Source organism: Dunckerocampus dactyliophorus, chromosome 21 (genome assembly GCF_027744805.1).
Source record: "Dunckerocampus dactyliophorus isolate RoL2022-P2 chromosome 21, RoL_Ddac_1.1, whole genome shotgun sequence".
Lineage (NCBI taxonomy): Eukaryota > Metazoa > Chordata > Actinopteri > Syngnathiformes > Syngnathidae > Dunckerocampus > Dunckerocampus dactyliophorus.
This window is the reverse complement of record NC_072839.1, coordinates 17,448,652-17,520,740: the sequence shown is the minus strand read 5'-3', so window position 1 is coordinate 17,520,740 and position 72,089 is coordinate 17,448,652. Positions and strand designations below refer to the sequence as shown.

Sequence of the window (72,089 nt, the reverse complement as noted above, 5' to 3'; positions counted from 1 at the left end):
AAGGTGTTCCGATGGAGGGCATCTTTTCTTGGACGAGCCAACCAGCAAAGCAGCAGCACGCTGACAGTCACGTCCTTTCTTCAAATGTAAGAAAGGTCATTCCTATTAAAAGCTGACAGCTACACTCTAATTAGTCAATGATCAAAATCATGGCCACAGAAAAAGGCAGTCAGGAGAGAAAATGTCAGTGGGAGGATGTTTGAAAGCTACACACAATCTTTCTTTCGGTCTTATTATACGCAAAAGAATAGAACATCATATTGGTATTATATGTACCTAGGTAGGCGTTATATCATATAGGTAGTATCATATCATACAGGCAGTATATGTACCTATAGGTTGCTATTATATCATATACAGTAGGTAGTATCATACCATATAGGTAGTATATGTACCGAGGGTGTCCTCCAGTTCAGGAGGCTTTGACCACAATCAGCTCACACTCCAGCCCTTAGCTTCACATAGACAAACCTGCTCTCTGCTGCCTGTATTTTACACACACGCGCGCGCACACACACACACGTTGTAGATAGTGTTTGTAAAAGAAGACAGTAAGGAGTAGTAAGAGCATGGAGTAAGTGACACACCAGAAGAAATGCTCCTCAAGCCAAGCTGGTAAACAGGTGCATGAAGTACTTAACCTTCTCTAACCCCAGCACAGGGGACAGCGTGCTGGCTTTTGTGTTGCTATGGTAACCGCTACACCATGCTTGTATCAATACGCACATGCTGTACATCCACATATTTCTCTCTCTTACCTTTGTAAGTAAAGGAAATGCAACTCAACCGGAGTCTTTATTGTGAATCTGTCAACTGCTCTCATCTTACTTATGTGTGTGCGTGTGCATGCGTGTGCGTTTGTGTGTACAGCAATTCCAAAAATCTTATTTCCTAAAATGAGCCTTTCCAAGGTCAGGAACATTGTTGATTTGAGTTTTGCCTTTTTGGAAGGCAACTATCTTGCAGCGTTAGAATATTTGTGTTCCCTTGTGCGGCGTGGGTGTTGCTTTTCAGCGTCTTCAGTTGGGGTTCGCTTGTCTTTGTGAAGCTTTGACAGCGTTGGTATTTGCAACCCCGCCTGGCAGTACCGACCCCACTGTGCCGGCCGACCCATCTGCCCGCTGAAATGAAATTAGAGGGGACTTGATGGCACGGCCCACCCAGGAGCTGATTGTATTACCCAAGCAGAAACTCAATTTGCTCCATTTGTGAGGCCATCAGGAAGGAATTGATTAGGATTTCACCTAACAGGCCCGGTGGCATCCCTTCAGCATTGGTGGCACTGCCAGTTAGAACAGCAGGATGCATTGCTACGTTAACACATCAAACCATAGCATCCGGGAGGTGAATTGAGGGGAGTGGGGGGTGAAGTGGAGTTTTGCTTGGTGGGAGGGTGTGGGCCTGCATGGCGAGCTTTGTGTGGCGCCGTGTTTCTTATTCTTTGTTTTCCTGTGTGGCGCAGCTTTGTTTTGTTTTTCATATTCCGTAGTAAACATCAAGACTGAATGGAATATTCAATTGAAAAAACGGAATCATTCTATGTATTGTGTTATAATACATTTGTTTTTTTTAATCATTTGATTTTCAAAAAAGATTCAGGGCTGAACAGCAAGGTGAAAAAACTCACTAACATTCCATGCAGGCAATATTCCTCCATGAACAGAATACCACAAATCAAGATGATTGGGTGGATTGGGAACCCTGCATGTCGAAAACAAGGTGAAATCATTATCAATGAGGAATGAATGGAACCCAGCAAGACTGTATTCAATAGTGTTTCACACCTTCTGCATCACCTTGTTGCCACTGGCAGCTTTCCTTGGCCCCATGGTGGGTTTTTTACCACTCAGTAAACAATGCACCCATGGTGAGTTGGCAACACGTGGGCTGCTTTGTCTGGCCACTCCATTTTGAGGAAAAATACACTACAGGGCAAATCAACACGTTTCTTACAGGGAATATTCTACCAAAACCAAGGCAACATTTTAGCCAAAACTAAAAAGTGAGGTTTTAATCATAATTCTTTAGATAACCCTAATTCCATGTGTTATGTTTGTAACTGCTATGGAATTAGGATTATAAATTCATTTCATGTGTTATCCTGCCAGAGGAAATGAGTGAATCCATTTTAGGCAGAGGTGAGGAGGCGGTACTGGACTGACATGTCACTCATAGCTCTGCTTCCACGTGCGTTTTTTTTTTTTAATGCAACTGGTACATACAGTAGTATTAGTATAATAGATAAATTGTATTAGTATAATAGATAAGGATGAAATTCCCTCCAATGCTTTGTGGTGCATGTGCAGGAAGAACACATTCCATTTTGGTGAGGATCTGGACTTCTCTAGCTTTGACTTTCTATTGACCTTGGTGCAATAATTTAGTGCCAATTCATCATGACTGAAGAGGAGTAGAAAGAAGCAACGCTTATTTAATCTCCCCCATGTCTCAGCGTGTTTTATATTGTGTAAGTTTGATCACCTGTGTTTAAATGCTAATAGTAGGAGAGAAAAACAAGCCACCCAGAATTCCACAAGATTGCGTTAGTACCGATTCACACAAATTCAACCAATCCCTGCGAGTGATGCACCACCTCACAGCCTTGTCACATCACCAAAAACTTGCCACCATATTTTGTCTGACAATCATGCTTTCCTAAGCAGCACTCAAACGTGGACGTCAACCCACCAATCAAGTGCAGCACGTCATCACTTGCAAAATATCTGGCATGGAAAAGGGAAGATGATTGGATGAGATCAGTAATAGAAACATGAATAAGATCTTTAAAAAAACACACAGAACAAACAAAATGCAGTGAAAGTGTTCATTCCTCATCCAGGCTGTTGGGACGGCAGGCCAGCAGATGTAGCAGATGATTCATGGGAGCTCCTGTGCAACAAAATAAATGTGGCCTGTCTTCTATCACAGCCCTGACCGTGAGCAAGACAGGCCTGCGTGCCTTTTATCAGCCAGGTCATTGTTCATGTTGACACACATTGTCTTACCAGCATGGGATGGGAACACGCTACCCACCGTATTAATGCTTTCTAATAAAGACAAGCATCCGTCAGCCTTTATATGCTCCTGTCAGGGCTCTCGCTCTCTCACACACACACACACACACACACACGTGCGTGCGCAGAGCCCTATGATATCCCTATGAATCCAAACAAAATGAAAGAAAACAGAAATGTACTGCTCAACGGGGAATCTTGCATAAATTGACAATGTAAATGAAATGCTGTCATCGTGAGGAGATGGAATGTTTGTGTTGGGAAATATTTCCCCATCTGACCACTCATCTCCTCACAAAAAACTAACCCGCCCCTTCCTGAACTAAACGCGTTGAAACGGCCACCTGAAACACTGACAGAGTTTACTGCGTGTTAATAAAGTGATTTGCATCGCATCAATGTCTTCCTTCATCACAAGCACAGCCGTTTCACTTTGTGAGCATTTTGTAGCACAGGCACATCCCCTTACAAAAGTTAGCAGATCAAACTGACCTTTCTGAAATACTGGACAAAATGTACCAATGATGTGTTGCATCTATAAATGGAAGGATTTTCGCATTCAGTTAACTGACATTTTATTAAGGTAAAAAAAAATGGAATTGTAAAAAATGAAAATCTAATGGATTTTCACACACACACACACACACACACACACAAGTCTAATCAAAATCTTAAGACCAGTTGAAAAATTGCTAGAATTTGCATTTTGCACATTTGGATCTTAAGGTTTCAAGTAGAGCTGCAAAATGCAAAAACAAGAAGGGGGGGTGAGACAAAAAGCATTTTGAAAAAGTAATTTATTGAAAACAATTAAAACTGAAATAGCCTGTTTATCAGCTGATCAAAAGTTTAAGACCATCGCTCAAAAAAATAACAAAAAACTCTCCAAAGCAGAACAACAAATGTTGTCAGTAGGACTCAGTAATGAGGAGCTCCACCGTTCTTGTTCATCACTTCCAAAATGGCTTTGGGCATGCTTGATGCGAGTGTTTCCAGGAGGCTAGTGGGAACATTGCTCCAAGTGGTGAAGATGGCTTCACCAAGGGCATCAACTGTCTGGAACTGATGGCCATTTTTATAAACTTCCCTTGCCATCCATCCCCAAATGTTCTCTACGGGATTTAAATGAGGGGAACATGCAGGATGGTCCAAAAGAGTGATGTTATTCTCCCTGAAGAAGTCCTTGGTCAAGCCAGCATTGTGACCTGCAGTGTTGTCCTGTTGAAAAACCCAGCTGTTACCATACACACGAGGGCCCTCGGTCATGAGGGATGCCCTCCGCAACATCTGCATCCTTTTGACGACCCCGCCCCACCTGAAGCTCCGGTGTTCCACTGAATGAAGAAGCACCCTAGATCATGGTTGACCCCACTCCACGGGTAGAAAACATCTCAGGTGGGATCTCCCTGTCATGCCAGTAACGTTGGAAGCCATCTGGACCTTCAAGGTTACATTTTTTCTCATCAGAGAATACAACTTTTTTCCACTTTTCAATGTCCCATGTTTGATGCTCCCTGGCAAAGTCGAAACGGGCACTTTTGTGGCGTTGAAGGAGACGAGGTCTTTGAATTCCTTTTTTGTTTTTTAAAGCCTTTTCCCGCAGATGCTGTCTAATAGTTATTGCGCTGCAGTCTGCACCAGTAAGGGCCTTAATGTGGGTGGAAGACCGCCCTCCAGCTCCGCGCAGGTGTGATTTTTTGGGTCTAGCGCTTGACTTTTTTGTTCCATAATGCTCAGGATCTTTCAAAAAATGTAGAACGACTGATTTACTGCACCCAACCTCAGCAGCAATGGCACGCTGCGAGAGGCCTTGCTTATGCAGCTCCACAATCCCAACATGTTCAAAAAGAGAAAGCTTCTTAGCTTTACCATCAGGAGGACATGACAGAAAATGAACATTTTGAGCATATTTTGGCTTTTATAGACTGTGGTCCTAAACTTTTGATCAGGTGATAAACAACCTATTTCAGTTGAATTGTTTTCAATAAATGACTTTTTCAAAATGCTTTTTGTGTCACCCCCCCTTCTTGTTTTTTCATATTGTAGCTCTATTAAAAACCTCTAAGATCCAAATGTGCAAAATGCTAATTCTAGCAATTTTTCAACTGGTCTTAAGATTTTGATCAGGAGTATGTGTGTGTGTGTGTGTGTGTGTGTGTGTGTGTGTACGTAGACACAGTGTACGTACGCTGGGGTGGTGGGGGGAGCTTTGTTATTTGCCTTCCAGCTCAACTGTCTCTTCCCCACAACGGCCGATCCACCTGTCCTGTCGAATGTTTCCTATTGGCCTGTTGAAGTCCAGCACAGAGCTGTATAGAACACTTTTAAAGTTGTAATGCATGTTTTAAGGTGTAGAAAAGCACCTGACATGTCTTGCATGTATTGTCCAGGCAGGTGTGAATGTCAACGTGTGCGTGTGTATCGGTGGCCAGCGAGAGGTTGAGTCTATTCCTGGCCAGTGAAGATGTCATGCAGCTTGGATGGCCACTGACAGCTCACCTGTGGACCAAAGGTCACAGGTGGCTCACCTCCCCAGGGGCAGCATGTCTGCTGATGACACAAACGCAGCAGGAACAACTGCTGGACATTCACAGCAGGGTGCCACTAAACCACGTGGGCTCCATCCGGGCTGGAACAGACTGCCTGGATCAGCGAGCTGATATCAGAGGCAGGCCAATATCATTAAATTTTTTTCCGATATTAGGATATCACTGTCGGAACGGGACACCCCAGCATCTTTGTAAGAGGTTTAAATGTACAAATGCAGCAGGGGATCAAATAATTATTTCCCCTGCAGTGGGGAAGGCAGAACAACACTGATATCGATCATGATTAGAACTGAAGCAGATGTGGATCTTTAAGTAAATACAGTCAAACCTGTCTTAGCGGCCACCTTTATAGAACGGCCACCTGCCTATAGCAGCCACTGAAAAATCCCCCGCAGCAAATTTACATGTTATAGACCTTGTGTATAGCAGTCACCTGTCTAACGCAGCCAGCGGCCACCCATTTTGTTTCCTTTGGTCAATATCTGACCGCATATAGCGGCCAAATTACCGACTCAAGTAGAAGCTTCATGCACGAAAAAGTTTTGTTTTCCAATCAATGAAGCAGTCGTGTGTAGACGTTAATTACTGAGTCCTAGCTCAGTCACAATCATTCACAAGATCCACACAAACTGTCAGTTGTTCCACATAAAAAAGCCATCTTCTTTTGAGCTTGCTATTTCCTGGTCAAACATGTAACTTTAAGAGCATTTGCACCAAAACATTACCGCAAATAAGGCTGGGAACAGGACGTGCTCCCAGCGACGCTACAATACAATACAATACTGCCTGCACGCTAAAACCATGCTAGCATATGTTTTTAAAAAGCAGTGGGAGCAAAACTGAGTTCGGTTGTACTTAATTGAAGTATTTTAGAATGTACTCACTTTATTTTTCATCAATCCTCATCCACAAATCCATCAAAGTCCTCATCTTCTGTATTCGACACAAACAAAACCGTCTTTTTTTCCGTTCGCTACTAGTCTGTTAACTTGTCAGTGTTATTCAGCTCCGAAGCAAAGAAGGAAACTTCTCCTGTTGCTTCTGCCAACTTTATTTATTGAACGCGGCCACCAGACAGCAGCTCAGAACACACACACATCTCTCAGCATCGTCTCTCCTTCCTGCTTGCCCACAAGGCAAAGGTTAAACAAGCCCCACTACATAGCTGTCCAGCCAATGCCTGTAAGAAATGACACCGTGTATTTCCTGGTGTGCACTGGTCAATACTGTAATGCCGCTTGTTGTGGGGAAGGAGAGACTCACGTCGCCGATGCACTTTAATGGCTTTATTAACAGCGGAGAACACTGCAGGACTTTACATCCACGCCAACATAAACACACTTCCCAACTCTCTCCAAACTCACAGCTAGCACTGAGCCTAGCTCTCCTGCTCGGGACGCCCACCGTCACTTCCCGTCACTTCCTGATGAACTAAAGCTGTAATGACACTCTGCCGTATAAAAAGTAAAATATTAAAAACAAAGCATAAGACATTAATTTGTTCTGTGGGTCATAGATAATAACAAGCCTACTAGTGCTGTACAACTTTTATCCGCACTCCCACAGTGCCCTCTACTGGTCAACATTATTATTTTTTTCCCTCTTTTTTTCCTCTACTGGTCAACATTCAAACTGGACGCCAACCTGTCTATAGAGGCCACCTGTCTATAGCGGCCACTTTTGAAGTCTCCCTCTAGTGGCCGCTATAGACAATGTTGACTGTAGTTTGCTGGGCCATGACAGCTCTCTTAATGACAACCTCTCACCCTTAATTACGTTCCTCGTTTCCCGTGCACGGGCTCCTCTTTCACTCTCCCTCCTCACGGCTTCACGATGATGGCGCTGTCAGGGTCATACACATTTCAGTGTCGTGTAGGGGGGACGGGGGGGAAGGTAAAAAGAAGACAATGTGCGGGTGGATTAGCATCTCAGCTTTAAGTGAATGAAGAGGCTGAGCCCACCGTGATAAATGGAGTTGTTCATGTTTCATTATGCTGTGACTGAGCCGCTTCACTGGAATAAATCACATGTTTGTTATGCTTCCGTTGCTCTCCTCCCACGTCAGTTGTTGTTTATCCATGAGCTGAATGGAACAGTGCAATGCATACACGCGCAAATAACACTTTACTGCACCTAGGACACCCCCATGGCTGCAGAGCCCAGGAAGTTGGCACCTCGGCCTCATCAAGCCCTTCGTGGGGAAACCTAGGGGCAATAGCAATAGCAGTTTGAGTTGCCCTCCTTCACTTCCCCTAGGCACTTGCCCTCAGGGGAATCCCCGCTGCCATCATAAGTGTTGTTCATTTCTCCCCAAAGCTAAAGTGAACTTGGTGGGATCTACCCTGGGAGGGCTGAGGGAGCGAGTCAACATCCATGGTCACTGCACAGCTGTTTATTACCCCACAATGCATGGCAGTGGTGCAAGAAAAACATCCATAGGGTGGCAGTAAAGATCAAACACTGCTTGTTTGGAAGAGGTATAAAATGAGCAAGGTCGTCATTCTACGGGACTACTTTTGCAGTGGCAGTATGCCAGAGCAAATCATATATTAACAAAAACCCATCATGACCGTCCAGTTCTTCTCAACTTTGTTCATCCCTCGAACTTGACAAAAGGGTCTCAATTGATAAGAAACTGGATCCACTCGATGCTTTGCTTTTTAACGTGGTTCAAGTCATGAGTTTTCATGCACATCAAAGTTTTTTTTCACTGCACAGCACAGCTGAAAACCTTCAAAAAGGACAAACACGTAATATTTTAAAAATCTATGTTATATTGTATTGCAATATATGAACCATCATTTCTATGGCAAGATTTCAATTTTTTTTTTACCACTTTTACTGCTATTTATTAAACTGCTTTTTAATTTTTTAACATTTGTATTGTATCTTAGTCTCTTAGGCTTTACATCATGCTTGTTTTATCAATTGTGTCTATTCTATTAAATTACCATGATTTTAACAAACATTTTGAATTTAAACAAGCATTTTAAATGTGCAAAAGAAATCTGCATAATTTGTGTTTTACGCCCAGTTTGTGCCCAGGCCAAACTCCAATTAAAAATCAAGACCCGATTAATCAATTAACCAAACAAACATGGACCGCCTTGTGCCCATATGTGCCATAAGCGATCGGCGGCATTCTTAATTTCACATCCTCAGCAAACAATTGCAGCAAGCACACGCTTTCAGTTCATTCAGATGCCTAACAATTCACAAACCATGAGGCCGTCTAACCAAAGAAAGGTCAAGCAGGCGCAGTAACAAGCAAGATTTTTTGAAAGAGGATTTCCGCTCCTTACCGGCTGCCTCTTCACACTTGTAGCTCCAGATTGCACAAGGTTTGGTGGTAAAGCTCTGATCACCTTCTGATCACACCAAATCACCGCACCTGTCTGCAGCCTTGCCTGCTCAAAAGGAAGTTGAGTGTCTACTGTCCAACCAGGTGCGCTGGTGACTCACTAACTTCCTGTTCTAATCGGATCTTCTCAAGCACATTTTCAGAACCAACTTAAGAAAAATAGTATTTAATAACTACACGAAAATCTGTTATTTACTTACTTACAGCTATAAATAAATATTTTTTTCCATTACTTGGCTTTTTAAAGTTATTATTCCTTTGATTTTAATCAATTTAAAATAAAATATTTTTCAATCACTGGTTTTGCTTATTACGTGTCTCATGAATTGATTCATTCTTGCTACTACTTTTAACTATAGTTTGACTTGAAAATGACTACAATCAAAATAGTTATTTAGACAATAACACTAAATTGAAACAAATGACCCAACTTTAGAACCTGACTAAAACTAAAGAGAATTTTCTTACAAAAAGGAAAACATAGTAACATACAAGGAAGGCTTATTCAGTTATAATAATAGGCAGGTATGTGTTATTATGGAAGAAGCAGTATAGCACTACAGTACAACTAGTGGTGGGTTGAACAAGGAAGGTGCCTTCCACTTACCCTGGGCTCTGCAAGGGGCCTCCGTGTGACGTTGGCAATGATGCGTACCGAGTCTCTAGGATGTCAACCAGGGCAGCTAAAACTGCAGCCAGGCTTCCCTCAAGATCAGCACGGGAAACGAGGTGCACCTGGACGCAATCAACAATCAGGCCCCCTTTATAAGTCCATGCTAACATCCTAGCATGCTAACATTTGCCTTGTAAGAGTAGGAAAATGTTATATGTTGTTTAAAAACCTGCTGCATTTATCTTTAAGCTGCATTTTCAGTGCCAGAACCCCCATGCTGACTTACCAAAAAAACAATAAAAGACACAACTCACATTGAGTTAAAAGCTAGAAAATAAAGCATTCAACTGTGGGGGCCGGTGTTATTTGAGGGGGGCAGAGTGTTCCACCGCTTGGGGCCAACTACAGAAATGGCAATTATGATGATGATGATGCATTTTCAGGCAAATTGCTTCTCATAGAAGACACACTCACACACACTCACACAGCACAATCGGTTGCACAACACTTACATATAACTCATGGAACAATACAGGGAGAAGAGGAAACACACAACAGATGCATTCTTCTCTGTCTCTCTCTCTCTCTCTCTCTCTCTCTCTCTCTCTCTCTCTCTCTATCTCGCTCTCTCTCTCTCTCATGCACACACACACACACACACACACAAGCAACATTCAAATGTTGGCTCTTAAATGTTAAACCTGATGGATTCCTTTGGCTGCTTGACTCTCACAGCTGATTTGAATTCTCAGATGAAGAACGTCACGCACAAGTGCCTTCATTTTTTTTGTGAAGTTTACAGCTGTGGAGAAAGCCTTAACGAGGAAGAGACAAGACAAGCAAAACAAACATCCATGCTGGTGTGTGCGCTTCATTTGTAATAAGGATGCATGAGCGTGCACGGGCCAATCAAGTGCGTTCTCTTGAGTCAGTCACCCTCAGCTAACGCCTAATTGTCAACACAGTCAGCTGCCATGTTTTTCTTCTACTGTTCATTTAGAAACTGAAGAGCAAGCAGCTCCACATGTTGTACTTTCACTGTCCCCACGACTACTCTGACCACCTTCAGCTTGGTACTTTGGCCCAATTAAGAATGACTACATCATATTAATGAACAAATAAGTACACGTTTCTGCTTGAATTACAGTTTGAATGAAAAAATGGATCAGTCCAAGCTTGCTTTGCATCATTCATTCCTTACCAACAAAAGCAGAACAGTACAAAAAGTGAGACCATTTTTACCAAAGGATTTGGTCATGAAATATGACAAAATACATGTTATAGCGAGTCATTGTAGTTTTGCAATGTGAAATCATTCTAAATGAGGAATGGATGGAAGTTCTACATCCTGATGAGATTGAATTCAGTCGTCAAACTGCTGCCACTGCCAACTTTCTTTGGCCCCATGGCAGCCTATTTAGCAGCCGTATGCAATATATGCAATAAAAAATGCACAGTTAGTGAGTCAGCAGCATGTAGAGTGCTTTTTTTGGCCACTCCATTCTGTGGAACCATACCGTACAGGACAGGTGATATCATTATTGGCAAAAAAATGACTGATGTGATCTGATATCTGATTTTTGTGCCAGTATTGGCCAATAATATTGCAGGAGTTTCCCAGTCCTGTGTAACTACACTTTGATGCTGTGGGAACACGACATGTTGTGAATGACTTTTGTGAATGATTTTACCTCGTGAGTTTAGCGCTGTGTATTTAACTGCTGTTTACATCCCACCACGAGCTAACACTGCTAATGCACTAGGCCTCCTGCATGACATCATCGATAAACACGAGACCAAACACCCAGACGCTGTATTCATTATATCTGGCGATTTCAACCACTGTAACCTCAGGACTGTCCTCCCCAAATATTACCAGTATGTGAGCTTTCCCACAAGGGAAAATAACATCCTGGACCAAGTCTACTGCAACATGAAAGGTGCTTTGAAGGCTGTTCCAAGACCCCACTTTGGAAAGGCTGACCACATCTCTATATTCCTTTATCCAACGTACAGACAACTTCTCAAAAAAGCTCCCCCTGTAAGTACAGCAGTTAAAGTATGGAATGAAGAAACTGATCAAGTACTTCAGGACTGCTTTGGCTGCACAAACTGGGATGTGTTTAAAACTGCAGCGGGGAGGGAAGATTGTACTGTTGATTTGGATGAATATGCTTCTGCTGTTACTGGCTACATTAGCACATGTATAGAGACTGTTACCACCACCAAGTATTACAGAAAATACCCTAACCAAAAACAGTGGATGAACTGTGATGTAAGGGCTAAGCTACGTGCTCGTTCGACTGCATTTGTCATGGGCACCGCTGATGACTACAAAAAGGCCAGATATGACCTGAGGAGGTCCATACGAGAGGCCAAAAGACAGTACAGACAGAAGCTGGAGGGCTACTATTCCACCTCAGACCCTCGGCGCATGTGGGCGGGGCTCCAGCACATCACAGACTATCGACAGCAGAGTAGCGTAGCCACGTCCAGCCAAACCACACTTCCAGATGAGCTGAACGAGTTCTATGCCCGCTTTGACACCCAAACTTCTGATGAGCAGAGAGGGTGGCTGAACCTGGGGAGCACACAGGACGCACCTCTCATGGTGACATCAGCTGATGTGCGCAGGGTTCTAAACAAAACAAACCCACGAAAAGCAGCAGGCCCAGACAACATCTCAGGACGTGCACTTCGGGTTTGCTCATCAGAGCTAGCTGATGTGCTTGCTGACATATTTAACCTGTCGCTTGCACAAGCATCTGTACCGACCTGCTTTAAGTCCACCACCATAGTGCCCGTACCCAAGAAGAGCAACGTGACCTGCTTGAATGACTATCGCCCTATAGCACTCACTCCTATTGTAATGAAGTGCTTTGAAAGAATAGTCATGACCCACATCAAAAAGAGCATCCCGGCGGCAACTGTGGACCCTCTACAGTTTGCATATCGCCAGAACCGGTCCACGGATGATGCAGTCAACACTGCCATCCACACAGCCCTTTCTCACCTACAGGGCCAGGACACATACGTCAGAATGCTATTTATAGACTATAGCTCCGCTTTTAATACAGTCAGCCCCCACAAACTCACAAATAAGCTCCTCACACTTGGCCTGTCTCCCTCCCTCTGTAACTGGGTGTTTAACTTTCTCACAGGCAGGCCCCAGTCAGTCAGAGTCCACAACCGCACATCCAGCTCAAGAATTGTGAGCACTGGGACCCCACAGGGGTGTGTGCTGAGTCCACTCCTCTACACGCTCTTCACCTACGATTGCGTGGCCTCCCAGAACAACACCAGCATCATTAAATTTGCGGATGACACTACAGTCATCGGACTGATCACTGGTGGTGTTGAAACATCATACAGAAGAGAGGTGGCGGACCTCATAGCTTGGTGTCGTGATAACAATCTCCTTCTCAATACAGATAAGACTAAAGAGATGATCATCGACCCAAGAACAAGGGAAAAGGAGCCACATAGACCCCTGTTTATTGGTGAGACTGAGGTGGAGAGGGTGAAAACCTTCAAGTTCCTTGGCACACACATCAGCGAGGACCTCACCTGGTCTCACAACACCCAACAAATTCTGAAGAAGTCCCAAAGGAGACTGTACTTCCTGAGAAGACTGAGGAAATTTGGCATGTCCACCACAATCCTGAGTTGCTTCTACAGATGCACCATCGAAAGTGTCCTTACCGCCTCCATCACTGTTTGGTACGGTAACTGTACAACACGTGATAGGAAGGCACTCCAGCGGGTGATCAAGACCTCACAGAACATTGTTGGGGCAGCCCTCCCCTCACTGCAAGACATTTATACATCTAGAGTCCTACGCAGAACACACAACCTCATCAAGGACAGCACACATCCACAACACTCATTATTCACACTCCTACCATCAGGCAGACGCTACAGGAGTTTGAAGTCCAGGACCACAAGGCTGGCAAACAGCTTTTACCCACAGGCCATCAGGCTTCTCAATGAAGCACTCAGACACGCCACACGCAACACACACTCATAGCACTTTATTTATTTATTTATTTATTTGTATTATTTACTTGCATTAATGTCTCTTCTGTTGTTGCTTAATTTCTTGGTATTTATGTATATGTGTTTATGTTTCTTATGTTCTTATTCTTTCTTGTGTTTTTCTTTCTTTTCCTTGGGAGAATGAACAGAATAAGATTTTCATTGCATGGTATAACTGCTGTTTTACCATGCACATGACAATAAAACTCTCTTGAATCTTGAATCTTGAATCTTGAATGACAGTCAACTAAGAATGGAGAGAATGTAAGGCAGCACGCAATGTGAACAACTGCATTGTTTGACAGCGTGTGACTTCTGTAAGGCCTCCTGTGCATCGCCCACTCACTTTCACACATATCACACCAGCACACTGAAATCACGGCAGGAGGGAAAGGAGACGTTGGCTGAGAAGGACAGGAAGACGAGCATGTCGACCCAAAAGCATTCCAACTGCTTGACAAATGGCTTGAAAACACCAAACTGCTTACGTTGACAATGTTAACCTTTTCAGCGCTGGACTTGAGAGGCTTGCTAGGAAAAGATAGGATCATCCAAAGTCAAATGTACGCATGGTATTGAATATTATTACCAGAGCAACAGTTGGAAGCCCGCTACCTTAAGAACAGGGTCGACTCGACAGGACTGGTGTGTGGTGTGCATCCCACAAAACTCCTCATTTGCTCAGTTCCTGGTTCTGTCTGGCATTTCCTGAATTATTGACATAATTCATAAGCCCTGCGTCCTCACCAGAAAGGTTCCAGATTATTCCTGTCTTTTGGTTTCCTGAGTTTTCTACTTTCCTGGTCCCTTTTTGTCTTGTTACTAGCGCCATGCTAAGTCTGCCTTCTGCTTCTTGTTGCGGGTAAGGTTTGGCTCTGCTTTAGTCTGTCGTGTGTGTGTGTGTGTGTCAGCCATCCAGGTCAAAGGTCAAATGGTGGCAACTGGTCTCTTCTTGTTGGTTGAAGACGTTTCACCTTTCATCCAAAAAGCTTCTTCAGTTTGAAATGTTTCGGTGTGGAGTTTCCCTGTTTATGTCCCTGGTGGGTGTGTCCCCTGGGGGTGGTCCCAGTAGGGCTGTTGTTACCACCGGGTGTTTTGCAGGATGCTTCTTAATGACCATGCTTCCCGTGGAATGAGACGATCTTTGGATTGAGACGGTGGTTAGGAGAATCTCTGTTTAGGGATGACCTTTCTACTTTGACATAGACGGCTTCTTTCACACCTCTTTCAAACCACCGGCCCTCCCTGTCCAGACTTGTGGACATGGACGTCCTGAAAGGAATGTCGCTTCTTTAGATGCAAGTCAACTGCACCCCAAGAAACTGCCCTGCTATGTTGCGCCATGCTTGTCTGCTTATAACAGTGTCCTAACATCTCCCCCCCAAAGATGGTCTCATTCCAAGGAAAGCGTGACCTTTCACTGCAGTATCTGCTGTCTGCCTGGCGGCCATGTTTTCTAAATTGTTTGAAATGAGCATATATTGTCATAGTTCTGGATATCTTCCTCAATAAACTTTTTTGTGCAACAATCAAGGTTTCAGAACCTCGCCGGGCTGCCACCATGTCATCAATAGAGGTGTAGAGAATAGGAGCTTCACAGTCATCAACTCAAATGATGTAACACAAAAATTACTATCATTCAAACAGGTGTGATACTGAGGACACAACATCAAGTTCTCGTGGAGGTAACATTCAACGTGAGCCTGCAGGAACGAAAAACAGGCAACATGGCAGAGATCCAGCATCTAATGGAAAAAGAATCACTTTAAACTTCAGAAGGCTGTAAACCCCCCTGGTGTATTTTAGTTAGAATGAACACTGGCACTGGCATGATCAATTAGTGAGCCAGTGAGCAGATCGGATTAGTGAGCGGATCTTGGCGTCCGTGTTCATTCGGCTGTGGGGAGCGGTCGTCATCAGTGCTGTGGTCTTCCAGTCAGCTGCATTTGAAACAAGTCAGCGTCTAACAAGGCAACTAATAACATGTCTAACGTCTCTGCTTCTTTTCTCCATAAAAGTGTGTGGTACTGAAAACCATTTGCTTCTTTGACATCAGTTTGACATCGGAAGTGTCATCACACATCATCCAACATCATCGGTGCATTTGGTACATACCTGGGCCTTCAGTGGGACCCAATCCACCCTTTAATACCAGCACCGCCACGTCACAAACCATCAAGAATATTCCAAAATAAAATAGAACAATGCATGGCATTACAGGATTGGGGATTTAAAAACAAGAAACTGAGTTTAAGGTGCTTCACCTTCTTGCATCCAAAAGAAACGTTTTTCACCCAAAAGATATAAGAAGGCCACCAGCAGCTAGCCTATGCTAGCAATAGTGCTTTCAGGGAACAGACTGTACCAAAAGAGAGAGTATTCTGTTATGTTCTGTGTTGTCGCTCTGCCGCCTGTCTGCCAAGTCATTTGAGTGCACCATCTCCCTGCAGCAGGCGGAGCTTTCCAGTCACACCTGTGCCTCATTACCATCTCCTCCTTATTAGCACTAGATTGTACCCTCATGCTCCACACGCTCACCGCTCTGCCCGGCCTTGTGTTGTTTGCCACCCTCTCCTCGCTTCCTGGCTTTCAGTTTGGTACTGTTGTCATGAGTACCTGCCTGCCTTATTTCTGCGGTGTTTAGTACTTGCTGCCTACTACTTTAGTAGATATGTTTTGTATTAGTACCCTTTTAGTGGTGCTGCCAGTTTACCAGGTCAACTGAGTGACATTTGTTGATTGGCCCGACAAGGGGAGTGGCATTCACAGCTGTCACTCCCTCAGGTCTGTACACATGCCCGCAGTGCACACGCACATACACATTGTGAATATCTCAGATACTCCAGCCGGGCGGCACGGTGACCGAGTGGTTAGCATGTTGGCCACAAAGTCAGGAGATCTGAAAGAAGAAAGATCTGGGTTGGAATCTGCGTTGGGCATCTCTTCCCGTGCATGTGTGGCTTTTCCTTGTGTTCCTCCCTCATTCCAAAAACATGCATGCTAAGGGAGGAAGCAGCACAATGCGGAAAGAAAACAAACCTAAATGTTCAATTGGTCACTGTCATCTGCACTGTTGTATTTAACCGTCAAGCAGCTCCCAGCTTCTTCTCAGGTGATTAAAAGTTGGTCTGACCACCAGTACTCCATGCCAGCAAACTTGACTTTGCACTAATTGACTTTGTTTAGAAGTGATATGAAGTCAGGGAAGGTGTAGGTGTAAATAACCCTGACAAAGTAGACGTGAGCGAGGGAGGCAGGATAGTGTGAAGCAGCATCACACGGGCAAACGTAGCACTATTTAAGTCCACACCAATAACGCCTACATCCTCTCTGTTTGACAAAGCTCCTTCCCACCTTTAATTAGGAGAGGCGCCTTTCTTTGTTTCTCTAATGTTCTCCTGACAAAGCGTTTATACGTTTATTCTATGTAAATGTGTCATCAAATCATAGGAAGGAAGCTGTAAACACAAGAGAGTAAATATACACTATGTTACTTTCTATGTACTGTATGCACTGTACTGCCTGTACTGTATGCACTGTATGTACTGTGCATCTACCATACCACATGCATTTTTAAAAAATGGCAGTGAGTGTACATACAGTACAGTACATAAAGTACATACAGTACATACATTGCATACAGTACAGTACATACAGTACATACAAGTGTTTGCACTTACAGTCCAACCTCGCTCATCACCCTTCCTACTTTTGGTACCCTTCCTTGGGTCTTCTTAACAAACCCGTCCGTTACCGAGGCAACTTTTGAGCAAACATTTTTGACAAAAATCAAATCATATGAATACTACATTTATTTTCATTCATTCATGTTTAGAGCTAACATAGTTGTTATTATTCCCCATAGAAGTAGTAGTGGTTGTAGTAATAGTAGTAGTAGCAGTAGTAGTAGTAGTAGTAATAGTAGTAGTGGTAGTGGCAGTAGTAGTAGTAGTAGTAATAGTAATAGTGGTAGTGGTAGTGACAATAGTAGTAGTAGTAATAGTAGTAGTAGTAGTGGTAGTGGCAGTAGTAGTAGTAGTAGTAGTAATAGTAGTAGTAGCTGCCGTCCATCTATGACGTCATCAGTGGTTGGTTGTGTTTTTTTGCTAACTAACACAGTTACGATGGCTGCAAAATAAGTGAAATAAGTTAATAAATAAAGTTGCAAGTGGCAGCATTTTGATAAAGAATGTAAGAAATACTGTTGAATTCCAGAAAGATCTCCTAGAAAAACACCAAGGTGATGCTCTCACTGCCACATTGCTGTCTTTGTCAACAATCAAGTCTTCAATCAAGGTAAAAAGGATGTTAAATATGGGTTTATTAATATTAATTAATGGGCTTGGGACCATCACTTGTGTTGTGTGTCCAAACGTTTGGCCTGTCCTGTATTTATATGTATATATATTTTGAAGTGTTGTAACTGTAAAACTATACAAATGTGTTTTGTGTGTCTGGCCGGAATTAACTGGAATGAATTAGTTGGACCTAACGCTAAACAAGGCTCCACTGTAAGTCCAATGTATGATTATTATTATTAGTAGTAGTATTATTACTACTACTACTACTACTACTAATAATAATAATACTAATAAGTATTATTATTGTTATTATATAATATAATTATATAATTATATACTAATATAATTATAATATATATCATATATTCTTATAGAATATATAATCATATAATAATAATAATAATAATAATAATTGTTATTATTATTATTATTATTATCTTCAAGGTAGTCAAAAGCACTTCGTCTCCTCATTTCCCAACTGATATCGACAGCAAAAGCAGCTGTTGGGGTTTCGTATCTTGGCCAAGATGCGAGAGACGACAGCCCAGTGCTGGTGTCAGTCTCAGGTACGGAATGTAAAGCAATGCCCGCAGGCACTCAGCATATTAATATTCATATTTCATGAACCGCATTTGACATTTTGATTTCATTAACTGTTACCGGGTGACTAAAGCTCACAAGCATCATGGAAAGAAGCCATGCGCTATTATCTCTTGGTAGTAAAGACACACACACACACAGCTTGGCAATTAGATCCAGGAATAAGCAGATGATCAAACATGTGCTACACAGAGGGGTTGAAAAGGACGCAGCCAAGCGTAAGAAGCTGCCATCACATAAAATGTTTTCCCTTGAGAGCGTGTAGACCTCTCTGATAGCAGCATGCCGTGGGGAAATGCCACAAAGTCTCTCTCTCTACTGCGCTTTAAACCCATCATCACTGGCCACCCTGCTGCTTCCTGCAGCATCTTCCCTGTTTTCATGCACAAGAACCACAGCGTGAGCATTAGCTTTAATTTCCTCTGGTTTCCACAACACTCGCATCCACACGCCCATCCTGGCCTGACATCATTCACGACCGGTGAAACCTACAGGAAGCCACCTGTATGGTTATGCCAGGGCTCACCAACCTTTCTTCTTCTCAGAGACACTAATTCATTTTCATTTCTTATTTCAGCCCAACAAGTAGAACGTGCTTGTTTTGTCTAAAACCAACATGGATGGGGATGACACAACAACACACCTTTAGTCGGAAGCATTGAGCTTGGGAATTGAAAAGAGATTATTTACTATGTATGTATGTATGTATGTATGTATCTACAGTATGTATGTATGTATGTATGTATCTACAGTATGTATGTGTGTGTGTATGTATGTATGTTTGTATGTATGTATGTATCTATGTATGTATGTATGTATGTATGTATGTATGTATGTATGTATCTATGTATGTGTGTGTATGTATGTATGTATGTATGTATGTATGTATCTATGTATCTATGTACTGTATCTATGTATCTATGTATGTGTGTATGTACTGTATGTATGTATGTATGTATGTATCTATGTATGTATCTATGTATCTATGTATCTATGTATCTATGTATGTATGGATGTATGGATGTATGTATGTATGGATGGATGGATGGATGGATGGAGGTATCTATGTATCTATGTATGTATGGATGGATGGATGGATGGATGGAGGTATCTATGTATCTATGTATGTATGGATGGATGGATGGATGGATGGAGGTATCTATGTATCTATGTATGTATGTATGGATGGATGTATGGATGTATGAGTGTATGGATGTATGGATATATGTATGTATGTATGGATGGATGGATGTATGGATGGATGGATGGATGGATGGATGGATGAGTGTATGGATGTATGGATATATGTATGTATGTATGGATGGATGGATGTATGGATGGATGGATGGATGGATGGATGGATGGATGGATGAATGCATGGATGGCATCACAGTAAAACGGACATCATGGGTTGCACATGTCACATGAGATTCGTTTGAGGGTATAAAGATGATACTGGTAATGAGGCAACATGAGATGAGAGTAAAATTCCAATACGGAGCATCTGTAGTAAGAAGGCAAGACGACATTGGAAGTTAGTTCATGTTGCTGTTTGTGTTGCCGTGGCAACTGTTGGCTTTCAGATGTGATTATTTCAATGGCACACGGGTGATTTAATCAGTGAGTATTAACAAATATTCTGGGATATTCTGCTTCTCAGGCTTTGCAGTTAATGAGATGGAAATGGATCATTATGTTGATTCTACCCGCTATGTTTTTATTAGATAGAATTGATATCTTTCACAAACAACAAATTTAATATTGGCTGATTTGCGTGGGCTTGAGGCAGAATGAGATTGGAAAGTTGTGCACAGCAAAAAAGACGTTCTGGCTGCCGCTTGTGTGTGGCAGGATGTTGATGGATGTCAAACTGAGTTACTTGCATGCTGCTCTACCCAATAACTTCATCAACATCCTACCTGACAGTCAAGCACTTTCTGCACAACAACCGTCTCTGCTCTACCCGTCCCAACATATACAGCCTCTTTGGATGGAAATATGCATATTCAAACAAATGTTACATTTACATTTTCAGAACAACAAAACAGGATGGCCAGGACAGGATGTGAAAAGAGGACATGTTCTGGAAAAACAGGACATCTGGTCACCCTGCACAACACAGCCGGCTGATATTACAAAACTATGCAAACATTAACCATGAAACCCTGGCGTGTGCAAGCACAAGCACAAGCACAAGCACAAGCACAAGTAGTGGATATTATGATCATGATGATGATGATTCAATGCGTTTTCTTTATTTTCATTTGTCTCAATGAACACGTGGAATGATGTACTTAAGAAAAAAGTGTGAAATAACTCTAAATATATCTTATATTTTAGACATATATATTTTTTTGATAGTGCTGCAAAGCCTTGAAATGCTTTTTATGTCACAGGTGTGCCTTGTCAGGTTGCTTAGTGGAACTTCTCGCCTTATTAATGGGCTTGGGACCATTACTTGTGTTGTGTGTCCTGTACCGTATGTTTAGTAGCGGATATGATGATGATTCATACAGTATATACAGTATGTATACATATGGTTATTAATAATAACTCACAGAATAAATGAAAATGAAGTGGATGATGCATATATTGCAATATATTGCACGCGTGTCTGCTTTCCTCCAAACAGGCAGGAAGAGGGCGGGGTGGTGGAGGCGGGGCCGCTAACATACACACAAAGTGCAGAAGAGTATAACGTAGTAGAAACTAAATGAGTAGATTGCAATATATTGTCATATCTTTTAAAATATTTTTTCATTGTACATTTCTTCACAGTAATGTTAAAAGTAATAGTAGCCACAGTAGTATTTCATATGTACAGTAGAAAAGAAGGATGCAAGCAAATGATGCCACATCGTCTTTTCCTACCAGTAGGATGAAAACGTAAACATGAAATTATTTTATATTGTATTCAGCCATTAGAACTTTGACATGACTGACAGCCTGATGGACCAGTCAGGATGTTGGGAAAACATCATAAGAAACAAAGCAAACATCTTACGGCTCTTCATGAACTCTAACACCTGATACCTTCATGGGCCCCCCATCCTCCATCCACCCTCCTATATCCTTCCTCCTCCATCCTGCCTCCTTCGTCCTTCCTCCTCCATCCTCTCTCTTCCATCCTTCCTCCACAAACGCCACAACATGCCAAGGTACCCAAGAAGAAGGTTGAGGAGGCTTATTAGTGATGTGCTTGGATTTTCCAAGAACATGAAGTAGTGTCATGATTTTTCCTGGAAGTAGAAATGTTACGTCATGTACAGTAAGAGCGTGGATGCAGACACGGCAACACACACGTTAAGAAAAGCTTCTTTATTCAATGTGGAGCACAGGGCTGGACAACAAAGTGCAAAGTAAGAAAAGATTTTTTAGTAAAAAACACAGCACACGATGGTGCACACAGAAAATAACACCGTGGGAAAAGTTACAAATCCTTGAGGGAGGTTGTTGGTTCTACAGTGTTTTCATGGTGGTTCTACGGTCGTTCTACAGTGTTTCCATGTTGGTTCTATGGTGTTTCCATGGTGATTCCACAATGGTTCTACGGTGGTTCCATGGTGTTTCCATGGTGGTTCCATGGTGGTTTTCATGGTGGTTTCAGAGTGCCATGAGAGCAACCTTGGTTAGCATGTGTTTTGGTTAATGTCAAAAATGCCAATGTTTTTCTTGATTTGCATACATTTTCCAGTTCTTGTTAAATATGGAATATGAAATATTGTGGTGTTATGAATACACTGCATGAGGCTCAGCACAGTCCTTTTATCTAAATTGTTTTTCATGTTATTTACTTTTCAAATCCAGTTGTTGTTGAACGGCTACAATGTGCTATGAGCATACAGTAAATGTGGCTGTAGTTCAGAATTCCATGCTAAAACTCACTCCTGTTACTCAAATGAGCCATTTGGATTGGGACACTTCTAGAAAGAAGAAATAAAGTAGTAGTTGAACATGCGTATTCATGACGAGATTAAGACAGACATGTAGGTTTATTGTGAGAGTGATGACGACTAATCATTCCCAAAACGAGAAGATGTTGGGACAGAGCAACACAGGACGGGTGGAAAGGGAACCGTAGCAGAGGATGGAGAGGAAGTGACGGCTGGAATGGACAGGAAGTGGAGGCATACACAAACCAAAGATGAAGGTCAGGTGAAGGTCAGCTTTGAACATAAACGATCCCGCATCCCCCTGCTGCGGCCACTGTGCAGATGAATGTCGCCTTGTTGCTGCGTCCCTCAGGGGAAGTCATGTGATCTGGGGAGGAGACACAAAGAAAGGCAAGTGGGAGGAACCAAATAGAAAAGTAAAAGACAGGAAGAGAAAGGTGAGAGGTGAGAGGTCAGTGGTCCAGGCTATTGGACAGAACAGGAAGTTTCATTAAACTAGCAACTGCTAAATCATCAACTTGCTAACCTCCCACTGCTCACCTTCAGCCTGCCACAGACAGGTCAGTGACAAGTCAGTGACGACCTAAATGTCCTGCCTCACTCAAATGTCAAATGTCACTCATGTCACCCTTCAGGTTAGCTTGGTAGCAGAGATGCTAACGTATTATAATCACAAGCAGGCGTGAAATATGTGTATATATATATATATATATATATATATATATATATATATATATATATATATATATATATATATATATATATATATACAGTATATATGTGTATATGAGCACATAACATGAAATACATAAAATACATGAAATACATAAGTGCAGTAATCCTCCTTTATGGCGCTTCATTGGTTCCAGACCCGACTGTGCTACGTCCATTTCCACCAAGTAGGAGTCCTCATTAATAGATGGAATATTTTGGTAGTTAGAGCATAGAAAAACTGTTTACCACCTTTTAAATACACATTTTAACATGATTAGAGCCCTCTAGACATGACCCCTATAGTCACCTTTACACTCCCATTACCCAATATAGCAGCTATAATAAGACATAATATAGACTCACACATGTAAGCATTAGGAGAGTTCTGTTCTGAACAGTGGTGGCTGTTGTCTCATCTATGTAACATTACTGCCACCTAGTGGCCAGTGTAGAATACTACATAGCCTCACAACCTCTTTCAGTGTGTCTTATAATTCTATTGAAACATTTGTATGTTTATTTAGGGAGCGTATATATAATGTACACATGTCATGGCTGTGAAAACAGTGATTTTTCATGCAGTTGTTGCGATCTTGTGGTTGATGGTGAGTTCCATGGCCTGAGGAGAATGAGCGGTCCGCCTGGCCAGCAGCCGTTAGATTCTGGCCGAGTGAACATAAAAACACCCTCCTGAAAGCTAGCGATGTGTGTCAGCGTTTGCACAGCAGCTGAATAAGTGATGAAAAAGTCCAATAGGTGTAGCAGGTCTTCTTAATGCTTAAGCAGAAGATTTAGTTTGAGCTGCACGCCAGCAAGCATCACCTTGCACCTTACTGGAACCCTTCAATGTTTACTGTTGTTTGCGGGCGTGGCTAAGTGTCCAATGAATGTAATTTGCTATGAATGTTATGTTGTTATGATAAAGTAAATAGAGACATGCGCATCAGATTTGCTGTGGCCAACAAAAGAGGCGTGTAGAAATGATTAGTCGTGCTGGTGCAAGATGACAATGATGATGATCTCCAGTGTGCTGCTCGTGGTGTGTGTGTGTGTGCGTGTGTGCGTGTGTAATGGATTGGACATGGCTGTTAGGTTCATGCCGCGCTGCTTCTATGGGGGGTGGTCAGCGCCTCAGCTGGCCATGCAGGAATGGATCTGTTCAACGGTCTTCTTCCTTTCTCAGCAAGCGTGTTTGCAGCAGACAAGCATAATGTACGCACCCGGCATTCAGCTTAGCTAGAAATACACACACTACTTCCTGCTAATCATCCATCCGTACACACCCACTCACACTCATACACATTTGGCTAAAAGCCATTCTTTCCACTTGGCTAAAGTTACATATTACAGTAATCCCTCCTTTATGGCGGTTCATTGCTTCCACACACACACACACACACTGGCAATAAGTAGTATTCAATATTAATAAATGAAATATTTTGGTAGTTAAGGCATAGAAAACCTGTTCACCACCTTCTAAATACGCTTTTTAACATGATTAGAGCCCTCTAGACATGAAATAACACCCATATAGTCACCTTTGCACTCCAATATATGAGACATAATAAGAGAAAATAAGACATATGATAAGACATATGAGTCATAAATAAGACTGATGCTTGTGTGTTTTGCTGTAAATGTGTGGAAGACAGGAATTGACATCAGCGTGTTATTATTATGATTGTAATGTTATTATTATTGTGACATCATTCAAATCTGCAATACATCTGACAATTCATTCTGGTGCTTGTGTGTCTCACCCAGCAGTACAGTAACATTACTGACACCTAGTGACCGCTCTACAATACTACATATCATTGCAACCTCTTTCAGTGCGTCTTCTGAATGCCTTATATTTCCATTTTTTTTATTTTAGTCAATTTTATGCTTGAAAAATCGACTAAAATGTGCATATTTAGTGACTAATAATAGGCCGTATTCAACCATGATTTATTCTTTTATATATTTTTGAAATATTCATGAAATTGGCAAAGGATGTCTGGAACACTTATTCAGCTACACAGTAGCAGCAACAACATACCTAAGAGGCCAAAGAGGATCAATGAGCATAACAAGCAGGTTAGCAAGTTCACCAAGCTCTCGATCTCATGCCTCATCACTGGTGGCTGTCCACACTAATGTTCACTCTGAATCAGAATCAGCTGCACCTGCTGTGATAGCACACTAGGACTCACTAAAACTCACTAAGACCCACTAGGACTCACTAGGACTCCCTAGGACTGCCTAGGACTTACTAGGACTCAATAAGAATCACTAAGGACCACTAGGACTCACTAGGACTCCCTAGGACTCAATAAGAATCACTAAGGCCCACTAGGACCCACTAGGACCCACTAGGACTCACTAAGCCTCAGTAGGACTCAGCAGGACTCTGGTGTAATGTCACTCACTGTTCCAAAGGAAAATAGTCATGGAAAAAAGTGGCACCAAAACCAAAAAAGAAATAAGAGGAAGAAGAAGATATGCAGGAGGAAGGCTTTGTATGGCCACTCGGAGGGGAGGAGTTGGAGCAGTCAGTGGGGGGGTGTGAGGGCTCCTTGCATGAATGAACATGTTCAGTGATACAGTATGTGCAGTATATGGAGTATACAGAGTATACTGTGCTAGAGTATTTGCGGGTATAAGGTAGGGAGTGTGTGTTGTTGGTATCGGCCAGGCCAACAGAAGCAGGAAGGGGTCAACACGGGAGACGCACGGCAAGGCCGATGCCAACACATTCAGCTTCAAAGTCAACACCAAAGATGTCCAAGTCCCAACATCCCCAAACTAATGGTCCTCCTGGGATGGGTGGGGGGTTGGGGTGAGTTGTGGTGATGTGATGCGGGTGAGGGGTCAAGAAGTGTTTGGCGAAGAGAGGACTCTCCTCGACTACGCGTATTCTTAAGCAATAACAACGTGATCCGTATTATCCACCCAAGAATACCCGTCACCGAAGAGAGTCGTTCAGTAGACACGGGAGGCTAACCAGAAACCATGTGATCAGTTCCACTGCCATTGCACCCCTCCCACCCCCCACCACGGCCATCACCGCTTCTTCATGCTTGAGTGGCAAACACACACATGAACACAAAAGTGGGAAGTTGCATTGATTGAAGACATGAGGCCACGTTCCATCAATGAATCCTCTGCAACGGAGAACATCAGCATCGACCACCTTTCCATGCATATTCATCTCCGTCACCAATAACAGTACGGCTAATCACGCTTTTCCACCAAAATCCTTCTTTTCATGTCATTGTAGTATTTCATCCACATGTCAGCCAACATACAGTATATATATATATATATACGTATGTATATATATATATATATATATCTGCTTTTTCATCATTAAGGACAATGACATCATGCTTGTCACAATATTTCCAATACTCTCTCATATAATTGGAATATTGTCTCATGAGAATATTGTCTAAAATAATAAGAGTATTGTCTAAAATAATAAGAATATTGTGTAATGTAAAATAAAATATTGTCTAAAATAATAAGAATATTGTCTAATATAAAATAATAATATTGTCTAAAATAATAAGAACATTGGCTAATATAAAATAAGAATATTGTCAAAAATAATAAGAACATTGGGTAATGTCCATCCATCCATCCATTTTCTATGCCGCTTCTTCCTCATTAGGGTCGCGGGGGCATGCTGGAGCCTATCCCAGCTGACTTGGGGCGACAGGCGGGGTACACCCTGGACTGGTCGCCAGCCAATGGCAGGGCACATATAGACAAACAAGCATTCACACTCACATTCATACCTATGGACAATTTAGAGTCTCCAATGAAGCTAACATGCATGTTTTTGGAATGTGGAAGGAAACCGGAGTACCCAGAAAACCCCCACACACACGGGGAGAACATGCAAACTCCACACAGAAATGCCCAGGGGAGAATCGAACCCAGGCCTTCCCCATCTCCAGACTGTTTATTGAGTAATGTAAAATAAGAATATTGTCTAAAATAATACGAATATTGTCTGCTAATATCTACTACTAATATCACAGCAATATGGCCTGCATGGAAACGTGGTGAATGCTGCCTTTTTTACTATGACTCAGCAATGTTTGTGTGTTGGGGTGTGGGGGTAGAAACCAAAAAACAACAAAGCTCATGTTAGCTTTGCTGGGTGTCTGCTGTGTGAAGTGTGAAGGTGACATGGAGTGTAAAGGAAAAGGAAAGATCAAGACGTACCTGTTGTCCAGCCTCCTGCTGACGTTTAGTGTCACTGACAGCGTCACTCTTCCACGGCCATGCCATGAGCTGTTGGGGGGTGGGGGGTGGGGGGTGGGGGGGATTGGGACTGGTAAATGTGTGATGGGGGGGGACATGCAGGGGGAGACATGATGTCAATAGGAGCTGCTTCAGCTTTATCACCAGAGCAGCCCTCCCCAACATCCTCACAGTGCAAGAAAACAAATGAACACTTCAATTTAAACATCCTTCTTTTACTTCATTAAAACATCACATACTTTATAATTCCTTACACGCGACACTACACTAGACTACACCACACATCACATACACTACACTACACTACACTAAACTACACACCACGTACACTACACTACACTAGACTACACTACACATCACATACACTACACTACACCACACTACACACATCAAATCACATACACTACACTACACTACACTACACTACACATCACATACACTACACTACACCACACTAAGCACATCACATCACATAAACTACACTACACTACACTACACTACATTACACATCACATACACTACAATACACTACACTACACTCACATCACATAAACTATACTACACTACACTACACATCACATACACTATTCTACACTACACTACACATCATCTACAATACAATACACTACACTCACATCACATAAACTATACTACACTACACTACACATCACATACACTATTCTACACTACACTACACATCACCTACAATACAATACACTACACTCACATCACATAAACTATACTACACTACACTACACATCACATACACTATTGTACATTACACTACACATCACCTACAATACAATACACTACACTCACATCACATAAACTATGCTACACTACACTACACATCACATACACTATTTTGCATTACACTACACATCAATACAATACAATACACTACACTCACATCACATAAACTATACTACATTACACTACACATCACATACACTATTCTACACTACACTACACATCACCTACAATACAATACACTACACTCACATCACATAAACTATGCTACACTACACTACACATCACATACACTATTTTGCATTACACTACACATCAATACAATACAATACACTACACTCACATCACATAAACTATACTACATTACACTACACATCACATACATTATTCTACACTACACTACGCTACTATACACTACACTAAACTACACATCACATACACTATTCTACACTACACTACACATCACCTACAATACAATACACTACACTCACATCACATAAACTATACTACATTACACTACACATCACATACATTATTCTACACTACACTACGCTACTATACACTACACTAAACTACACATCACATACACTATTCTACACTACACTACACATCACCTACAATACAATACACTACACTCACATCACATAAACTATACTACACTACACTACACATCACATACACTATTCTACACTACACTACGCTACTATACACTACACTAAACTACACATCACATACACTACACTACAATACACTACTATACACTACGCTACACTACACATCACATACACTATACTACAATACAATACATTACATGTATGATGATTATTAATAATGGATAAATACTAATTTATGTAAAACATCATTACTGTCATAAAAATAAAGATATTTCATACATAAATTATGTACTATTACAAAGATGAATGTATGTTGATTGTTAATCCTGGATAAATAATAATCCTTTATGTAAAAAATCATGAAGATATTTTATACATAAAATGATGTGTAATTTATTCTAATGATAAATGTATAATCATTTTTAAATCATATAAAGTGATTTATTTAAAACTACATTGAGATTAAACTATTTGAAAAATGAAGACATTTCATCCATAAAAATGGTCTATTATTTATTAAAATGTATTATGATTATTAGTCATAAATAAATCCTTCAACTCTATGTAAAACAATTATTTTTAAAAGAATGGAATTGTAAGATTACAATTCCATGCTTTTAAGAATGAACACATTTAACCCAGAACAATTCTTTATACTATATTATCATGATAAATGTATATTCCTTATTAATCATAAATAATACATTAGTCACTTCAAAAGTCATTAACATGAAATGATTTCCAAAGAAGCCCATTTAAGAGATAATGATGTATAATGTAATACGTATAGTACAAATACAAATGAATGTGTTTGAAAAGAAGACAATACGTTGCATATTCATACATCATCCATCTGTTGGGGGGTGTTTCGGGACGCCTTGCACGGTAAGACCACTGAAACACAAATCCATCAAAACAAAACTTGAATGTCATTTGTTCCTTTGAAATGTATCTCATTGCCAGCTCTCCTACTTCCTACGTGTGACATGAAAGACGAATAGTTCTTTCTTTGCCTTTACTCATCCGTCAATACAAATGGATTTCAATTGTCTGTCAATTCATTCAACTCACTCACAACCTCATCTTAATCGCACCGCACCCGTCCTCCCAACACTGATTTCATCCTGGAAACTCAATATCATTCTTATTTTTTCATGTCATCCACTCATCAATATTACTTTTATATGGTCAGAAAAATAAGAATACATATAATTTTTAAAAAATCATTGCAAAAAGCTGACAGAAATATTTCATTAATTTCTGTTTTTTTCTGATGATCTCTTTCAGATGAATGAATTTCATATGTAATAATACAGTAATAAGTGTTTTACTTTGAAATGAATGAATTTCATATGTAATACAGTACGTTACACAAAGTGTTTTACTTTGAAATGAATGAATTTCATATGTAATACAGTACGTTACTCAAAGTGTTTTACTTTGAAATGAATGAATTTCATATCAGCAGTGTGTTGATTGTTTTGAGCCTGTTCATGCTCTTCTTCTCCGTTGTGACGACTACATGTCTTGAGTGGAAACACAAATGCATGTAAATGATGACATTTGCTGTCAATAAGAGAAATGCGGATGGTTTTCTATTTTTCCACATCACAGCAATTGATCATAGTTTCTTCATTTCCTCTCTTGAAATCCCACCATTTTCTAAGAAGAAATAACAATAAGAACAAGCAAATAAAATTAAATCATAGATAAGTACACTTCAGAAAGGAGAAAGGAACATCAAATAAATACAACCATACATAATCATAGAAAATATGATGATAAGTTTATCAATAAATAACAGGATGAAGGAAGCAAAAGATGGAATCAGCATCTGAAGGATGGTGCAGCACAGCACGCATGCTAAAAACTTATGCTAAGAAACACACGCACACGCACACACGCACACAGCTAAAGATGCATGCAAAGCAGGAAGAACCCCCCACCCACGCGTCCACTGCAGAGATCAATTTACACAAACACACTCAGCCAGCGTGGCCCAACCCTGAAACGCTCCTGCAAAAAGCAGCAACAATTCCTTTGGCGCACACACACACACACACACACACACGCACACACACACGCACACACACACAGATTCCAAAGCAGAGGTTGTCAAGCCAAGCAGCATTGATTATTCCACGGAAGCCCCCAGAAGGCGACTAATGGCTGCAATCAAAAAAACTTTCATTTGCATTTAAATATTCCTTCTCTCTTTTTCTTGCAACGTCCACTTTCAGAAAGCAAACACTGAAGATGATGCTGACAAATGATACAAAGAACAAAAAATGTCAAAACAACAAAAAACAGAGATCATCCCCTCCTCCACTGTCTTTGTGGCCTCTTACCCTCTTTTCTTCTTTCCTTGCTTTTCCTGGGTGTTGTCTCTCCTAAAACTCCCTCCCCTTCCTTGGCTCTTCCAACCTGATGCCTCCCCGATAGGCTCCGTAACAAAATGGGAGGTGGGGATCTCCCTCCCCTTCACAGCTCCCTGAAAGGAAGGGAGGAAGGCCAAGCTAGGAAAGCGCTGCCGGCTGAATCGGTGCTGATGCTGCGAAGAGGGATGACAAAAAAAGGAGAAAAAAGAAGCTGTGCTCCCCTTCTGCCCCTGCCTTGACACTCTTCTCCCACCTTTCCGTCTTGGCTCGACTGAGGAAGGAAGCCAGCAGCGGCTCCCAGCCAATCACGAAGCAGACGCTGCTGATGAGAAGGAGAGAGAGATGGAGAGCTTGTGGTGAGGAAGTGATGGAGTGGAGAGAAAGGATACGGACATAGACACGTGCACGTGGACGGGGACGCCACAAGAAGAGGAGGAGAAAGATGGACATGGAGACAGAAAACATAAAGTAGACATTACACACACACACACACACACACACACACACACACACACACTAAATGTTGTTCCTGTGTGGAACACACCCTGACCCCCCACTACCAGTCATTACTCTACACCACTTACGCTAAATCATCAGCATCACACGGCCATACTACCTTTACTCGTGTCACGTTCACATGCTGGACAACATTCACGGGATGCTACTTACACTTGCATGTTATCTGCTTTATACTGCATATGACTGAAGAATAAATACAGAAGAGTCCAAGCCTGGCCCCATGCAGCCTTTGGAACGTTGGGACGTTGGGACGTTGGGACGTTGGGACGTGTCTGTGTGGAGGTCGCATGTTAGTAATCATCATCATCACAATTAGTATTATTATTAGTTCAAAAATATGGGACATTTTCTGGAAAATAAGGGAAATTGGAGATGAACTACAAGATCAAAAATAAGTTTACCAAACTCCAACCTCTGCTTTTACCCAAAAACAGCTGGTCCAAACCAAAATGGCTGACTTCCTTATTTGCTGCTTGCGACCTTTTCATGCACCCTGTCATGACTGCTATCATCGCACATGGCTGATATCATCACGCATGATTGTTGTCATCATACATGTTTGATATCATCATACATGAGTGATATCATACATGATTGATTGATTTCATAATTAAAATAATAAGAGGAGATGAAGATCAACAAAAGTCTTTTTATTGAAAAAAATTATCTGTGAGGAATGTAATACGGAATAATGATATCATACAGTGTTGACACAAGATAGAAATAGAAGGATATCAGACAATATAGGAATATCATCACAATCATTTCCTCTTATTACATACCACTGATGGAATTCAATCATCCAAACTAAACCAAGAAAAGCAAAACTCATCAGTGTCATCATCAGTATCCCTCCCATACTGATGATACTGACACTGCCCTTGATACCAATAGCATGGATGATACTTGCTCGTCACACACTAAACGTGAATAATAGATAATAAATAATAGAACTCAAATCCAATAGGTTTCAAGATTGAGCGAATAAATAATCCAAACGGAGGGAAAGATGGTATCATGTAAAACAACATGCTGGGTTAAGATGAAGCAATCATTTATCAAATGGAAAGTGGCTTCTGCTGTGAAGATAAATCATCAATCTTTTCTTTTCAGATTATATGAATTATAATCCCAAATCTTCACTGACAGACTTTACTTTTTTGTTTAATTTGGATGAAATTTGGTGTGAAGGGAAAACAAACTTGTTATCTAGTGTAAATGCAGCGTGATGACATTTTTACATCAACTGAAAAGCACCAAACCAGCCAAGTTCTTTATTATTATCTTTACTTATCCAGGATTACTACTTATTTTTACATTTTATATTTGTCATGAACTCTTTGTTTTAATAATAATCCAATTAATAATCCAATAGAGCAGGACAAAGAATATATTATTTCTTGTACTTCATGTAAATATTAATTTCAAGAATGAAATCTATTTTTGTTGATGCTGATGGTTTTTTTGTCTTGGGTGAAACAAAGGAAGAGAGAGAAAAGCTGTTTGATGTTTGTCTGGTGCCCCCTGGTGGCATCTTGCTGTAGCATTGACTGCATCCACAGCTACGGCAGAACTGGTATTATTAGAAGAGTGATGAGGTCATAAAGTAGATATACAGTAGGTAGATACAGATCGATGTAGATAGATACTGTATGGAGAATAACACAAACATCTACACCCCATTTTATATCAACTGTTTAGCTTTGGAAGAAGACAGCATCATTTGTTAAATGATCTTTCATCTCATGGACAAAGGAGGAAGCATTCTTCTCCATAAGCGGTGTCCAAAGTGTGGCTTGGGGGCCATTAACACCACACAGCTTGTTTTTTATTGGCCCTCGGCTGATTATAAAAAAAATAGAATAATTTCAAAAATAAATAAATAAATGTAAAATAAAGTCACCAACAGTAAAAATGGAGACACAGACTATTTCTGATAAAACTATATATATATATATTACAAATGAGTTTGTTTTAATTGGTTTGTGGCACATTGTAAAAATACATTTCAACAAAAAAATGGCAGAAAAAGTAGAGAAAAAGGCAAGCGCAAAAAGGTGTAACGTTATGGGAAGAAGTCAAGATTTTTGATTCTCATGAGATGAATAATCACGTCTTTGTTTTTGGCACTTGCCAACGTGGCCCCTCCAACCTTTCATTTTTCTGTATGCCGCTATCAAGCAGGAGAGATTTCCTTAAAAGAGCACAGGAGCTACGATGGTGTGATGTTCCACATGCTCACATGGAGAGTGTGGACCAGCAGCAGCAGCAGCAGAAGAAGAAGAGGAAGTCACATGAGACGTACGTGGAAGAAAGCAAAAAGAATGAAATTGCTATGAAATGGCAGCGTGATCATGTGATGCTGACCTTTACACAGCCTCATACCAACCAGTCTAAATCTGACCTTTGTACAACCGTTACACAACTCTCTCTTTCACTGTAACGTCCAGCTGTGACAATGACATTGTGATGCTAATGCTGACGGCTTAAAGTTAAAGTGTTGTGCTCAGCAGCATTCTATGCATGGCAAACACACGTGACTTCATTCATCAAATCTATCATCACTATTATTATTATTGCTTTGGCCATAGATAGATAGATAGGTAGATAGATAGATAAAAGAGTAGTAAATGAATATGAACTGGATTAGTGCATGTTATAAAACATGTCCGTGTGGTACACGTAAAGATATTGAAGGTTAGTAAGACGTAGACCACAAAGCAGTGTCAAGCAGTACCCCCTAGAGGACATTGGCAGATGGTGCACATTCATAACTTACTGATGGAGATATTGCTCAAATTAATACTTAAATATTTTCACAACTACAAATAAAAACACAACTAAATACACTTCTTTATTTTATTTGCTAACCTTAACGTATTAAGTACATAAATTATATTTTTATGCTTTCTATGTCCTTACAAAGATGCTCATATCATTACATACAGCTTTTTAAAGCATAGAAGTTCACAAATAGATATTCACAGCGTAGATATTTACGCATAGATATTCATACCTTAGCTTTTTATACATAGATATTCAAAACGTAGATGCTCACAAAGCAATATTGACAACATAAATAAATGTTCATATCTTAGATGTCTTTACATAGATTTACATGTCCACATGTAGACGTTCACACATAGATCTTCATTATATAGAATAGGCCAGGGGTGTCAAACTCGTGCCATGGAGGGCCGAGACACTGCAGGTTTTCTTTCCAGCCAGTCACTAAAGCATGTGATTTTAATGATCAACACCTTCAATTTGAGGGAAGGAGCTCATCAATTAAATCACCTGCTGAAGAAACTGGTTGGAGACAAAACCTGCAGCGTCTCGGCCCTCCAGGGCACGAGTTTGACACATGTGGAATAGGCGTTCATGCATAGCTGCACGTAGCTATTGACAACATAGATGTTGATAGCATAGATGTAGATACATAGATACTGTACATAGATTATATTATATGTAGATTGTATGTATATAGGCAGATTATATGTATATAGGCACTTATCTACGTAGATGTCCATGTACATGCGCATGTATATGTATACAATGTCATTGTAATCAACTTCGACAAAACGCGATAGAGGTTTTTATTTTGAAGGGACGCGAGGGGAAACGGAACTGTCAGAGCGTTTTCCTTTTCCGGACAAGTTGAGGAAGGTGCTGGTGTGAGTCAGGAAGTGGTGACGTCATGAGTTTACCTGACGGTTTCTCAGCAGACATGTTGGACCTGGAAGAAGAAGACTTGGAGGTGTTTAGCAAGGTAAAATTAATCTGTTTGCGATGTGGATGTTGTAAAGACGGCATGGAAAAGTTCTTTCTTTGTTTGCAAGACCGTCACATTGTTTGACTGTCAGATTTGTTTTACTGTGTCTTGAAGGTTAGCAAGCAGCACAGCTGTTTATATATACATGTATGTCTTGAACTAAGATTGGATTGAACCATTCTTTGTGCTTTTTGGTTCATCTTGGAAGAATCGGAACAGTTTAAAAATACATGTCTATGATGGTTTTAGTACTTTATTATGCACAGGAGATGATTATGACACTGTAGGATAATTGAAGTGAACAACAATAAACAAGCAATCCTGTCTAAAGTGAAAGAATGAATGTCAATATTGAATTTACTGGAGTAGTGCTCAACTTTGAATAATGACACAAGTATGTGTGGATGTATGTGTACATCTTGTGTGGTTTACGATGGCACATGATGATATTTGAAATGGATTATGCTTTCTTTTGGGCCGTACAGTCAGGAGATCCGGGTTGGTATCTCCATTGGAAGATCTCTGTGTGGACTTTGCATGTTCTTTGTGTGTGCGTGCGTGCATGCGTTGAAATTGCATGTTCTCTGTGGCTTGCTCCCATATCCCAACATTTTTAATTGTCCATGGGTGTGAATGTTGTATGTGTGTGTGTGTGTGTGTGTGTGTACAATCTATCTATCTATCTATCTATCTATCTATCTATCTATCTATCTATCTATCCATCAAAGACACCCCAAAAATGAAAGTGAAAAAATGATGCAGCACACTGGTCTAGATCTGGGAGGAGATCCCCCAGGACACCATCCGTAGTCTCATTAGGAGCATGCCCCGACGTTGTCAGGCATGCGTACAAGCACGTGGGGGCCACACAAACTACTGAGAATCATTTTGAGTTGCTACAATGACATTTTAGCAAAATGGACCAGTCTGCTGCATCATTTTTTCACTTTCATTTTTGGGGTGTCTTTGATTTCCCCCCTCTATAGGGCGATCATTTTCATTTCTATCAAATGATGTGGCATCATTTTGTTACTAATACATCACCCACTTATTATCAGGAAACATATTCAACATCATTTTTCCCCCAGTTTAGATCTGATGTGTTTTCCAAGTGTTCCTCTAATTTTTTTGAGCAGTATATATATGTGTGTGTGTGTGTGTGTGTGTGTGTGTGTGTGCATATGTATGTATGTTCATTTGTTGTGTAACGTGGATTTTTTGGTTCAGTGCAGAAGTGTACTGATTTGTTGCTCAGTGCACATGAAGCAAGGGACAGGAAGTGTTTATGGTGTTACTCGTCTACAAATACATTGCAGTCCAGCCTTTGGCTAGGGATAGTGCCAAGGAGAAGCCAGAGCCTGAAAACCCTCTTCCATGGTTACAGTGTTCTGCTTTGAAACACCTCCCTGTGAAATAATAATAATAATAATAATAATAATAATTCATTTTATTTGTATAGCGCTTTTCAAGGTACTCAAAGACGCTTTACAATGGAAGATAAAAACAATCTACACAAATACAAATACAACAAACAGAACTAAAAACAAAGCAAAGCAAAGCAGCAATGTATAAAAGGTTAAACATCAAATACAGATTTAAACAGGTGGGCTTTGAGTTGTTTTTTGAAGGTGGGAAGGTCAGAGCAGGCAATGAATTCCAGAGGGTGGGGGTGGCGATGGAGAAGGCTCATACATACGTATATGCTGACTGTATATTTCATATGTTCTGGTCCAGAAAATGTCACTGATGGATGGGGTTTCAGTGCCTGATACTCCCAGCTCACTGGTCAACCAGTACCACCTGGATGATGATGAGGACCAGCAGATCGGCAGCACCAAAGACTTGTTTGTTACCGTTGACAACCCAGAGAGTCACGTGACAGCTATTGAGACTTTCATCATGTACAGAGTCCTGACCAAGGTGAGAGAGGAGTCGTCATGACAATATATGATATTTATTCTATACACTTAGATGGACTTTCATATGATTGAGGTCCTCACAGCGCTAATATCATCCTATCAATTCAGAAATCGTGTGTGTGGAATGTTTTGTGTAGGACAGACAGAGGCAGAACTGGCAAATATATAGAGTGAAAAATACACATAAAAGGTACCTGCAGTCAGTAGGGATAAAAAAAAAAAAACAGTGCCAGAAAATAACCAAAACAAACTAACCAAAAGCCACAAAGCAAATGTCAACAATTGCTTTGCCAAAAGGTGCAACAGGAGCGGAGAAACAAGAATGAGAGGAAGCAGGGAATCAGTCAGTTTAATATGAGCTACAAAAATACGAGAGTAAAAGTGTAGTAAAGTGGAGGCGGAAGAGAACATAATGCAATCCTCACAGTTGTTGGCATGGTGGCAAGAAGCATGGAGGAAGAGGAAAGGTCCGGCATCTTCCTGCCTTTGTACGCCACTGATTGGGAAGTGTTTGCAGGTGTGTCTGGTTGCTCCGCCCTGCACTGGAAAGAAAGGCCCTGCAGAGGAAACACAGAAAGGAAGCAGGAGGGGGGAAATAGTAGAAAATAAAAGCAGAGGGAGACATTGTCTTTAGACTGAATAACACCATCCTGCTTCATAACAACATTTTTTTTTTTTGCTTTCATTTTAAATGCCTGTATTTGTAGCTGACAATGGACAATGATGTGCAGCATAGGTCCTTCATGAACTGATCAGAGTGGTCAAAGACATTATACAACCCCTGGCAAAAATTATGGAATCACCAGTCTCGGAGGATGTTCATTCAGTTGTTTAAATTTGTAGAAAAAAAGCAGATCACAGACATGACACAAAACTAAAGTCATTTCAAATGGCAACTTTCTGGCTTTAAGAAACACTAAAAGAAATCAATAAAAAAAAGATGTGGTAGTCAGTAACAGTTACTTTTTTAGACCAATCAGAGGGAAAAAATTATGGAATCACTCAATTCTGAGGAAAAAATTATGGAATCACCCTGTAAATTTCCATTCCCAAAACTAACATCTGCTCAGATTAGATCTGATCGTTAGTCTGCAGTTAAACATGAGTGATCACACCTTGTTGCACCAAGTAGACTGGCATGAATCATGGCTCCAACACAAGAGATGCCAATTGAAACAAAGGAGAGGATTATCAAACTTCTTAAAGAAGGTAAATCATCACGCAATGTTGCAAAAGTTGTTGGTTGTTCACAGTCAGCTGTGTCTAAAATCTGGACCAAGTACAAACAACATGGGAAGGTTGTTAAAGGCAAGCATACTGGTAGATCAAGGAAGACATCAAAGCGTCAAGACTAAAGCAATATGTCTTGAAAACAGAAAATGCCCAGCAAAACAAATGAGGAACAAATGGGAGGAAACTGGAGTCAACGTCTGTGCCCGAACTGTAAGAAACTGCCTAAAGGAAATGGGATTTACATCCAGGAAAGCTAAACGAAAGCCATCATTAACACCTAAACAGAAAAAAACAAGGTTACAATGAGCTAAGGAAAAGCAATCGTGGACTGTGGATGACTGGATCAAAGTCATATTCAGTGATGAATCGCAAATCTGCATTGGGCAAGGTGATGATGCTGGAACTTTTGTTTGGTGCCGTTCCAATGAGATTTATGAAGATGACTGCCTGAAGAAAACATACAAATTTCCACAGTCATTGATGATATGGGGCTGCATGTCAGGTAAAGGCACTGGGGAGATAGCTGTCATTACATCTTCAATAAATGCACAAGTTTACGTTGACATTTTGGACACTTTTCTTATCCCATCAATTGAAAGGGCGTTTGGGGATGATGAAATCATTTTTCAGGATGATAATGCATCTTGCCATAGAGCAAAAACTGTGAAAACATTCCTTGAAGAAAGACACATAAGGTCAATGTCATGGCCTGCAAATAGTTCGGATCTCAATCCAATTGAAAATATGTGGTGGAAGTTGAAGAAAATGGTCCAACCTGCAAAGCTGATCTGGCAAAAGCAATCAGAGAAAGTTGGAGCCAGATTGATGAAGAGTACTGTTTGTCACTCATTAAGTCCATGCCTCTGAGACTGCGAGCTGTTATAAAAGCCAGAGGTGGTGCAACAAAGTACTAGTGGTGTGTTGAAGTATTCTTTTGTTGTTGTTTTTTTTCATTATTCCATAATTTTTTCCTCAGAATTAAGTGATTCCATAATTTTTTCCCTCTGATTGGTCTAAAAAAGTAACTGTTACTGACTACCACATCTTTTTTTCTTGATTTCTTTTAGTGTTTCTTAAAGCCAGAAAGTTGCCATTTGAAATGACTTTAGTTTTGTGTCATGTCTGTGATCTGCTTTTTTTCTACAAAATTAAACAACTGAATGAACATCCTCCGAGACTGGTGATTCCATAATTTTTGCCAGGGGTTGTAATAGAAGATAAATGAGATTTCTCTCCCCAGACTACAAGAAGTGAGTTTGACTCGTATGAGTATGAGGTCTCCCGGCGCTACCAGGACTTTCTTTGGCTACGGAGCAGACTGGAAGAATCCCATCCAACCCTCATTGTGCATGTATGTAAAACACACTACATCATTACTTCTGACGTATAGTGTCAGTGCATTTACTGCACGCGCTTGTGTCACAACAAGTTTCTTTTCAATACACTGACAACTTCCAAGCGCATGGCAAATGGTTTTCAAGCTCTGGCTTCTCCTTGTCGCTATCCCTTGCCATGACTTCCACGAGCCAAAGGCTGCGCTGTATTTGATTAGCAAGTAGACACCCTGTCCCTCACTTTTTTTTTTTTTTAATTTTGCCATCATTCACAATCCATATGTGAGAAATGAACAAACGTCTTTCTCTTTTCTGTGCCTTCTAAAGATATAAGTACAGGTAAAAACAGGCAGCTAATTAATGCACGTAATTGGACACACCTATTCGGCCTAGAAATGCCGCTATTAAAACACCTCCAAAAAGCTCCACCAAGGTTTAGTGGTTTTCCATCCATGCTGTGAGCATGTAGTAGCAGCACTGATCTGTATAATAAATCTGCATAGCTCATTGGCGATGACTTGTGAAGCCACGCGGCCGCCATATTACCACTCACAAGAAACACTTGTCGGACAATGACTTATGTGAGAACTTGTGAGTTGTTAAGTGTGTTGCTAGTTTGTTACCCACTCACACTAAATGCAGACTAACCTTGCACAACAGGTGTGCTTGAGCTTAGTCATAAGGACTCGGGTATGATCATTTTTAAACATTGTCGATATCATACCATACCTGAGTCATAACAGCTTTACATAGGGGGCCGTGGGGGATATGTAAACAAGCAACCGCCACTAGACTACTAAATCATTTGCGGTTGCTTGCAAATTTAAAAAAAAATACGCTTTTTTTGTTTACCCGAATTTCAAATGAACCCCCATATGGAGACAATGTTTATATATTATTACATATTATGAATGGTTGTTTGTCTATATGTGCCCTACGATTGACTGACGACCAGTCCAGGGTGTACCCCGCCTGTCGCCCGAAGTCAGCTGGGATAGGCTCCAGCATGCCCCCGCCACCCTAATGAGGAAGAAGTGGTATAGAAAATGGATGGATGGATGGATATTACATATTATTCCTGTGGTTTTTGTTCAAATATATTTCCACATCAGAAAAGAGCTTATTTCTATTTCATAACACAAACAAAAAAAATCAGCAAAATGTTAAATGATTTTAAAACTTGTCCAAAGTCACTCTCTTTTATGATTCATATTTTGTGCGGGCAAGAGCATAGTGAATTGTATGAAAGTAAGAAAAAAAGTAAAGGATCATGACCATGGATTTTAGTGGAAAAAAGGGATGGGATATGCAGTTAAAATGAAAATCTCTTTCTAGAGGAGTAAAACTATCATTGCTTTAGGGGAGTGCTGAGCCAGGGTGCACAGTAGAATTTTGTCCCAAAGGCAATGAGAATTGGAAAGGGAAAAGTACATTTAATATAGCCAAAAGATAGAGAATAACGTATCAAATGGTTTTTAAGGGACGAAGGTTGCGTTACTTGAAGGAATGGGAGAATCTACCCGCTTTTTAATTTAAAATATAGATGTTCTGCAAGCCTCTTCATCTGCTTTGTACACTATGTACGCTGTGCCAATGTAGTCGAGCTGTGAGTAGTAAGATGGCGTCCCTTTGGCTTCAGCGGCTTGCACGGGCGGGTTTGACGTATGAGCTATCCAGACTTATTAGTACAGATCAGTAAGTAGCAGGTACATTCATGATAACATGGAATACTTCCTTCCTGGGTGCATTGATTTCACATAGCAACATAGAAAGGAATGCTACACCTAGCGTCAAAAACAAAAACACAGCAGCAGTGGCGGCAGCTCCAATATGTAGCGTTACCTTTGGCTAGTGGCCTGAGGCGTTGTGAGCAAGTGTGTGGTGAAGCTAGTCGCTAGTAGCTAGCCGCTGTGGTGTGCATTCTTAGCTGCCTATTTTTTACCTGTTTTTAGATTTTAGAACGCACAGAAAAGAGACAGACGTGTGTTCATTTCTCACAAAAGGACTGTTAATGATGGGCAAAATTCTAAAAAAAAGGTGCACTTGGGTACGCCTGTGTACCATACTGAGTAATTGGATGACTAATCAAGCCTCGTCTTCCTGGAGCTGCTGTGACTTAGTCCCTATGGTTCTGGTAATGACCTAGCAAGCGTAGTCTCTCGCTTTAGAAACCATTGGAATGATTTGCATGGTAGAAGATTTAAAGAAAGCATTGCAAACCCTGTTGGCAGCTGACACTTTGACTGTGGCAAGTGAAAGTGTGCCCTTCGCTCAGCCTCTGCCAGAGAAGTTTGTGATGAAAGGCATGGTGGAGCGCTTCAATGATGACTTCATTGAGACCAGGAAGAACGCACTGCATCGCTTTCTCAACAAGATAGCAGAGCATCCCATCCTGTCCTTCAACCAGCACTTTCAAATCTTTCTGACTGCCCAGGTACAGTATTCCACTTTCACAAGCACACACTAGGCCACACTCACCCTGCCTGCAAATCTGACACACGTATGAAATAGATGACATTTTTTTGTAACTGTGCATTCTGTAGTTAGGACAGTTCAATTGGAGTTTTGGTCTCTGCCTGTCTGCAGGATTTTCCATCTCACAAGAAACAGGGCCCAGGCTTCCTGAGTCGAATGAGCGATACGGTACGGGCAGTGGCTAACTCGGTGCGTGGCCTCAAGAGCAGGCCGGAGGAGTTTACGCTGATGCAGGAATATGTAGAAACCTTCAGCAACAAGATCTCATCTGTGGACAAAGTTTCTCAGAGGATCATCAAGGAGCAGCGAGGTATTTTTTATTTCTTTTTATTTCTAATTAGTTGATAACGATGTTTGCAACTTTGTATCAATCAAATGATTTTCTTCCAGAAAGAATAGCTGTTTGTTTGTTTGGCCATGTCATGTCATGTCATGTCATGTCATGATTGCCATATTCACTGTCCCATCACTGCCCATCAGTGCTTCACACTTGAGCTTGGCCTAGAGGGTAAACATTCATATACAATTCATGTACCAGGTTCAGTGTTTCCCTCAACGCTGCTATGTGACGTCGTCATCTAATTTGCGTAATTGGACATGACACAAAACTCATTGTGCGCGTGTGCGTGCATGAATGTGGACAGGTAAAGCAAAGCTTTTTGGTTTGCATCATAAGAAATGTGCAATATTATCCTATTTTTTAAACAGGACATGAACGTACTGACTCCTGAGTTTTGCTTGGATTTTGTGCAGCGATGGATGCCTTAGCGCTTAGTGCCTTTATAACGCCAACGGGTTCGGACCGTGAATAAGATTAAGAATCATTCTCTTTGATGACCTGCTGTCTGTTTGCACAGTGATGTTTGCTGCGACTTGCAAATTACAAAGTACCTTCCTCAGATAAGCTGAAACGCTTCTGATGATGTAGAGGTATGATGCCCTCTGCATATATTGTATATGCATCTACTGTATATGTTTGCCATCTGCATATATATATATATATATATATATATATATATATATATATATATATATACTGCTCAAAAAAATTAGAGGAACACTTGGAAAACACATCAGATCTAAACTGGGGGGAAAAATGATCTTGAATATCTTTCCTGATAATAAGTGGGTGATGTATTAGTAACAAAGTCTCATTAGGAGCATGCCCCGACGTTGTCAGGCATGCGTACAAGCACGTGGGGGCCACACAAACTACTGAGAATCATTTTGAGTTGCTACAATGACATTTTAGCAAAATGGACCAGTCTGCTGCATCATTTTTTCACTTTCATTTTTGGGGTGTCTTTGATTTCCCCCCTCTATAGGGTGATCATTTTCATTTCTATCAAATGATGTGGCATCATTTTGTTACTAATACATCACCTACTTATTATCAGGAAAGATATTCAACATCATTTTCCCCCAGTTTAGATCTGATGTGTTTTCCAAGTGTTCCTTTAATTTCTTTGAGCAGTATATATACTGTATATGTATGCATATACTGTATATGCTTGCCCTCTGCATATACTGTGTATATATATATACACTAGGTTCCCAACTTACGAACACCCGACTAGCAAACACTCGCGGATACGAACGCAAGCCGACTGGTCTATATTTTATTTTATTTTGCCTTGTAGTCGCGCAATCAGTATTTATACTGCTACTGTACATGCTTGACCAGTAGAGGGCACTGTGACACTGCTAATGGGACCAACACAGGAAGCGTTAGAGCTAATGGGTCCACACAGAGGAAGAGTTAGATGCTGGGGAGATAAAGCTAAATGGAAAGCTAAATTATAAAACCCAGACAGAGCGTGTGATTAAAGTTTATGAAGAGTTAATAGGGCTGCTTAATTCTACACCACCCACAGAACACTACCTCTTTTAGAAGAGTCTAACCACCACCACCATTTGCCCTTTTTTCCAATAACTCCTCCTCCTCGTCCTCCACCACGACGTATGCTCGATCACTCCTCTTCAAAGGTAAATAATCATAACGTATTATTATATCACTTTTATTATTGTTTTTTTCATTAATTACCCTGGTTTAATATTACTACTGCATCCAAACTCATATTTACATACATACACATATACTGTATATGCATACACGTACATGTAGTACCTGGAACCAATTGTGTTCGTAAGTTGGGGACCTAGTGTATATACTGTATATGCATATACTGTGTATGCATGCATATACAGTATATGCTTGCCATCTGCATATACAGACCCTTTCCAAAAAATTAGAATGTCATGGAAGAGTTGTATAATTTCCATAATTCCATTCAAAAAGTTAAACTTTCATAGATTATACATTCAGGGCCCACAATTTAAACGATTTCAAGTATTTGTTTATTTTTACATAATTTGGCCTTCCAGCTCATTAAACCGACGAAAACAGGAATTCAAAAAATTTTAATACTGTGAAGAAATCAGCCCAAATTTTGCAGGGCATGAATGTTTTAAACTGAGTGTCACACACTAATCATCTACTAAACTCAAATCACCTGCACAGGCTTCCCCAGGTGTCATTAAATTGCTTCAACTCAACTGCAGACATGACAACTGGCCAGAAGACCATCATTGATACCCTCCATAGGATGGGTAAGCCACAAAAGTTCATAGCTAAGGAGGCTGGTTGTTCAGAGTGCTGTGTCCAAGCATATCAATGGAAAGTCTAGAGGAAGGGCAAAATGTGGCAGGAGAAGATGCACCAGCAAAAGAGATGACCGTGGGCTTCAGCGGATTATCAAACAGGGAAGATTCAAGAATCTGGCAGAGATCCAGAAAGAGTGGAATGAGGCGGGAGTCACAGCTTCAAAAACCACCACATTCAGACGCATCCGGGAGATGGGCTACAACTGTTGTGTTCCTCGGGTCAAGCCACTTCTGAACCTGAGCCAACGTAGGAAGCGTCTCCACTGGGCCAAGGAGAAGGACTGGACTGTTGGCCAGTGGTCCAAGGTCCTCTTTACCGATGAAAGTAAAGTGTGCCTTTCATTTGGGAATCAAGGTCCAAGGGTTTGGAGGAAGACTGGTGAGGAACAGAACCCAAGCTGCCTGAGGTCCAGTGTGAAATATCCACAGTCCGTCATGATTTGGGGTGCAATGTCCGGTGCAGGTGTTGGTAAACTCTGCTTTCTTAAATCCAAGGTCACCGCAACAGACTACCAGAATGTTTTAGAGGACTTCATGATTCCTTCTGCTGAGGATCTTTATGGAGATGCAGATTTCATCTTCCAGCAGGACCTGGCCCCTGCCCATACCACCAGAAGCAGCAAAACCTGGTTTGATGCCCATGCCATCACAGTGCTTGACTGGCCAGCCAACTCACCGGACCTAAACCCCATTGAGAATCTATGGGGTATTCTCAAGAGGAAAATGAGGGGCACCAGACCCAACAACAAAGAAGAGCTGACAGCAAGCATCAAGGAAATCTGGGCTTCCATAACTCCCAGGCAATGCCACAGGCTGATTGCTTCAATGCCACGTGGCATCGAGGCAGTGATTAAGGCAAAGGGATTCCCAACCAAGTATTGAAGATTAACATATCGTTTTGAAAGTACCATATTTTGATTGATTTGATGTGATCCTAATTTCTTTCTTTTTTTCCTGCAAAAACTGAGAAGTAAATGGTGATTTCTTCACAGTATTCTAATTTTTTGAATTCCTGTTTTCGTGGGTTTTATGAGCTGGAAACCCAAATTACGTAAAAATAAACAAAAACACTTGAAATCGTTTAAATTGTGGGCCCTGAATCTATAATCTATGAAAGTTTAACTTTTTGAATGGAATTATGGAAATTAAACAACTTTTCCATGACATTCTAATTTTTTGGAAATGGTCTGTATATATACAGTACATGTTTTAACAAATGTGTTGTTTCCCATCCAGGCCATTGATTGTGTTAAAAGTGTATTCTGTGTCAACAGAGTATTTGGATGAGCTCAAGCAGTGTGGCCCCGCCTACACCCAGTGGGCGGACATAGAGGAGGACCTGGCCGAACCCCTGAACGTTGTTTCCAACTGTGTGGAGCAATGTCGCAAAGAAACAGAAAAGCAGATCCATCATCTGTCTGAGGTCCTGGTACCTGCTCTTCATGAGTACGTGCTGTGTGCTGAAGTACTCAAGGTAAGCTGCTACTGTGTTGGGTACTGCAGTATATTGGTGTAGTCTGTAGGGTATTATTTTGGGCCTGCAGGTCCAGTGTTTACACTCCATTTTGTAAAGGTATTGGTTTAAAATGTGTGGGATGTGTGGTGTTAAACAAATGATGATGACCTGGAAGAGTAAGAATATTTTTTTGAGCATATCCAAAAGCTCTCTGCCATTACTGCATTTCTGCTACCCTTGTGTGGTGGCATCACAAGCAAAAGCATGCAAGACACGCGCTTGGGAGTTACTTTAGAGATTTTAGTCAAACTCTAGATTGTATGGCATTTGTGGCATTCAATTTAGGAAGATGTGCCACACTGGAACTCATTGCTAAATGGTGCTTGTCTGTTTCAGACTGTGATGCGACGGAGAGACAACATCCAGGCTGACTTTGAGACCCTGGCATCCAAAAAGGCAGAGCAAGAAGCTGTAAGTTGTACTTGTCTATTCATTAGTTTACACCTTATTATTATTATTATTATTATTATTATTGTTATTCTTTATTCCTGTGAGACAAGCAAAAGATGTGTTTGCGTGTCCTCTGTTATCATCAGGCTAATGAAGTAAGTTATACGGAGGGCCACCATCCATACATACACATGCATACAGTACATACAGTACAGTATATATAATATGTGTCCTTGTGTGTAGGCAGGGATTGTGTGGTGGTGGAGGTTTCATGCTGGGAGTGATGATAGTTATTAAAAAGATCCTATATTGGTTTTGGAGTACGGGAGGAAGCTGCACTAACCAGCCGTACGGGGACCACATGTCAACTCTAAATTCTAAAAAGCTGGATGTCTTGCCTGTGAGCCTGACATGCTAACCACTAGGACACTGTGCTGCCCCCCAAGGGAGAATGCATTTCCACTCTAAAGTTTAATTTGAAAGCAAAGCAAACTTTGTTTTCTTCTGCTTCACTCTTGCATCATTTCCTGTTTCAGGACATTTGGAGAAATGTTGCATTTCAAAACTTTTATTTTACTGTTAAACCCAGTTTTTGTATCATTCAGGTTTTGTCATAAAAATGCTAATTTTTCTGTGGAGTATTGCACATAACAAGCTAGTCTGTTTGAACCAATGAACTTCATTGGTTGATGGTTCCAGACACGACCATGATAAATCGTTTTATGTCAAGTAGGATTCCTTATCTATAAATGAAATATTTGGGTAGTTACAGCATAGAGAACCTGTTTACCACCTAAATACACTTTTTTAAACATCCTTTGAGCCCTCTAGCCATGAAATAACACCCCTATAGTCACCTTTATGCTCCTATTACCAAATATGGTAGACATAATAAGAGAAAGGACTCGTGCTGGTGTGTGTTGCTGTAAATGTCTTCCCTAGGGGAGTCGAGTGGCGGACAGACAGGAAGTGACATTGGGCGTTCAGAGTTGAGCTTTAGCTTGGCATGGGTTGCGGATGCAACAGTAGCCTGTGTTTTTATGAGAGGAAAAAAAAGCTGCAATAAAAGCTTGTTGTTCCGACGATCCAGTCAGGTGCTTGTGTGTCTCACCCAACATTACAGTAACATTACTGACACCTAGTGACCAGTGTACAATACTACTTATTGTCACCACATCTTTAAATGGGTCTTCTGAATGCCTTATTTCTATTTTACTTCAATTTTATGTTTGAAAATGCTTCATTTAGGCAAAAAATATGCAGCATCTGCTTAAATATGCATATTTTTGACCAATACTAGGCCATAGTCAACCATAAGACAGCATGATTTATTAAAGAATGATATTTTTGATAAACATTATTATTCAATATAAAATGTATTTTTGTTCATATTTTTGGGTGTCTGGAAAGGCTGAATTGGACGTATGGGATTTCCTGTGGGAAAAGTTTTCATATTTGCTTTTCCAGAAAATGGTCAGCTATCTGAAAATTCAGTGGCAAACATTCCATTCCATTCCATTCCATTTTCCTCCGCTTATCCGGGTCCGGGTCGCGGGGGCAGCAGTCTCAGTAGGGAAGCCCAGACTTCCCGGTCCCCGACCACCTCCTCCAGCTCCACCGGGAGGACACCGAGGCGTTCCCAGGCCAGCTGTGAGACATAATCCCTCCAGCGTGTCCTAGGTCTTCCCCGGTGCCTTCTCCCTGCTGGGCATGCCCGAAACACCTCACCAGGGAGGCGTCCGGGAGGCATCCGGACTAGATGCCCGAGCCACCTCAGCTGGCTCCTCTCGATGTGAAGGAGCAGCGGCTCTACTCTGAGCTCCTCTCGGATAACCGAGCTCCTCACCCTGTCTCTTAGGGTGAGTCCCGCTACCCTACGAAGAAAACTAATTTCAGCCGCTTGTATCCGCGATCTCGTTCTTTCGGTCATGACCCAAAGCTCATGACCATAGGTGAGGGTGGGAACATAGATCGATCGGTAAATTGAGAGCTTTGCCTTCCGGCTCAGCTCTCTCTTCACCACGACGGTCCGGTACAGCGACCGCATTACTGCAGACGCTGCGCCGATCCGCCTATCGACCTCACGCTCCAACCTTCCCTCACTCGTGAACAAGACCCTGAGATACTTGAACTCCTCCACCTGGGGCAGGACCTCATTCCCAACCCGGAGGGAGCAATCCACCCTTTTCCGACTGAGAACCATGGCCTCGGATTTGGAGGTGCTGAGTCTCATCCCAGAAGCTTCACACTCAGATGCAAACCGTCCCAGTAAACGCTGCAGGTCACAGCTCGATGAGGCCATCAGGACCACATCGTCTGCAAATAGCAGAGATGAGATCCTAGTGCCCCCGAACTGGACTCCCTCGACACCTTGGCTGCGCCTAGAAATTCTGTCCATGAAAATTATGAACAGAATCGGTGACAAAGGGCAGCCTTGGCGGAGGCCAACGTTCACCGGAAACAGGCTTGACTTACTACTGGCAATGCGAACCAGGCTCCTGCTCCGGTTGTACAAGGACTGAATGGCACGTAGTAGCGCGCCACCAATCCCATACTCCCGGAGCACCCCCCACAGGACACCGCGAGGGACACGGTCGAATGCCTTTTCCAGGTCCACAAAGCACATGTAGACCGGTTGGGCAAACTCCCAAGTACCCTCCAGGACCCTTGCAAGGGTGTAGAGCTGGTCCAGTGTTCCGCGACCAGGACGAAAACCACATTGCACCTCCTGTAGCCGAGGTTCGATTAACGGTCGTACCCTTCTCTCCAGCACCCTGGAATAGACTTTCCCAGGGAGGCTGAGGAGTGTGATCCCCCTATAGTTGGAACACACCCTCCGGTCACCCTTCTTGAAAAGGGGGACCACCACCCCAGTCTGCCAATCCAGAGGTACTGTTCCCGACTTCCACGCAATGTTGAAGAGACGTGTCAGCCAAGACAGTCCCGCAACATCCAAAGCCTTGAGGAATTCAGGGCAAAACTCGTCCACCCCCGGAGCTTTGCCACTGGGGAGCATTTTGACTACCCCAGATACCTCAGCCACGGTGATGGAACTGTCCGCGTTCGTATCCTCAGTCTCTGCTTCCTCTAGGGAAGGTATGTCAGTGGGATTGAGAAGGGCCTCAAAGTATTCCTTCCACCGCCCAACTATATCCTCAGTCGAGGTCAGCAGGCTCCCGTCCCCACTGTAAACAGTGTGGACCGGGCACTGCTTCCCCTTTCTGAGGCGCCGGACGGTTTGCCAGAACCTCTTCGAGGCCGACCGAAAGTCGTGTTCCATGGCCTCACCGAACTCCTCCCACACCCGAGTTTTTGCCTCGACCACCGCCGAAGCCGCGTGCCGCTTGGCCTGCCGGTACCCGTCAGCTGCTTCAGGAGTCCCACAAGCCATCCATGCTCGATAGGACTCCTTCTTCAGCTTGACGGCAGCCCTGACCTCTGGTGTCCACCATCGGGTTCGGGGCTTGCCGCCACGACTGGCACCGACCACCTTGCGGCCGCAGCTCCGATCGGCTGCCTCAGCAATGGAGGCACGGAATAGAGCCCATTCGGACTCGATATCCTCGTCCTCCCCCGGGATGCAGGAGAAGCTCTGCCGGAGGTGAGAGCTGAAGACTCGACGAACAGGAGACTCTGCCAAGCGTTCCCAGCACACCCTCACTACACATTTGGGTCTCCCGGGTCTGTCCGGCATCCTCCCCCGCCATCTAATCCAACTCATCACCAGGTGGTGATCAGTTGACAGCTCAGCCCCTCTCTTTACCCGTGTGTCCAAAACATGCGGACGCAGGTCTGATGATACGACTACCAAGTCGATCATAGACCTGCGGCCTAGGGTGTCCTGGTGCCATGTGCACTTATGGACATCCTTATGCTGGAACATGGTGTTTGTGATGGACAAACTGTGGTTCGCACAGAAGTCCAACAACATCACACCGCACGGGTTCAGATCGGGGAGGCCGTTCCTCCCAATCACGCCCCTCCAGGTCACACTGTCATTGCCCACATGGGCGTTGAAGTCTCCCAGCAAAACGACAGAGTCACCAGTTGGGGTGCTCTCCAGCACCCCTCTGATGGACTCCAGGAAGGCTGGGTACTCTGAACTGCCGTTTGGCGCGTACGCACAAACGACAGTCAGGACCCTTTCCCCAACCCGAAGGCGTAGGGAAATGACCCTCTCGTTTACCGGGGATGACTCCAACACAGAGGCACCGAGCCGGGGGGCTATTAATAAGCCCACACCAGCTCGCCGCCTCTCCCCTGCAGCAACTCCAGAGTAGAACAAGGTCCAGCCCCTCTCGAGGAGTTTGGATCCAGAACCCAAACTGTGGGTCGAGGTGAGTCCGACTATATCTAGTCGGAATGTCTCAACCTCTCTCACAAGTTCGGGCTCCTTCCCCGCCAGAGAAGTGACGTTCCATGTCCCAAGAACCAGATTTGGCCGCCGAAGACCAGGTCGCCTAGGTGCCCGCCCTCGACCGCCACCCAAAAGGCAATGCACCGGACCCTTATGCTTGCCCCCGCAGGTGGTGGGTCTACGGGGGGGAGATCCCGTGTGGCTTCTTTGGGCTGAGCCCGGCCGGGTCCCACGGGTGAAAGCCCGACCACCAGACGCTCGCCTGCGAGCCCCTCCCCCAGGCCTGGCTCCAGGGTGAGGCCCCGGTATCCCACTTCCGGGCGAGGTGCGGTCTCTCCTCGTGTGTTTATTCATAGGGGTCTTCTGAATCACTCTTGGTCTGGCCCGTCACCCAGGACCTGTTTGCCTTGGGAGACCCTACCAGGGGCATATAGCCCCAGACAACATAGCTCCTAGGATCACTCGGGCACACAAACCCCTCCACCATGGTAAGGTGGTGATTCACGGAGGGGAGTGGCAAACATTTCAGGGAATATTTATTTAAAAGGTGCTGAATCCCTGAAGTGTTTGTTGTCGCTATTCTTAGGGTCAGCTACAGGAAGAAGTGGACGGGCTGGCGGATCGGATGGAATTGGCCAACAATGCGTTGAAGAGCGATTGGACCTACTGGCAGAAGACTGTCAGAGGTGACCTCAAGTCAGCCTTCGTCTCAACAGCTGAGAAGAATGTGGAATGCTATGAAAAGGTAACAAACTCAAACATGACAGTACGTGTGCTCCACTTGGGCTCTCTGGCTTCCTTCCTCCAGTACTCCAAAAACATGTACAGTACATTCACTACAGTAGATTGCATACAGTACATTGCATACAGTAGATTGAGCAGAGTAGATTGATCGAAGCTCAGGGGGGTCCAAGCTTGGACAAGGAAAAATTGATGTGTGGGAATGATGAGAAATGATGTTTGCTTGCAGTGCCTTGCAGTGTGGGAATCCTTCCTGTTGTCCCAAAGAAGAGAGGGGTTTGAGCAGAGAGATGATGATTCCATGTAGGATGTGAAGGTGATATCAAGGTGATACCTGATCACATTCTCTCTTGCAGTCTGGATGCCTTCCCTTCTCATATGTTCACTCCCCATCTTCAACATGATCACAAACACACACAGCCATCCAGATATCCATCCCCCTCATCAATCAAGATTGCAATATTCATTCATACGCCTGTTAGTATTTCTTTACATGACATAGTATCACATTTCCAAAACAAACAAGTCCTGTCATTGTGCCAAAAAGGATGTTGTCCTACTACAGTTGAGACGATGTGCCATCGCCTGCTTCCTTTATTTATGATATACTGTATGTTGCTATTATGCTATAGTTGGCATGACGCGTGATGAGCAACTTTTAGTAGTGAGAAGAATACTACTTTTACACCACCTGTGTCATTGTGTGAAGGCTAATTGGAATTGCACATTTGCATGACAGCATTGTTACTGAAACAGAAAAGTTCTAGTCAAAGCATTCCAACGTGACGACATTTGGACTAACAAGATTCCACATTGCACAAATTCACACTTTTTCACAAATGACACATTTTCCAAACACAGTCTTCATCTTATTGATTCTTACAGTTTCATCTTATTGATTCTTCCAACTTCAGCATTTTTCAAAGAATTGAAAGCATGAAAACATCCCCTCTTAACAATTTTATGCTTTCCAGCAATTACCCGTTCACCCCTAATTCCACATTTTCCATACGTTTTCTGCATAAATCGCACATGATGAATTGTATAAATTCAATTTGTGCATAAATTACATAACTTGTCCAGTTAATGAATGGATGGAATAGTTGATGAGTGTTTTTGTGGGACCTCAGGTGATGCATGGCATTGCTAAAATATGTAGAAAAATGCTCATGGAAAGTTTGCATGTCAATGAATGACGTCCTTGCTGCTTTCATGCTTTTACACGAGGGAGTGTCATTCAGCGAGGTTGTTGAGACATACGGGGGATTCAAAAGAGCTAGTAGCAGAAGTTGACACAAACGTTCTATTTCTCTCTAATATAGTTGCTAATGTTGTGTCTAAATGTGTGTGAGTGAGCACAGAGACAATCCATCCACCTCAAAGGTGTGGCATGCTGATGACACAGCCTGCCTTCAGCTGGCCACACTAAAAAGTCTCCCCATGATGTGCAGTTTTGTCACACAGCAATGTGTCAGTGTTTAATAGGCATGCCGACTGCAGGAATGTACAGCAGAGATGTCGCTCGTCATGTCAATGTTCATTTCTCTCCCGTAAAACTACAGTATCTCCAAAGAGAATCCAAGCACAGACCACCTTGACATACTGTGAATACATCGTCCTGTCAAAGCACTATCTGAAAATGACAGACATCAGGATTACTTGAAACATTTGGTTTTATTAGTTGACAGTTTTGGAATTTCATATTTGAAAGAGTGTCAAACGACAGGAGAAAGATTGCAAATACAACAGATCCCCGCTTTTCCCTGCCCTTCCGTTCTGGACCCACCAGCAAATGTAATGGTGTAATTGATACATAAAGAGGTCACACTTCTCACTCCTCCCCCTACAAGCCCTCCTGCTAGCTCGATGTTGACCTTTGTTTCAATTTCATATCAACATTTGCAATAAAAGCGAGTGTTGTAATGATTAGCTCCGGAACCCTCGCCTTCTCTCTTCAATTGTCAATGTTTACTCATAACACAATCCATATTTAATCCCTAAACATGCCTCACACATTTATTGCTACACACATGTCAAGTATCAAATGTATAACTGCTCACCGCTAGTCAATGATAATCCATCAACACATGGATTTATTCATCTGTGGCAGTTTCTGAAAAACGTACATATACTTAGTCATGGTTATAGTTCTAGACAGAACTTCAGCCCACAACTATGGTGCGTTCAAGGGATGCTGAATAAAGTGCAAACTCTTAATGCTTCACATGTTCTGTGCGTCTTGGATACATATTCAATTGACTTTCAATCTTCCATTTGAAAAGATTGTGAAGCATAAAGATGTAATAACTGTGGTCTGCTACGCTGTACATGTTACCTGTAGTATCACATATTCACCAATTATTTCCCAGTTGGAATGAGTGACGTGCAGAAAAAAACAAGCTAATTTCAGAGGGAGAAAACACAGAAACCTCAACACTAACCCAAACGCTAAAATAAGTCATTTCTGGCCAAAGTTTTGCAAATGATTGACAGATGCAGATTGGCAAATGTGCAGGGATCCGCTGTACTCTACTCCAAGTGAAAAAAGTGCTTTGGACTGACAACACGATACGCTGCACAATACTGTATGTACACGTACAATATGATGAACACTACAATGATATCAATCAATGCTCAGCCAACATCACAGCCCACGTGGATGAACTCCGACATAGTGATCAACGTAAACAGTGTAAGATCTTTCAATGTGCACTATTTTTCTAAAAGCAGAGATACATTAACAACTCATAACAATCCACAGCCTTTGAAAGTCAAATGGAAAGTGAAAAGTGACAGTCCACAGTGATGAAGGAATGTGTATATATGTACAAGACGTAGATGAGCTATGCAACACTTGGACATCTTGACTTATTGCTACAAAGGAAACTTATATTGTTCTATTTTCACTTGACATTCACACCAAAATAAAAACCAACACCAGCAGAGAAATAGTTGATGAAATGACATGTGAGCACAGTATTTGATTTAATGCTCTAATCCTTTACTAAAACACCAAAGAAAATAAACATGCATAATACCAAAGTTATTTCTTTCTTTCATACTGACGACTAGCGTAGTCATAACCCATCTTTTGTACTTTGATATATCTTTGCAGCTACAAGTTCAAGTCATTTCAATTTTCTTTCTTTTTTTATTGTCCAGACAGCCTTAGTATTAAATATATATCTTCCCTTTTTTCGTAAAACAAAATAGTCATCTGTTAGTTTGCTTACAAGCGCAAACCATAAAATCACTCTCTTTTATTGCCTTAAAGCGGTGCTTTTGCTGCAAGTTGTTTGGCTTTGGTGTTAGTGGTATCTCATTTAAGTCCTATGTCACTCACACACATGACACACATAAATATAAGAATGAAATGACGCAATGAAACAGCAGTCAGTCAAGTAAAAGGACAAGGAAACACTCTTGTCTGTCACATGTTCCAACACATGAAAACTGACTGGCTTGAAACAGATGGGGCCATCTTCTAAGCTGTGCATCCTATCCAGATGGAAATACCTGCAAATAAAAACTCTAATGTTGCTCTCTGCTCTCATGTTCATCTTTTCATGTCTGCAGCAAAAATAAAGGAATTGGCCTCACTGTTCCAATACTAAACAACTGTAAAAGCTGTGGGGTTTGTTTGTCTAATGAAAGAAATTCATTGTTTCAGTTTAAAATCCCCTTTATAAATTTGCTGTGTCAGCGTAAAAAGTCAAGAAATGATGAAATCAACATGTGATTATCACCTGTGCAAACCTATTGCTAATAAAATCATGTACTACAATGCTGCCTTTTTTACACAGCCTGGGCAAAACCTAATTGGTGTTAATGAGTTTGAGAAAAGAACACATATGTAACTTGTGTAGATAGTCACTCGGCATATTGTGATAAACACAGTAGTCAGACAACATGCTCAACTCAGGTCCGAAAATCGTTGTCATCTGATGGATAATCTCACAGGAGAATCAGCTTTGAGCCTCAAGAGGAAATAGAAAAATGAACTCTATTGTAGAGAACATCCCTGAAGGAGAAAACCTCCTTTTGTCTCATGTGAGTCCCTGGAGATGTATTTTAAAAGCCTAATAAAGCTGTTTATTGGCAATGCTCACAAAATGGTGATGATGATGGAGATGTTACCTCAGAAGAGTGTGATAGATCAGGAACAACAAGCATCCTGCATCCATCTTCTTCTGGGAGTGTTGGACTGATAGACATGATGACTGCATAGATTGATGCTCCTCACAAAAAAGGATGAAGAGGAAGATGGAACAATGCACACACACACACACACACACGATAAGGTTTTACTGCTGCACTTGGGCTGGTTGGATTGTCTGGTGGGGGGTGTGGATGTCCGATGGGTTTGCCACACAGCTGACTCCATGTCATGTGACCTCTGCGAAGGTGATGTGATTCTGCAGAAAAAAAGCATTCATTCATATTTTCTAATATTGATCACAAGCATGTGAGTGGAAGTAAAGTCAAGCTGCGTGTTTTGTACATTTCCTGTGTGTAACGGTACGCATGTCAGTTCAAGGTCACGGTTGGGTTGATTTTTGGGGACAATAAGGGAACAAATTGCAAACCATAAAACTGGCTTGTGTATTGTTTGCTAACTGACTTGTATGTCATCAAGCTTCATCAACTGTGCTCCTACTGACCTGTGAGGTGATGTATTTCTCCAGAGGACCGTCCATGGCCAGCAGTGCTGTGTTGGCTTGCCATTCTGCTGCTGTGTCTTCATTCAGTAATAACTTGCCTTTGAATTTATGCACCACGCACACCACCTACAGTACGCACACAGACACATTCCTCACTTTGCTCTGGATCACATCACTTTTCAGGCAGTCAACAAGTAGAACAACGCTTCCACGTCAAGGTCACGGGTAAGCTGGAGCCTACCCTGGCTGACTACAGGTACCCACCCCATGGAGCTGCTGTGGGATGAACTGAGCAGAGGAGCAAAAGCAAAGCAACCTAAAGGTTCTCCACATTTATGGGACCTTCTGCAACAGTTTTTTTAAATAATATTTGATGTTTTGCTTGTCATGTTTTTGTTTTCCTCAGCATCCATAATAATGATGTGCACGTGTATGCAAATTAGACAACGACATTGACACAAGTGGGTGGTGGTCCTGTAGGAAAGCGTGAACTGACCAGGAAGGTGGCAATGGCAGTGCCAATGATGAAGCCAGCAATCACGTCTGACCAGTGGTTGCGGTATTCAGCGATGCGATTGAGTCCTGTGATGAAGGCCAGACACACCAGTGCCATGGACAACACCGGCTTGGCGAGGCGAGTTCCTTTTGCCTGAACTGTGCATGTCACGTACATCTGCAAGGACCAAGGAGGAGATGATGTGATGTTTCATACTTGCTGCCAAGCAATGAGTGCAGGAACAGAAGAACTCACAGCCATGTAGAGTGCAGCGTAGATGCTGAGAGCAGCTTCCTTGGATGGGAAGGTTTTTCGGGCGTGCAGGATATCGTCCTGGTTTCCTGTGCAGGCCTCCTGATGGCTGATGTAGCGCAGGGCCTGGTAGCACCCCAGAGCTGTGTAGTTTGGTTTGCAGATGGTCAGAAAATAAGGTGCCAGGTTTCCAGTCACTACCTGGCCAGCGTTGACAAAGATGTCCACCGTGAAGAGGCCGAAGGTGTAAACTCCTGGAAAGGAAAGGAGTAGACGTCATATCTGCCTGGAGAAGAGATTCTTCATCCTCACACAAACTCATGTTCCTCATTGCTCACCCATCATTTGGGAATCCTGTTCCCTGGAAACCAATAGAATATGGCAGTCTGTATGTACAGTATATAGTATGTATGTAGTATTACCTCAAAACCTCATTTTTTCAGCGGCTGTATCCTACAGTACCTAGCCTGTTAGGATGGGAAGTCTTTTAACTCTCTTTGGCCAGAATGACAAAACTAGACTAGATACATGCTTATCAACACAAAATACATCATTTTAGTCTCATTCAGTATGCAAGACCTCAGGGAATATGATGCAGTCTTGGTGGTACTATGGTATGATATGATGCTGTCTTGGTGGTACTATGGTACCATGTGGTACTATGGTATGATATGATGCAGTCTTGGTGGTACTATGGTACCATGTGGTACTATGGTATGATATGATGCAGTCTTGGTGGTACTATGGTACCATGTGGTACTTTGGTATGATATGATGCAGTCTTGGTGGTACTATGGTACCATGTGGTACTTTGGTATGGTATGATGCAGTCTTGGTGGCACTATGGTACCATGTGGTACTTTGGTATGATATGATGCAGTCTTGGTGGTACTATGGTACCATGTGGTACTATGGTATGATATGATGCTGTCTTGGTGGTACTTGGTGGTACTATGGTACCATGTGTTACTATGGTATGATACTATGAAAACACATTACTCAGCTTGGTTTTAGGACGTTTTGCTCCGCAAGTAGCATCAACATAGCCTTGCTCTCCACCGCTTGGCACATGGAGCCCAACAGGTTCTTGTTGGAGCAACAATGCATGGCTCCAGATGTTGACAGCTCATTTTTCTAACAAGCATCAAATTGATTTTGTCAAGCCTTGTGTGACTCACTTGCTGCAGAGACTCATCCGTCTAATTTTGTCCTACTTTGCCCTGCCCGAGCGTGGCAATGTGGGCGCTTTGTGTTTTACGGATGACTGCTGCTTTCTAGCCAGCCATCCTTCACCTCCAAAATTGCTTATTAGGGCATAAACAATTCACTTTGTCCCACTGAATAAAGCTACACAAGAGCTGAGCTGCCTTTCCATGCTGTACTGTACAAAGGCTGCTGGAAAAGTCAACATACATTGCAGCTTTCATATTTCATTTCATTTGAATCTCTAACTGGCTTTGGGACTACACGGTCAAAAGTTCTATTCCCGCTTTGGACAGCAAAATATGAGAAGTATGGGGTGGAGGCTTTGTTCCCACGAGCAAGTTGCTTGCTCAAGGTGTCCCCATAACTCCTAAAAAGAATGTATCATATGAATAATCATACAGCTCATGCTGGGGAATGCTCAACAAGCAGCACACCATCAATGGATGCTTACTCTAACTAGCAGATGTCTCATTGAATTCCATTTCATGATAGATGTGACATACCAAGGAATCGAAAGGTCCTGCGCACTAGCGGATTGAGATAGCAGCAGTCTCCTGTGGCCACCGTCTTCTCTAACCGGTCAAACTCCTGAGACGTGTACTGGACCAGGAACAGCACCGTCTCTGTTAGCGTGATCTGGTGAAAAAAAGGCCAAAGCTTGTCAATACGAAGGATGTGCAGTGGTAGGGAGACCACACGTCCTGTTTTCCCAGGAAATGTCCTCTCTTCATGTCCTGGGTTGTTTTTTAGGGTTAAGTGATGAAAATGTCCTTTTCATAGTTTTTCACGGAGTTGAGTGGCGTTGGGGCACTCTGCTGCATGTGACGACATCCCACCCTGAGAGGCTGCCTTGTGGGCGAATATTTCAATTAGTGTTGCCTAAAAGGCAAAGAAAAAGCAAAAGGCAAAACATACGCATACAGTTGGGGACATCATGCACAGTGGAGGTTCAAATTGCCAAGTTCTTGCAACTTTGGAGGTCATATTTTCCCCCAAAACATTGCTTACATTCTACAAGGTAACAAGGTTCTTGTCTCGTTCCAGCTTTAGAATCATTGTCAAGCTTTTCCTTTGGAGTTTGTGTCTTTGTCTTTGGGTAGTAGATAGATACCTATACTGTCTATGCCAGATAGTCTCTGGTAATATAACAATTGTCTATGCATACATTTGAATGATGAGGCATGTCTGAGTAACCTTCCAGTATCATTTGAGTATCTGATTGGCGGGATGAGTGTTGTGGTTTTTGCTCATGCAAATATGCTCACCCTATCCACTGCCCAGTGGACAGTATTTTCATTTATAGTGACTGGCATGCATCAAGGAGTGAATATTAACATGGACAGCCACCAGACAGCATTTCAGGCTTGTGACAACAAGAGTGATGTGGAATGAGATTGGGAGTTTGGTGAGCGTGCTTAGCAGTAACTTGCTTGTTGGACTTGACTTGTGTTAGGTTAACATAGCGGACACCATGCATGTAACGATATGAGCATTTCATATCACGATTATTGTGACCAAAATGATCACGGTATTGTTGAATGTGGTCCAAATGTTTAAAAAGTACTGATACACACACTGAAGTCTGGCAAATTTTAATTAAAAAAAAAACAAACCAAAACAAATAAACACACACAATATACTTTCCTTGGCCAAGCCCAACATTGCAAACTGCGCATGTGTGCCCTCTTCTGAATGCTTGCCGCTTATTGGGTTTGAAAGGGCACGTGATTGTGCAATGCATTGTGGGCCGCAGGGGCCATTTTTGAGAGAACGAGCTTTTGTTTACATCAGAGTTGGTGCTTTGAGAGAGCGATGTACAATGTAACTAACGGCTGCTTCTCCGGGAAATGAGCAATGTCACTGCTCCGTGAGATTATCAAAGCACGATCATTATAATATGAAACAGTAATAAACCAACCGCTGGGAGTTTTGCTGTGTGATACTGGTAATGGTTTCGTCCCTCACGGACATTCAAGCAGCAGCCTGTTGTTGCGTGGTTGAAATACTGCCACAAATGTAGGACTGTGTGGGGAAACACTGGTATTTTTTTCAACATTTCCACAGCCTTGCAGGTGAGCACAGTCTCATGTCAATTTTTACCCTTCTGGGTGTGAGTATGATGGTCAACATCATCTCACACACTATTCTCCTGGACAGACTCTCCATCACACATGTAGTTCATTCACCTTGCACTCACTCTCTTTCATCAGAGCTGTGCCCCAGGGCCCTGTCCTCAGACCCCTCCTTTCATCAGCTGTATCCTTCCGCTTGGCTGTCGTATCTTTGAGAAACATCAAGTCCATTGGCACTGCCCTGAGGATGACACCCAGCTCTACATGTCCACCAATTCCAAGTCAACCTTCTGCCTTCCGCAGCTGTGGTGCATTCAAGGACTGACGAAAAAGTGGAAAATCTTTGAGCTTGAGAAAAAAGACGATGAGTGAAGCACGACACAAAGGTTTTCCAGCACTGGTACATGTATTTGATCTGTATTATCACACATTTATGAAGTGTGAATGAGATGTGACTCTTGCAGAAAAAAGGCTTATTTATCTATGAGAGAAAAAAAAATATTTTTGTAAAAATAATTTTGACCAAAAATGAGCACATTTGCGGGGGGCTGGCCAATGCTGAATCACAACTCTCTACTTGACTAAAAAGGAAACTTATCAACTATTCCCATTTCTTGATTTTTACTTTGTTTTTTGTATTTATTTGGAGAATTATCTGCCAGGAGTTTGCACTTTCTTATGGTTCATATTCAAATCATGAAAGCTGTATGAAGCACTTTAGTTTCCATACCAAAGCATGATAATATTGAAATACTGCCCAGCCCTCACACCCCTAATTAGCAGTAGAAAATTAAGTCATAAATGTTTCTGGTCACAGTCAATTGTACGATTCAGTTTACATCAACGATTGTTGAAGAAATGTTTTCATACATTTTGCACGTAATGTAGTCCTGGAGTGCGTTTGCGCTGTCGTATATGGTTCCACGGAATGGGGTGGCCAAACAAAGCACCCTACACCTTGCTGACTCACTAGCCGTGCATTTTTGATTTATTGCGTGTGACTGCTAAACAACCCACCATGGGGGGCAGCAATTTCATGCAGAAGGTGAGAAACTCGATTGAATAAATTCCATCTAACCGGGATGTACAGGAAGCCCGCTTCAACAATAACTGTCCACATGTCAAACTACAATGATGGTCTATAAAATGTATTTTGTTCATATTTTGGGTGCTTGCAGTGGATCAATTGGATTGATATTATTTCCATTGGGAAAAATTGCCTCACATTTTATACGTTTGGGTTTTCGTTGAACCTTTTGGAAGGAAATCCTAATGAAAAGAGTCATCTGGGCTGGATGACATGTCTGAAGGCAATGATGTCATGGTTACAAATGTGCTGAGCATTGTGAAACATGGCTCTGATGGTACACGATCATTATTATTAACCTTTATTTAACCAGATAAAAACCCATTGAGATCAGGATCTCTTTTACAAGGGTGACCTGGCCAAGAGGTCAGCAGCACACGTCACAAGGGATAAAATATACAAATCTAAAAGATTACATACAATGTATATTAACAAACATACTTTGTAAAATGCAAGTGATTAGTAATAAAATCCATAAAAAGCTATTTAAAACAAAGGCACTGTTCTGTGGTCTCACGCTCTTTGTCCAACAGCAAGGACCGAAAGGCTCCATCATCTTATTCCTGCATTGTTTATGCTCAATTGACATTTCTCTACAACATTTCTACATGCATGTTCTTTCTGTCTCTCATCCAGGCAACTTTATGTTTACTCACCAGCAGCGTTGGCAAGCCGGCGACCACCGAGTAGAGCAGGATGGGCGGGATGGCGCTGTTGTCCTCCGGTCCAAGGTAGGGTTTGGTGTAGGTGGTGTCGTAGCAAAAGAATCCCTGCACGTGCACGCTGAACGTGTCCGTGTACTCAAAGTAGTAGGCCAGCATGACGGTCCCGGCCATCACCACCAACTGGAAGTACAGCATGATGCAAGCACGCAGTGACATGCATCTCATCGGAAATCATTGTGGTCTAGCCAGCATCCTCATCCTCCATGCTTGCTTCATCATGGCTCAGCTGCTGTGGTGGTGGGAGGAAGAGAAGAGAAGAGAATGCTGGCTGCTGAAGGGAGGGAGACAGAATGTGTGTGCATAAGCATGTAAATATATGCAAGGAACGCATGCGTAAAGGCGACATCAATACAACATCCCTCCCCATGGGCACCGCCCACCTCCGAGCATGTGCGAGAGAGAGAGAGAAGGAATGTTGAAGCGACTGGGCCGTAAATAAATGGCACCTTTTTGCAGAAGGGATGTCCACTCCGGCAGCACTCCATTAAAATGACATCCGTGGTGACACAAACCAAGCGCGTCATTTGCACGGGGGATACGGGGGTCATGACCCCCCTCAAAAATTAGATCCCCCCCGAATATAACCACATATAACCGCGTGTTCAGCGCAGCTCTCAAGGCAGAGGGAGTGAGGTTTACCAACATTTCTCGGTTAAGTGATCGTAACGTTGCTGTTTTGCACATCAAATATCTTGTCAGTAGTGAAGGTATTTTAGCGATAGACTACACAGAAGCTACATTTAACCAGGCTTTTCTACATTTTAAATGCAGCAGAGTTTCTGCTGCGGTCGAGAGACCAGACGCTCCTTCAAGTGACCTTACGTACCAGTCCTGACTCCTGCTGCAGCAGGGCGGCCGGGGAGCACCCTGTGGGTGACGGTGACAGGAAGTGGAGACAAGCTCACAGGACATCCTACGTCACTTGTCATTTTTAATCGGCCTGTTACCGTTTGAACATGAACAAGGCTTTTGTTATATAAAGTTGAAGAACGTTATTGCCGAGCAGGTGACCAAAGAGAAGGAAACGCCCAAGGAGGCACAGCGTAATCACAGTAAAAGTATCACAGTGTATTCTAATCCCCCCTCCCCATAGTAGACCCTTGCCACAGACACATGCATTCTTCACAACAGCATGGGAAATATTTGTCACCTCTATTCAAATTTTGCATCTTCACTGTATCACGGTTTTCAAAATAAATTCATTCATGAATTAGCGCTGTTTTGGTTGAATACAGCCTATTGGTAAAAAAAAAAAAAGAAGACTATTTAAGCAAATGCTACACATTCTTGGCCTTTTCAAGCATAAAAATGACTAAATGAAGGAAAATACAAATATAAGACATTTACAGACGTGATATGTACAATTGTACACTGGCCACTAGGTGTCAGTAATGTTACTGTAGCAAGGTGTGCACTGTGTCGTTATGTTTAGTGTGGCCTGTAGAGGGCAGTGACGTTCTGCATGCTGGGATATTAGGAAAGAAGTCTGTAGAAGAAGAAGAGAAGTGGGAAGTGTTGAAGTGTCATTCAGGCACCTTTGCATTACATTGATGAGACAACAGCCAGCACAGGAAGTATGCTGTCCAAAAAAAACAATGCTAACATTTGAGTCTATGTTATGTCTTATTTATGTCTAATATGTCTTATTTTATCTTATGTTTACTATATTGGGTAACAGGAGTGTAAAGGTGACTATAGGGGTGTTATTTCATGTCGAGGGGGCTTTAATAATGTTAAAAAGTGTATTTACAAGGTCATAGTTTTTTTATGCTCTAACTACCAAAATATTCCATTAATAAACAAGGACTAGTCATTGAAATGTTTCAATCATATAAATAAAATGGTAACTAAGTCATCAGGTCAAAAGGATGGAAATGGCTATAGTGAATACTTTCTTCCAGAAGAGGCAGGGACATAGGATGACCTATAAGAGTGGAGGTAGGAGCACACAGCTAGACTACATCTTGTGTAGACGCTGTCATCTGAAGGAGATCAGTGACTGTAAAGTACTGGTAGGCCATAGTGTAGCCAAACAGCATAGGATTGTGGTGTGGAGGATGACTCTGGTGGGGAGGAAGATGAAGAGGACAAAGACAGAGCAGAGGACAAAATGGTGGAAGCTGAAAAAGGAAGAGTGTTGCATGACTTTTAGGAAGGAGTTAAGACAGGCTCTGAGTGGTCAGGAGGTTCTTCCAGATGACTGGACAACTACAGCTAATGTGATCAGGGAGACAGGCAGGAGAGTACTTGGTGTGTCGTCTGGAAGGAAAGTAGACAAGGAGACTTGGTGGTGGAATGAGGAGGTACAGGAGTGTATACAGAGAAAGAGATTAGCTAAGAAGAAGTGGGACACTGAGAGGACTGAGGAGAGTAAACAGGAGTACAGGGAGATGCAGCGTAAGGTGAAAGTAGAGGTAGCAAAGGCCAAACAAGGCACTTATGATGACTTGTATGCTAGGTTGGATAGTAAGGAGGGAGAGACTGATCTATACAGGTTGGCAAGACACAGAGACAGCAGGTTAGCAGGTGCAGCAGGTTAGGGTGATTAAGGACAGGGATGGAAGTCTATTGACAAGTGCCAGTAGTGTGATGGGAAGATGGAAAGAATACTTTGAAGAGCTGATTAACGTGGAAAATGAGAGAGAACAAAGACTAGAAGAGATGACTTTTGTGGACCAGGAAGTAGCAAAGATTATTCAGGATGAAGTGAGGAGGGCATTGAAGAGGATGAAGAGTGGAAAGGCCGTCGGTCCTGATGATATACTGTACCTGTAGAGGTTTGGAAGTGTCTAGGAGAGGTGGCAGTAGAGTTCCTGACTGGGTTGTTCAACAGGATCTTAGATCATGAAAAGATGCCTGAGGAATGGAGGAGAAGTGTGCTGGTGCCCATTTTGAAGAACAAGGGAGATGTGCAGAGCTGTGGCAACTCCAGAGGAATAAAGCTGATGAGCCATACAATGAAGTTATGGGAAAGAGTAGTTGAAGCTAGACTAAGGGCACAAGTGAGCATTTGTGAGCAGCAGTATGGTTTCATGCCAAAAAAAAGTACTACAGGCGCAGTATTTGCTTTGAGGATGTTGATAGAGAAGTACAGAGAAGGCCAGACGGAGCTGCATTGTGTTTTTGTAGATGTGGAGAAAGCTTATGACAGGGTGCCCAGAGAGGAACTGTGCTATTGTATGAGGAAGTCTGGAGTGGCAGAGAAGTATGTTAGAGCGGTACAGGACATGTATGAGGACTGGAAGACAGTGGTGAGGTGTGCTGTAGGTGTGACAGAGGAGTTCAAGGTGGAGGTGGGACTGCATCAGGGATCAGCTCTGAGCCCCTTCTTGTTCGCTATGGTGATGGACAGACTGACAGACGAGGTTAGACAGGAATCTCCATGGACTATGATGTTTGACATTGTGCAGATGACATTGTGATCTGCAGTGAGAGCAGGGAACAGGTGGAGGAGAAGCTAGAGAGGTGGAGGTTTGCCCTGGAAAGGAGAGGAATGAAGGTTAGCACAGTAAGACAGAGTACATGTGTGTGAATGAGAGGGACCCAAGTGGAAGAGTGAGCTTTCAGGGAGAAGAGATCAAGAAGGTGGAGGATTTGAAGTACTTTGGGTCAACAGTCCAGAGCAATGGAGAGTGTGGAAAAGAGGTGAAGAAGCGTGTACAGGCAGGATGGTACGGGTGGAGAAAAGTGTCAGGTGTGATGTGTGATAGAAGAGTTTCAGCTAAAATGAAAGGAAAGGTGTACAAAACTGTGGTGGTGTTTGGTCTAGAGACAGTGTCCATGAGGAAAAGACAGGAGACAGAGCTGGAGGTAGCAGAGATGAAGATGCTGAGGTTCTCTCTGGGAGTGACCAGGAAGGATAGGATCAGGAATGAGTACATCAGAGGGACAGCACATGTTAGAGGTTTTGGAGATAAAGTCAGAGAGGCCAGACTGAGATGGTTTGGACATGTCCAGAGGAGAGATAGGGAATATATCGGTAGAAGGATGCTGAGTTTGGAACTGCCAGGCAGGAGGCCTAGAGGAAGACCAAAGAGGAGGTTTATGGATGTAGTGAAAGAGGACATGAAGGTAGTTGGTGTGAGAGAAGAGGATGCAGAAGACAGGGTTAGATGGAGGCAATTGATTCGCTGTGGCGACCCCTGAAGGGAAAAGCCCAAAGGAGAAGAAGAACTAAGTCATCAGGTCACCAATAGCAAACGAAATCCACAACTTATTGTGTCATTCATTCATTAATCGTAAATATTCATGCATTGATTAATACTAAGTATTGATGTATGGATGAATAATAAGTATTGATTAATAGTAAGTATTGATTAATAGCAAGTATTGATATATGGATGAATGGTAAGTATTGATGTATGATTGAGCAGTGTAATGAGGCATAGCATCAGGTACGTTTACGTTGGCACTGTTGCCATTTCTGTACAATTTTGGTACACATTGTCAAATAATGACAGGTACTTTCTTCCATTCTTTCCATAAAGAAGGATTTTTTAAAAGGGATTTTGTGGGTGAAGTGCAGCAAATGTTGTGAAATGGTGATGTCATTGATTTAGCAGAGAGAATCAGTGGTGAAAGTAATATTAATATTGGCAAATACTGGGGTGTATTTGGAAGTGTTGGCAGTACAACTGGCAAATAGCCTTGCCAGAACTTTTTCCTTTCCAAAAGCAATATGCTCCCACAATGTTTGGCAGTCCTCTACTCATGTCTGCCTTCATCGCACAACAGACACAAACCTTTCATTATTATTATTTTATTTTCACACTAATTATGGAATAAAACAACCATTGCTAGGTAAGTACTATAGATGTACCATCCTATCTATATCATCCTATAGATATAATGTATCTACCTACATATACCATCCTATAGAAGGCAGAGGAGGAAAACGTGTGCGTAATAAAAAAAACAACAAATACTTTGGAAAGACTTTAAGCAGGAAGTACTGCATGTAGTACTTCCTGCTTTAAAGCGTTTTGACAAGTTCTTTTGTTAGTCTTGTTGCTTTGTTTTGCAGCCGAAGTAAGAGGATGTGCAGACAGGAAGCACAAACAAACACAAGTAGGGGAACCAATGCAAAATAAAAGACTGAATGTAACAATTTCAATGCAAGCATATGTTTTTCAAAGTGAATTGTGTCGTGTTTTTGCATTTTACATTGAAAGAGCGTGTGACATTTGACATGAGTATTTTTACACTAACAGCAAGGAAAGCATGTCCATCTGGGTCAAAATCCAAATAAAAAGTGTGGCTGTGTGTTTCCATGTGGTACGTACAGGTCCAGGATCAGTGAGCAGACTATTTACTAGAATGAATTTCAGATAAACATACTAGAATCTTTTTCTTCCTAATCTGTGTGCTAATTCGCTGTGACGGAATGAGGATGTAGCGAGGAATAAAAGCACGAGATGAGAAATGCCAACATTGTGTTTTGGACCGTTGCGGCGCCAAAGGCACGAGTGTGACCCAGATACAGCAAATACACAACTAGCATGCAAAACCTCCACCTCTGCTCAAAGGAACACACATGACCTGCAAATGCTTATCAATCATTTCTCACATCTACTCTACAGCCAGCTTTTATTCTGTACAAACCAACCCTTTTTTTTCTTGTCAAAGCACAACATACATGCAACATAAAAATAGCAAGTCAAACAAGCACAATAGAAAAATAATCTCCCAATCACCCTTCAACCCAGCCAGCAGCATGAGAGCCAGCTTCTAAGCAGCGCTGCTTAGTGAAATATTCATATTCAATATTCATCACCGCTCATGTGAAAGCGCACAACATTCCCAGCACCGCAGCACCTTTTCTACCTCACTCACTTCTTACGTTCTGCTCCATTCTACCCTTTTTCTACTCTGCACTGCAGTCATTTCACAAGGGAAGCAATTAGATGTTTATCTGAAGGATCCAGTAGATGCTACCTTGCCACATTATTCAGTGACATGCAGACAGGGCAGGCATGACTAAAGCACATATGATCAATAATGATAGCAGGTTAGCAGTCAGGAGAAGACCTGGGTTGGAATCTCCGTCAGGCATCTCTGTGTGGAGTTTGCATGTTCTCCCCGTGTGTGCGTGGGTTTTCTGCGGGTACTCTGGCTTCCTGCCACATTCCAAAAACATGCATGTTAGCTTCATCTAAATTGTCCATAAGTATGAATGTGAGCATGAATGCTTGTCTATATGTGCCCTGCCATTGGCTGGCAACCAGTCCAGGGTGTACCTCGCCTGTCACCCAAAGTCAGCTGGGATAGGCTTCAGCATGCTCCCGTGTCCCTCGTAAGGATAAGGGGCATAGATGGATAATTACAACATAAAAAATATGAATACTTGTCCATTGAACTGTATTATAAATGTGTTGCATTATTGCCGTTTTGAACATTTCCTGATGAAATAGAGAAGGGCAGAAAGCTAAGATGAGGCTTAGTGCACAAGTCCTGGCTACCACTGAGTGAGTTGAATCATGGCGCCTGCCAGTTTGTGTTAGACAGCATGTGACCAATAACATCATTTCATCTATAATAACATTTCTTATACACCATGACTGGAATGTCTTTCATAGACTTGTGGCATCATTATTCTTGCTAGAGGCGTGCATGAGCTGGATGGTGCGCTTGACTGCCAAGATGGAGGTTATATACCCAAGCTCACAACAATTTCATTCATGATAAAGATATAAATAATTCATTTCAAATATTGACAAGAAAAGGGTAGTGATGGGTCCAGCCACACAGATGCGCCGATGCGTGCGCCGAGCTCCCAGGGCAAACCCCGTGTCGGTGCGCGTACCGCTTTAAGATAGTCACGTGACCAATGCCGGAACTGTGTGGACACGGCAGTCAAACTGTGTTTATAAGGAAGCACATCTGTCAATAGGATGGAAGCGCAAAACGAGCACCGAGTTATTGACGCGTTCATTGCTTGGCGAATATTGCGGTCAAAAAAGGAGGACCTCCATGGAAAACGTACATTTTCTGCCGTGTGGGATCATTTTGACCTTCTGCTGGAAAATAAGGTATTTATATTAATCTCATTTTATCCACTTGTCATATTTTCCAAATATTCTGTTCTAGTGAAATTTTCAAAATAACTTAGTTTATTATTCATATTATTTTTTTGCAGGTAAAATGTTGCAATTGTGCGACAGAATTGTCTTACACTATTGATGGGTCCAGCGACACAGATGCGAACTCAGAAGTGGAACGTTACTTAACATCTGGTAACATTCAACGTACCGAGGACCTACTTCATTATTGGAAGAGTATGCAGTCCACTTTCCATCTGTTTTTATTAGCAAAACAGTTTCTATGCACACCAGCATCTTCTGTGCCTTGCGAACGCATATTCTCCAAAGCAGGAGAAATTGCGTCAAAGAAACGAAATAGACTGAATTATAAAACACTGGAGAAACTTTTTAATAAACATTTTTAAACAATGAGTCCATTGTCATTCACAGCACTTTCACTGAGGTTTTGACATTGACAGATCCATCTGTGTAGGCTCTCAGTCGTACAGGAGTTGTCCGAGGGAAAGGCTTCTTGAGACGTCATCTGTACTTCTGTTAAGAAGGTATCGGATGTTTCGCTCCTCATCCGAAGAGCTTTGTCAGCAAACTAACAAGTGCTGGTAGCCTAGGACTTAAATACAGTAATTGGTGTGCCAATGCCCTCCACCTGTTTGTTCCTTACACTAAGACTGTGAGGAGTTGTGGTCTAATCCTCTCCTTCCATTAGCACCTCCGAACAAAGGGAAGTGTAGCTCCCTGTAGTTGGGTATGAACGACTCTGATACTAGCTCATTAGCATCTATTGTTCTGGCTCGGCCCTGGCTCCACCTCATTTGCAAGACTAAGAGCTGTGGGTTTTGGGCTCAGTAACCTGCTGAACACAGGGTCCAAATTAAACCTCAAACCACCATTCCGATTCAATGATGGGTTCTGTTGTTTGACAAAAATAGCTTCCTTTACTCCTCTTTCAAACCATCTGTTTTCTTTGGCCAAAATCTTTACCTCGCTGTCCTCCAAAAGAGTGACTGGTAGCTTTAAGGTGTAGATGTACACCACGAGAATTGTCCCTGCGATGTTGATAAAGCCTTTTGGAGCATTTGCTTAGTTTCCCCAATGTAGTGCTCTTTGCATTCCTCATCTTTACAGTGGATGGAATAGACCACATTGGTCTGTTTTTGGTTTGGAGCCTTGTCTTTAGGATGCACTAATTTTTGTCTCAGGGTATTTACTGGTTTAAAATAGGTTGGAATTTTGTGTTGCCATAGGATCCTCTGGAGTTTTTTGGAGACCCCAGCTACATACTGAGACCAAAACCCACAGATCTTTGTCATGCAAATGAGGTGGAGCCAGAACAATAGATGCTAACGAACCAGTTCATACCCAACTACAGGGAGCAACACTTCCCTTTGTTTGGAGGTGCTAATGGAAGGAGAGGATTAGACCACAACTCCTCACAGTCTTAGTGTAAGGAACCAATAGGAGGAGGGCATTGGCACACCAATTCCACCCACTCTTACTGTATTTAAGGCCTAAGCTACCAGCACTTGTTCGCTGACAAAGCTCTTCGGATGAGGAGCGAAACGTCCGATACCTTCTTCACAGAAGTACAGATGACGTCTCAAGAAGCCTTTCCCTCATTATGACAGATGTTCACTAATTTATCCACTTTGTCTCAAATATCAAAGAGGATTTTTAATTAAATGACATATGGAACAAGAAAATGTGAATGCAAATACGTAAATGACGCTATTGGATACAATAGGTCATCAAATCAGTGTCACTTGAGTCTGTCAACTATGTTTCTTGCATGGATTTTTTAAGTCCACCAGGTGTCATTATTCAGCAACAGTAACACTGTGTCACTGTGTTGAAACTATACACGATGCCTCATCTACCCATCACTAAAAAGGGTATAGTACAAATAAGTCATAAATTGCATGGGAAAAAAAAAAAACACACTGTATAGTATCAGTGTTTCTCAACTGGTGGGTCGGGGCCACCCAAAGTGGCTCATTCTACGCGAGTCATGGCCAACAAGTCAGTATAAAATACTGATATTTAAGTTCATTCCTCTTATGAAATATGTTGTCACGGGTGGCGTAAAGCCGCTAGATTGGAACCCGAAATGCAGAGAGACTCGTGTACATTAGCAATAATTTAATAAGGAAAACAAAGTACAACAGAAAGTGTCCAAGGCCTAGCAACGAGAAAAACTAAACTACAAAGTACAAACTAAGAAAATGCTGCACACGAAAGGTAACAGGAAAAATAAAAGAACCAAAAATCACTGTTGCAAAAACGAGAACAGGCTTTGCACTAATACTCAAAGTCCAGGCAAGGTAAGGCGGACCAGAATGCTGGGGTACAAGGGAACATGAGCAGGCATGGGGAAAAAACAATCTGGGACTGACAGATGTTCAGGCAGGCATTAAATACACAAGGCTTGATTGAGGACAGGTGTACATGAGCTCCTCCCCTAGGCTGGCATGATGCTGCAAACAGACAGTAGAGGGCAGCACAGCAGCACCAGAACCATGACCCCCCCACCCCTCTTATAAGGCGGCCCCTGAGGATG

General features: G+C 42.1%; 2 protein-coding genes across 3 annotated transcripts; one reads left to right on the top strand and one right to left on the bottom strand.

Moving 5' to 3' along the window:
• Positions 1-35,246: 35,246 nt before the first annotated feature.
• Positions 35,247-53,438, top strand: snx7 (sorting nexin 7). The gene is made up of 9 exons (XM_054765280.1): positions 35,247-35,364; positions 37,102-37,287; positions 39,760-39,870; positions 42,129-42,287; positions 42,440-42,638; positions 46,267-46,466; positions 46,845-46,919; positions 51,842-52,000; positions 52,226-53,438. Exons 1-9 carry the CDS (start codon positions 35,293-35,295, stop codon positions 52,301-52,303), a joined length of 1,239 nt encoding a protein of 412 aa, XP_054621255.1. The 5' UTR covers positions 35,247-35,292; the 3' UTR covers positions 52,304-53,438.
• Positions 51,637-62,841, bottom strand: plppr5b (phospholipid phosphatase related 5b). Of its 2 annotated transcripts, none has more exons than XM_054765281.1 (6): positions 62,427-62,841; positions 59,115-59,247; positions 57,409-57,659; positions 57,154-57,330; positions 56,658-56,783; positions 51,637-56,411 (listed from the first exon to the last, which is right to left on the bottom strand). In XM_054765281.1, the coding sequence occupies exons 1-6, from the start codon at positions 62,658-62,660 to the stop codon at positions 56,382-56,384; spliced, it is 951 nt and encodes a 316-aa protein (XP_054621256.1). In that variant the 5' UTR covers positions 62,661-62,841; the 3' UTR covers positions 51,637-56,381. The 2 variants fall into 2 exon arrangements, with proteins under 2 accessions (XP_054621256.1, XP_054621257.1); XM_054765282.1 differs by lacking the exon at positions 62,427-62,841 and adding an exon at positions 60,798-62,082.
• Positions 62,842-72,089: the final 9,248 nt, after the last annotated feature.

Coding starts and splice junctions, on each gene's coding strand:
- snx7 (XM_054765280.1), top strand. CDS start 35,293: ATGAGTTTACCTGACGGTTTCTCAGCAGACATGTTGGACCTGGAAGAA. Junction 35,365..37,101: donor ACTTGGAGGTGTTTAGCAAG/GTAAAATTAATC, acceptor GTTCTGGTCCAG/AAAATGTCACTGATGGATGG. Junction 42,288..42,439: donor AAATCTTTCTGACTGCCCAG/GTACAGTATTCC, acceptor GCCTGTCTGCAG/GATTTTCCATCTCACAAGAA.
- plppr5b (XM_054765281.1), bottom strand. CDS start 62,660: ATGAGATGCATGTCACTGCGTGCTTGCATCATGCTGTACTTCCAGTTG. Junction 57,660..59,114: donor CAGGACCTTTCGATTCCTTG/GTATGTCACATC, acceptor TTTCCTTTCCAG/GAGTTTACACCTTCGGCCTC. Junction 56,784..57,153: donor CTGCCATTGCCACCTTCCTG/GTCAGTTCACGC, acceptor TGCGTACTGTAG/GTGGTGTGCGTGGTGCATAA.